The sequence below is a fragment of the Monodon monoceros genome, unplaced genomic scaffold, assembly GCF_005190385.1.
Source record: "Monodon monoceros isolate NGI ecotype Baffin Bay Population unplaced genomic scaffold, NGI_Narwhal_1 Super_Scaffold_1, whole genome shotgun sequence".
Classification (NCBI taxonomy): Eukaryota; Metazoa; Chordata; class Mammalia; order Artiodactyla; family Monodontidae; genus Monodon; species Monodon monoceros.
Window position 1 is genome coordinate 8,824,172 of NW_021703765.1, and position 72,089 is coordinate 8,896,260.

The window sequence follows — 72,089 nt, forward strand, 5'->3', positions numbered from 1 at the left end:
CAGGGAGCATACATTGGAGCTTACATTCTTTCAAAATCATATCACTTCTAATATTACCAAATTGGAACTACAGAAAAATAAAAAGGTTCAGGGAATTCTTCATTCAGTGAATAGAATACTCATTATTTGACATGTTGTATGATCTTAATAGCTATTCCTATTCTCTTCTGCAAATAACAGAATTGGCAGTGCAACTATAAACTTCACTAGGACATTTGGGAAAGAAGGAGTGACCTAGTCAAATTATCTTATTTACACTCTTGTAACCAGGCCTTTTGGTAAACACACACATGCTATTTGCTCCCAGAATGGTAATGGAGACTCTTTATCAGTGAAATGCTTTAGCGGTATATATGGATTTTTGCAGGCATAGCTAGGTGAAGAGAGTTCAGTAATCTCTGTAATTAGTGACATATAAAATGGAGATGTTCTATAAAATGACTGGTTCTTTGTCATATATCCTCATGCACTGCTAAAAATAAACTCACATATTTAATCCTAACATGAGAGAAGGCAGATTGTGGAGAGCTGCGTTGATAATCTCAGATCACTCCAAGAGAAAAATGCTGAGTTTCTGCCATACAATTGCTTGTACCCTTTAAATCATTAGTAAAATTTGTTACTAAATGGAATTTCCTGTTAGTGTGAGTCCTATTTGATAACTGAATATTTATTGTTACCATAAATTGGCACTATGCGAATGATTGTTTTTTCAACTCCCAGTGCTGTTCATTAAGGGTCACTTTGTCACTTTTTGACAAAGAAATAAAGATGGAAAAATGTGGATGAGGAACTGATGCCAGGATGGTCTGTTACCCATCCTTGGTGTGAAGTGGTGAAAGCAGACAAATCTTAACAAAAGAATTTGAAGAAAATTGAGTTTGACCCTGAGAATTTGTAATGTGGATAGAAACAGGGTGTGAGCATCATGGCAATGAGCAACTAATCTCATCTCTGGTCTGTTGCTGGCAGCCCACGTAAAAGCTTGAAGCTTGATCTCTAAAGATGAAGTTGGGGTAACGAGAGACAAAGAAGTAAGAAATGTTCTTCTAGTTAATGATAAGGATTCTCATGCATCCTTAGCCACCTTGGAGGACAATATATTCAGTCACCATATAGGTCAATTCAGATCATTGATTACCTGAAAATTTATGCACCTAAGGGCCTTGGCTAGTTAACTAAATTATAATACAATAAACACAAACAAACCCCACAAATTATTCTGTTAAATAGCTAGAACACTTTACAGAGAAATGACATGAGAAGTTTGGCGATGATTTGCTACCAAGGATTGATCAAATATACCCCAATGTCAAATCTGAATCAGGAAATTCACATATAAATATCTGGGGGAAAAAAAACAAACAAACATGTGAAGAGGCTGTCTTTATCCTCCAGACTTTTTCAACTGAAGGGAAAAATTCAAATTCTGTTTTTATCATGATTAACAAGTTGATGGGAACTGTTGCAAGTAAGTGTCTTGGGAATGATGCTGAACATTAAGTTCAACTTCAGTTTATTTACAGAACCTCAGTACTTTCCCAGAAGAGGGGAGGGGAGGATACCCTCCAGAAAGATCAAGTTCAGACTCTAGGTACTTAGGGGTAAAAGGCTAAGTGATAAGGCTGGAAATATTCTGTGAGCTGAAGACATGAAAAGCCATAAAACTTAGTAGCTTCTATGATAATTTTGAAAATGATTTTATGGATAAGGGGAAGGTGGTTTTTTGAGTTTTGTTTGGTTTTTTTTTTTTTTTTTTTACTTTTTTTGTGTAAATGTTGAAATAGGCGATTACTATGGACAGAGGGTTTTTTAAATTTTGTTTTGTTTTCTTTTTTTGTTTTCTTTAAGGAATTAATATTACATTTTTTCTCAGCATCTCTTAACTGTGGGGACTATACATAAGATAGGTTTTCTCCTTGTTCTCTATTGCCCCTTCCAAACCATTTCCACCTCCCACAGACACCCTCTACATCTCTCCTCTAAAATCATCAATATTTGAACCTCATGTTATCAGGTTATCTCAGTTGCCACCCCTCCTCATTCAAGTCATAATCCACTGACCCCCTCATTTCTCAAAGAATTTGGCTTTTGGCTCATGGTTACTCTCTTCCATATTACTTCCTTCTCAATGCTTCTTAACTTCAACATTTACGTAATGTTTTTTCAAAAACTTGCATTTTTTTCCCTTCAATTCTTCTTCTCTAATAATTGTGTCCTTCTCCTCCACCCAGCTAATTGCTTTTACAGTAAATGTCCTGGCCCTGGTTGTAACTACCATGCACACCTTCTCACTACCACCTATCTTAACAGCTTGCTCTCTCTAGCACACTGACTCCAAAATTTTTCAACCCCACTGGGAAAGACACTGCCATCTTTTCACTGACCATTTCCTCTTTGGTAGATTCTTTTTACTCAATCACACAAATTTTTACCTCTGTTTTTTTCAACATTTTGTTGCTTGGGGGGCAAAAAACCAAACAAATAAACAACAACAAAAAATAAAACCAATAATTGGTTAAACTACATACTTTGCATCTGCAATTCTGCGGTTTCCTGTGATAGGAGGTAAACTCACAACTGCACTAATTGATTCTATTTAAAATTCAAGGACTCTGGGAGGGCTCACGCCAAGGAGTACATCCCAGAAATTGTGCTGCCAGTGTCCTTGTCCATGAGGTGAGCCACAGCCACCCACTGCCTCTACAGGAGACCATCCAACACTAGCAGCTCTGTGGCTGACAGGGTCCTGGTGCTCTGGCCGGGTGTCAGGCCTGAGCCTCTGAGTTGGGAAAGCCAAGTTGAGGATATTGGTCCACCAGAGACATCCCGGCCCCATGTAATATCAAACGGCAAGAGCTCTCCCAGAGATCTCCATCGCAACACTAAGACCCAGCTCCACTCAATGACCAGCAAGCTGCAGTGATGGACACCCTATGCCAAACAACTAGGAAGACAGGAACACAACCCCACCCATTAGCAAAGAGGCTGCCTAGAATCATAATAAGTTCACAGACACCCCAAAACACACCACCAGACATGGCCCTACCCACCAGAAAGACAAGATCCAGCCTCATCCACCAGAACACAGGCACCAGTCCCCTCCACCAGGAAGCCTACAGAAGCCATTGAACCAACCTTACCCACTGGGGGCAGACACCAAAAACAACGGGAACTATGAACATGCAGCCTGCGAAAAGGAGACCGCAAATGCAGTAAGTTAAGCAAGATGAAAAGATAGGGAAATACACAGCACATGAAGGAGCAACGTAAAACCCCACCGGGACAAAGAACTTAACAGGAAATAGGCAGTCTACATGAAAAAGAATTCAGAGTAATGACAGTAAAGAAGATCCAAAATCTTGGAAAAAGAATGGAGAAAATACAAGGAACATTCAACAGGGACCTAGAAGAACTAAAGAGCAAACAAACAATGATGAACAACACAATAAATGAAATTTAAAATTCTCCAGAAGGAACCAATAGCATAATAACAGAGGCAGAAGAACGGATAAGTGACCTGGAAGATAAAATAGTGGAAATAACAACTGAAGAGTAGAATAAAGAAAAAAGAATGAAAAGAATTGAGGACAGTCTCAGAGACCTGTGGGACAACATTAAACGAACCAACTTTCGAATTATACGGGTCCCAGAAGAAGAAGAAGAAAAGAAAGGGTCGGAAACAGATATTTGAAGAAATTATAGTTGAAAACATCCCGAATATGGGAAAGGAAATAATCAAGTCCAGGAAGAGCAGAGAGTCCCATACAGGATAAATCCAAGGTGAAACACGCCAAGACACATATCAATCAAACTATCAAAAATTACATACAAAGAAAAAATATTAAAAGCAGCAAAGGAAAAGCAACATACAAGGGAATCCCCATAAGGTTAACAGCTGATTTTTCAGAAGAAACTCTGCAAGCCAGGAGGGACTGGCAGGACATATTTGAAGAGATAAAAGGGAAGAAGCAACAACAAAGATTACGCTACCCAGCAAGGATCTCATTCAGATTCAACAGAGAAATTAAAACCTTTACAAACAAGCAAAAGCTAAGAGAATTTAGCAACATCAAACCAGCTTTACAACAAACGCTAAAGGAACTTCTCTAGGCAGGAAACACAAGAGAAGGAAAAGACCTACAGTAACAAACCCAAAACAATTAAGTAAACAGTAACAGGACCATACATATCGAAAATTACCTTAAGCCTGAATGGAATAAATGCTCCAACCAAAAGACATAGACTGGCTGAATGGATACAAAAATAAGACCCATATATATGCTGTCTACAAGAGGCCCACTTCAGACCTAGTGACACGTACAGACTGAAAGTGAGGGGATGGAAAAAGATACTCCATGCAAATGGAAATCAAAAGAAAGCTGAAGTAGAAATTCTCATATCAGAAAAAATAGACTTTAAAATAAAGACTATTACAAGAGACAAAGAAGGACACTACATAATGATCAAGGAATCAATCCAAAAAGAAGATATAACAATTGTAAATATTTATGCACCCAACATAGAAGAACCTCAATGCATAAGGCAAATGCTAACAACCATATAAAGAGAACATGACAGTTACACAATCATAGTAGGGGATTTTAACACCCCACTTTCACCAGTGGAGAGATCATCCAGAATGAAAATATATAAGGAAACACAAGCTTTAAATGATACATTAAACAAGATGGACTTAATTGATATTTATAGGACATTCCATCCAAAAACAACAGAATACACTTTCTTGTCAAGTGCTCATGGAACATTCTACAGGATAGACCATGTCTTGGGTCACAAATCAGGCACTGGTAAATTTAAGAGAATTGAAATCATATCAAGTATCTTTCCAACCACAATGCTATGAGACTAGATATAAATTACAGGAAAAAACTGTAAAAAATACAAAAACACGGAGGCTAAACAATACACTACTAAATAGCCAAAAGATCACTGAAGAAATCAAAGAGGAAATCAAAAAATACCTAGAAACAAATGACAATGAAAACACTATGACACAAAACCTATGGGATGCAGCAAAAGCAGTTCTAAGAGGGAAGTTCATAGCAATACAATCCTACCTCAAGAAACAAGAAACACCTCAAATAAACAACCTAACCTCACACCTAAAGCAATTGGCGAAAGAAGAACAAAAAAACCCCACAGCAGAAGGAAAGAAATCATAAAGATCATATCAGAAATAAATGAAAAAGAAACGAAGGAAACAATAGCAAAGATCAATAAAACTAAAAGCTGGTTCTTTGAGAAGATAAACAAAATTGATAAACCATTAGCCAGACTCATCAAGAAAAAAGAGGGAGAAGACTCAAATCAATAGAACTACAAATGAAAAAGAAGTAACAACTGGCACTGCAGAAATACAAAGGATCATGAGAAATTACTACAAGCAACTCTATGCCAATAAAATGGACAACCTGGAAGAAATGGAAAATTTCTTAGAAAACCACAACCTTCTGAGACTGAACCAGGAAGAAATAGAAAATATAAACAGACCAATCACAAGCACTGAAATTGAAACTGTGATTAAAAATCTTCCAACACACAGAAGACCAGGACCAGATGGCTTCAAAGGCAAAATCTATCAAACATTTAGAGAAGAGCTAATACCTATCCTTCTCAAACTCTTCCAAAATAGAGCAGAGTGAGGAACACTCCCAAACTCACTCTACGAGGCCACCATCAGCCTGATACCAAAACCAGACAAACATGTCACAAAAAAAGAAAAGTACAGGGCAATATCACTGATGAACATAGATGCAAAAATCCTCAACAAAATACTAGCAAACAGAATCCAAGAACACATAAAAAGGATCATACACCATGATCAAGTGGGGGTTATTCCAGCAATGCAAGGATTCTTCAATATACACAAATCAATCAATGTGATAAACCATGTTAAAAATTGAAGGATAAAAACCATATGATCACCTTAGTAGATGCAGAAGACCTCAATAGACATTTCTCCAACGAAGATATACAGATTGCCAACAAACACATGAAAGGATGATCAACATCACTAATCATTAGAGAAATGCAAATCAAAACTACAATTGGGTATCACCTCACACCAGTCAGAATGGCCATCATTAAAAAATCTACAAACAATAAATTCTGGAGAGGGTGTGGAGAAAAGGTAACCCTCTTGCACTGTGGGTGGGCATGTAAATTGATACAGCCACTATGGAGAACAGCATGGAGGTTCCTTAGAAAACTAAAAATAGAACTGCCGTACAAGCCAGCAATCCCACTACTGGGCATATACCCCAAGAAAGCCATAATTCAAAAAGAGTCCTGTGGGACTTCCCTGGTGGCACAGTGGTTGAGAGTCCACCTGCCTATGCAGGGGACGCTGGTTCATTCCCCACTTCGGGAGGATCCCACATGCCACGGAGCGTCTGGGCCCGTGAGCCATGGCCGCTGAGCCTGCGCGTCCGGAGCCTGTGCTTCGCAGCGGGAGAGGCCACAACAGTGAGAGACCCGCGTACCGCAAAAAAAAAAAAAAAAAAAAAAAAGAGTCATGTGCCACAATGTTCATTGCAGCTCTATTTACAATAGCCAGGACATGGAAGCAACCTAAGTGTCCATCGACACATGAAGAGATAAAGAAGATGACACATATATACAATGGAAGATTACTCACCCATAAGACAAAATGAAATTCAGTTATTTGTAGTGAGGTGGATGGACTTAGAGACTGTCATACTGGGTGAAGTAAGTCAGAAAGAGAAAAACAAATACCATATGCTAACACATGTATATGGAATCAAAAAAAAAAAAAAGTGGTTCTGAAGAACCTATGGGCAGGAGAGGAATAAAGTCACAAACATAGAGAATGGACTTGAAGACACGGGGTGGGGGGAAAGGTAAGCTGGGATGAAGTGACAGAGTGGCATGGACATATATACACTACCAAATGTAAAATAGATAGCAAATGGAAGCAGCCACATAGATCAGCTCGGTGCTTTGTGTCCACCAGAGTGGTGGGATAGGGAAGGTGGAGAGAGACACAAGAGAGAGGAGATATGGGGATATATGTATATGTATAGCTGATTCACTTTGTTATACAGCAGAAACTAACACAACATTGTAAGGCAATTATACTCCAATAAAGATGTTAAATAAATAAATAAAATAAAATTCAGTGCAAAAACACTTCAGGGAAATCTTCAATCATAATGTAGTTGCCTGGAATGTTCTTTACTCTTCATCATTAGAACATAAGCTTATTAGCATATTATAAACACTTCCTATATCACATTGAGTTTGCCATATTAATTGCTGTTTTATTAAATGTGGATCTACTTTTCATAGACAGAATGTACAAATAAAAACCAATATATTATAACCTGGTGCTTTTGCATAATTTGTATTTATTAGGTTTAATCTACTTAGAAATTATCTAGGTGACCAAAATTGCCATTCATTCACCCAATATTATATTAGTCCATAAAATGTCTTATAAATGCTGTTTACTTTATATTACAGAGCATCATAATTTTTGTTGATATTAGAATTTTATCATAGAAATGACATACAATAATTTACATAGAAAGTTTATGTTTGTACTAAGTAAAAATGATTTGCAGCATTACCGTAGTCCCAAAGAACGTATCGTTTATTGTAATAAAATATTGTTGAACACATAAGTTTATATTACTATAACCTGGATACTTTGGAAAAAATTATGACTTATCTGATCCATAAACCCAGTATACGGACTGTTTTCTTTATTATACAAATGAAAAAACAGGGTTCAGAATTAAGTATCTTGCCAGAAGTGGCCCCGGTAGTAGGTAATAGGTGCCAGAGCTGGGATTCAAACCCCAACTAAATGGCCCCAGAGCTGGAGTTTCTTGCACTACACTATCAGGCCCCTACCATGTCCCTCCTCTGGTCATCTCTGTATGACAGGTACCAGATCAGCTACAGGAAGGCAGAGCATTACCTGTTCAGCTTTCCTGGGAAGGTACACATTGAGCACCTCAAATTTTTTGCTGCTCTGTGCAGATCCAGGAATATCTGTGGAGGGCACTCTGAGTATTGATTTGGGGTTACAAATGAATTTTAGCAAGTAGGCATATTCAAAAATATGGAGTCTGTGAATAATGAGAATGAATAATATAGGTGGATAAATACATATAGATACATAGACATAGGAATTAGACAAAATATTTATTACCATCTCTTTTCAAACAATATTACATCACTTTGTGTATAAGTTAAACTAGTTACAACAGTGTGATAATTTCCATTGTCTTCAATACACATTTTATCCTATTTTCACTATATATCCTACTTTTATGCTTAGCTGATTGTATTTCTTCTCTTTTCCTAAATTATTGTCTAATTGCTTATAGATCACGTTGAGTTGGAGGAGGTCAATCAAGTAATGATAGTAGTGGCTGAGCACTTGCTATTTCCCAAGACTTGTTGGAAGTGGTTTACATGCGTTTCAGGTGTACAGCACAGTGATTCAGTTATATACCTTTCTGTTGTTTGTTTCTATTCTTTTATATCTATTTCATAACCATATGCAATGAATAAAAAAATCTGGATTGTTGGACTTCCCTGTGGCGCAGTGGTTAAGAACCTGCCTGCCAATGCAGGGGACACAGGTTCGAGCCCTGGTCTGGGAAAATCACACACGCCGCAGAGCAACTAAGCCCGCGAGACACAACTATTGAGCCCACGTGCCACAACTACTGAAGCCCACATGCCTCGAGCCCATGCTCTGCAACAAGAGAAGCCACCGCAATGAGAACCCTGTGCACCACAAGGAAGAGTAGCCTTCGCTTGCTGCAACTAGAGAAAACCTGCGCGCAGCAACGAAGATTCAACACAGCCAAAAATAAAATAAATAAAATTTTAATCACAAAATAAATAATATGGAATATCAGTACTACTTCCCATTTAGTTTGTGAAACTAAATATGAGAAGAAATAAATAAGTATTGAGTACTAGGAATTTTCATTAAACAGCTATGTATAATGACTAAGGGTACTTGCAGGATTTTAAAGCTCTTTGTCAGCCACTAAAATGTCCCTGAGCTGTTAATTACTGAAGACAGTTATTTCACTAGCCAGAGTTACCTCATTAGCATGACAAGAGATGGATGTCCTCATTAGACACTTCCTTGTTTTGAGAGCTACCTGCCAAACTTGTCTCCTGTCCCAGAAAAATTAATGGCAAGTAGAAATTTTGCACATTGATTGCAGTTGATTGAGTACTCTCTGTTATTTTATTTAAAATTTGTGAAATCACAATTTAGAAATCAAAACTTTATATTGAAAGAATGTTTATTTGAAAACTCACATTGAAAAGAAAAACACAAATTATATTACGGAAAACTTTTTAAAAAATACTGCCTACCTATGATATTTTGCTGTTGTTAACATGGTCAACAAAATGGCTGGAGTTTTCTTTGCCCTCTTCTCTTGCTTTATTAAAAAAGTTTTATTATTGCCAGTGTCTTGTTCTAGAGTCTTCCAGTTTCTCAGGGAAACTAGGATTCCTTCTGGAAATCTGATAATATAAATATTATAATCTCTTGTAATTTCTCACAGATCTCTAAGATTTTCTCCATTTTTAAAAAAAATTCTATTTTCTCCTGTTCAGATTGGGTAGATTCTACTGAACTATCTTCAAATTTACTGCTTCTAACCTCTATCACTTCTGCTCTACTTCTGAGCCTATCCAGTGAGTTTTTTATTCCTATTACTGTATTGTTGAGTTCCACCATCTCCATTAAGTTCTTTTTCTTTTTTCTTTTTTAAACATCTTTATTGGAGTATAATTGCTTTACAATGGTGTGTTAGTTTCTGCTTTATAACAAAGTGAATCAGCTATACATATACATATTTCACCATATCTCCTCCCTCTTGCGTCTTCCTCCAACCCTCCCTATCCCACCCCTCTAGGTGGTCACAGAGCACCGAGCTGATCTCCCTGTGCTATGTGGCTGCTTCCCACTAGCTATCTATTTTACATTTGTTAGTGTATATATGTCAATGCCACTCTCTTACTTCATCCCAACTTACCCTTTGGCATCCCCGTGTCCTCAAGTCCATTCTCTACATCTGCGTCTTTATTGCTATCCTGCCCCTAGGTTTGTCAGAACCATTTTTTTAAAAATTCCATATATATGTGTTAGCATATGGTATTTGTTTTTTTCTTTCTGACTTACTTCACTCTGTATGACAGACTCTAAGTGCACCCACCTCACTACAAATAACTCACTTTTGTTTCTTCTAACGCCTGAGTAATATTCCATTGTATATATCTGCCACATCTTCTTTATCCATTCATCTGTCGTTGGATACTTAGGTTGTTTCAATGTCCTGGCTACTGTAAAAAAGATGAAATGAACATTGTGGTACATGACTCTTTTTGAATTATGGTTTTCTCAGGGTATATGCCCAGTATATACTGGGCATATGGGATTGCTGTGTCAAATGGTAGTTCTATTCTTAGTTTTATAAGGAACCTCTGTACTGTTCTTATAGTAACTGTATCAATTTACATTCCCACCAACAGTACAAGAGGTTTCCCTTTTCTCCACACCCTCTCCAGCATTTATTGTTTGTAAATTTTTTGATGATGGCCATTCTTACTGATGTGAGGTGATACCTCATTGAAGTTTGGATTTGAATTTCTCTAATGATTACTGATATTGAGCATTCTTTCATGTGTTTGTTGGAATTCTGTATAGCTTCTTTGGAGAAATGTCTATTTAGGCCTTCTGCCCATTTGTGGATTGGGTTGTTTATTTTTTTGATATTGAGATGCATGAGCTGCTTGTAAATTTTGGAGATTAACCCTTTGTCAGTTGCTTCATTTGCAAATATTTTCTCCCACTCTGAGGGTTGTCTTTTCATCTTGTTTATGGTTTCCTTTGCTGTGCAAGAGCTTTTAAGTTTCATTAGGTCCCTTTTGTTTATTTTTGTTTTTATTTCTATTTCTCGAGGACGTGGGTCAAAAAGGATTGTTGTGTGATATATATCATAGAGTGTTCTGCCTATGCTTTCCTCTAAGAGTTTTATAGTGTCTGGCCTTACATTTACGTCTTTATTCCATTTTGAGTTTATTTTTGTGTTTTTGTGGTGTTACTGAGTGTTCTAATGTCATTCTTTTACACGTAGCTGTCCAGTTTTCAAAGCACCACTTATTGAAGAGGCTGTCTTTTCTCCATTGTTTATTCTTCCCTCCTTTATCAAAAATAAAGGTGACCATATGTGCGTGGGTTTATCTCTGCGCTTTCTATACTGGTCCATTGATCTATATTTCTGTTTTTGTGCCAGTACCATGCTGTCTTGTTTACTGTAGCTTTGTAGTATAGTCTGAAGTCAGGCAGCCTGATTCCTCCAGCTCTGTTTTTCTTTCTCAAGATTGCTTCTGCTCTTCAGGGTCTTTTGTGTTTCCATACAAATTGTGAAATTTTTTGTTCTAGTTCTGTGAAAAATGACATTGGTAGTTTGATAGGGATGGGATTGCATTGAATCTGTAGATTGCTTTCAGTAGTATAGTCACTTTCACAATGTTGATTCTTCCAATCCAGGAACATGGTATATATGTCCATCTATGTGTCTGGTCTTTAATTTCTTTCATCAGCATCTTATAGTTTCCTGTAACAGGTCTTTTGTCTCCTTAGGTAGGTTTCTTCCTGGGTATTTTATTGTTTTTGTTGCAATGGTAAATGGGAGTGTTTCCTTAATTTCTCTTTCAGATTTTCATCATTAGTGTTTAGGAATGCAAGAGATTTCTATGCATTAATTTTGTATCCTGCTACTTTACCAAATTAATTGATTAGCTCTAGTAGTTTTCTGGTGGCATCTTTAGGATGCTCTATGTATAGTAACATGTCATCTGCAAACAGTGACAGCTTTACTTCTTCTTTTCCAACTTGGATTCCTTTTATTTTTTTCTTCTCTGCTTGCTGTGTCTAAAACTTCCAAAACTGTGTTGAATAATAGTGGTGAGAGTGGACAACCTTGTCTTGTTCCTGATCTTAGTGGAAATAGTTTCAGTTTTTCACCATTGAGAACAATGTTGGGTGTGGGTTTGTCATATATGGCCTTTATTATGTTGAGGTAAGTTCCCTCTATGCCTGGGTTTTTATCATAAATGGGTGTTGAATTTTGTTGAAAGCTTTTTCTGCATCTATTAAAATGATCATTTGGTTTTTATCCTTCAATTTGTTAATATGGTTTATCACATTGATTGATTTGCATATATTGAAGAATCCTTGCATTCCTGGGATAAACCCCACTTGGTCATGGTGCATGATCCTTTTAATGTGCTGTTGGATTCTGTTTGCTCGTATTTTGTTGAGGATTTTTGCATCTATGTTCATCAGTGATATTGGTCTGTAGTTTTCTCTTTGTGTGACATCTTTGGTTTTGGTATCAGGGAGATGGTGGCCTTGCAGAATGAGTTTTGGAGTGTTCCTCCCTCTGCTCTATTTTGGAAAAGTTTGAGAAGGATAGGTGTTAGCTCCTCTCCAAATGATTGATAGAATTCTCCTGTCATCTGGTCCTGGGCTTTTGTTTGTTGGAAGATTTTAATCACAGTCTCAATTTCAGTGCTTGTGATTGGCCTGTTTATATTTTCTATTTCTTCCTGATTCAGTCTCAGAATGTTGTGCTTTTCTGAGAATTTGTCCATTTCTTCCAGGTTGTCCATTTTATTGGCATAGAGTTGCTTGTAATAATCTCTCATGATCCTTTGTATTTCTTCACTGTCAGTTGTTACTTCTTTTTCATTTCTATTGATTTGAGCCTTCTCCCTTTTTTTGTTGATGAGTCTGGCTAATGGTTTATCAATTTTGTTTATCTTCTCAAAGAACCAGCTTTTAGTTTTATTGATCTTTGCTCTTTTTTTTTTATTTCTTTTCTATTTATGTCTGATCTGATCTTTATGATTTCTTTCCTTCTGCTACATTAGGGTTTTTTGTGTTCTTCTTTCTCTAATTGTTTTAGGTGTAAGATTAACTTGTTTATTTGAGATGTTTCTTATTTCTTGAGGTCGGAAATAAGAACTGCTTTTGCTGCATCCCATAGGTTTTGTGTCATAGTGTTTTCATTGTCATTTGTTTCTAGGTGTTTGTTGATTTCCTCTTCGATTTCTTCAGTGATCTTCTAGTTATTAAGTAGTGTATTGTTTAGCCTCCATGTGTTTGTATTTTTTACAGATTGTTTCCTGTAATTGATATCTAGTCTCAAAGCATTGTGGCTGGAAAAGATACTTGATATGATTTCAATTTTGTTAAATTTACCATGGCTTGATTTGTGACCCAAGATATGATCTATCCTGGAGAATATTTCATGAGCACTTGACAAGAAAGTGTATTCTGTTGTTTTTGGATGGAATATCCTATAAATGTCAATTAAGTCCTTCTTGTTTAATGTGTCATTTAAAGCTTGTGTTTCCTTATTTATTTTCATTTTGGATGATCTGTCCATTGGTGAAAGTCAGTTGTTAAAGTGTCCTACTATGATTGTGTTACTGTCGTGTTCCCTTTCTATGGCTGTTAGTATTTGCCTTATGCATTGAGGTGCTCCTATGCTGGGTGCGTAAATATTTTGATTGTTATATCTTCTTCTTGGATTGTACCCTTGATCACTATGCAGTGTCCTTCTTTGTCTCTTGTAATAGTGTTTATTTTAAAGTCTATTTAAGAGACCCGTGAGAATTGCTACTCCAGCTTTCTTTTGACTTCCATTTGCATGGAGTATCTTTTTCCATCCCCTCACTTTCAGTCTGTATGTGTCCCTAGGTCTGAAGTGGGTCTCTTGTAGACAGCATATATACGGGTCTTGTTTTTGTATCCATTCAGCTAGTCTGTGTCTTTTGGTTGGAGCATTTAATCCATTTATATTTAAGGTAATTTTTGATATGTATATTCCTATTACCATTTTCTTAATTGTTTTGTGTTTGTTTCTGTAGGTCTTTTCCTTCTCTTGTGTTTCCTGCCTATAGAAGTTCCTTTAGCATTTGTTGTAAAGCTGAGTTGATGGTGCTGAATTTTCTTAGCTTTTGCTTGACTGAACAGGTTTTAATTTCTCTGTTGAATCTGAATGAGATCCTTGCTGAGTAGAGTAATCTTTGTTATAGGTTTTTCCCTTTCATCCCTTTAAATATGTCCTGCCACTCCCTTCTGGCTTGCAGTGTTTCTGCTGAAAGTTCACCTTATGGGGATTCCCTTTTACGTTATTGTTTTCCCCTTGCTGTTTTTAATATTTTTTCTTTGTATTTAATTTTTGTTAGTTTGATTAGTATGTGTCTTGGCCTGTTTATCCTTGGATTTATGCTGTATGAGACTCTCTGTGCTCCCTGGGCTTGATTAACTATTTCCTTTCCCATATTAGGGAAGTTTTCAACTATGATCTCTTCAATTATTTTCTGTCTCTTTGTTTTTCTCTTCTTCTTCTGGGACCCCTTTAATTCGAATGTTGGTGCATTTACTGTTGTCCCAGAAGTCTCTGAGACTGTCCTCAATTCTTTTCATTCTTTTTTCTTTATTCTGCTCTGCATTAGTTATTTCCACTATTTTATGTTTCAGGTCACTAATCCGTTCTTCTGCCTCAGTTATTCTGGTAGTGATTCCTTCTAGAGCATTTTTAATTTCATTTATTGTGTTGTTCATCATTGTTTCTTTGCTCTTTAGTTCTTCTAGGTCCTTGTTAAACGTTTCTTGTATTTCCTCCTTTCTGTTTCCAAGATGTTGGATAATCTTTACTATCATTATTCTGAATTCTTCTGCAGGTAGACTACTTATTTCCTCTTAATTTGTTTGGTCTTGTGGGTTTTTAGCTTGCTCCTTCATCTGCTCTGTGTTTCTCTGTCTTCTAATTTTGCCTAACTTACTCTGTTTGGGGTCTCCTTTTCACAGGCTGCACATTCATAGTTCCCGTTGTTTTTGGTGTCTGCCCCCAGTGCTAAAGTTGTTTCAGTGGGTTGTGTAGGCTTCCTGGTGGAGGGGACTGGTGCCTGTATATTAATGGATGAGACTGGATCTTGTCTTTCTGGTGGGTAGGACCATGTATAGTGATGTGTTTTGGGGTGTGTGTGACCTTATTATGATTTTAGGCAGCCTCTCTGCTAATGGGTGGGGTTGTGTTCCTGTCTTGCTAGTTGTTTGGCATAGGGTGTCCCTCACTGCAGCTTGCTGGTCTTTGAGTGGAGCTGGGTCTTAGTGTTGAGATGGAGATATCTGGGAGAGCTTTTGCCGTTTGATATTATGTGGGGCCAGGAGGTCTCTGGTGGACTAATGTCCTGAACTCAGCTCTCCCACCTCAGAGGCACAGGCCTGACACCAGCCGGAGCACCAAGACCCTCTAAGCCACATGGCTCCAGGCCCTGGCTCCAACGTTCAGACTCCGATCTGCCAGGCACCGACTTGAGGGATCTGTGCCCTGCGCTGAGGCTGCTTCTGGTCTCTGCCTCCATAAAGTTCTTTCTTATAACTTTGATTTCTTTGCTGAAAATCTTATACTTTCATTCTTAATAGACGTTATTTTGATGGTTCTTTAAGATCCTTTTCAGATGATTCCAACATTTGATTCATCTCAGTGTTGGTATCAGTTTATTGTCTTTTCTCTTGTAATGTCATTGGTTCTTCATGTGGTATTTGAATCTTGTATTTTTGCAGAGTCGCACTGTGTAGACTTGGTGTGCAGGTCCTGACCTGTACTTTTGGGCTATGGTTCCCATGACAATTTATTTATTTATTTTTTTACAGCATTTGTGGTGGTATTTTTGTCTATTTGATTTTTCTCTTGGCACCTGGGCTCCCTGTTTCATCCTGGTGATGCTGGAACAAGCACAAGAAGCTTCCCCAGTCTGGACCACCTGGTGCCTACAAACGTGGGGAGGAGCTCTGGCAGGTGGAGAGGCAGCATGATTCCTGGGCTAGTTTCTGCTTGTGGTGGGACTCAGTTTGCCATTGCCATCCACTTTGTATATGTATAGTGGTACGAATGTCCAATGTGCCACCTCCACTTAATCTTCAATACTGTATTGCTTTTATCTACATATGTTCTTGCTGGAGGTTATGTGTTCATGGAGTTTTTTTTTCCCTTGTAATAATTCAATGCACTGTATGAGAACTTCTGATCCTATATCTACCTGTTAGTTGTAGAGAGTTACGCTGTACTAATAGCAAATATTTCCTAAATTTGTGAGGATTATTGCCATTCTTTCTGTTTGTATTTGTGTCCATACATAGTTTCTGACACAGCTTTTTGATATTGCTAGGCTTTGTGTGGCAGCCAGTTATCTTTGTGTGAAACAGTCCTCAGTAAACCTAGGTGATTTAGTCATTTTAATTTTGAATATCTAATTTTGTGTTCTAGCATTTCATTGATAGTACAAAGTAGTCTTTCCTTGTATTTTAAATAAGGGAGAGATTACATAAATATTCACACATAAGAAACGAAATAATCAAGTTTTATATAACCAGGTTGACCATCATATAAAGAGACTCTTGGGTTTTTTTTGTTTTTTTTTTTTTGCGGTATGCGGGCCTCTCACTGTTGTGGCCTCTCCTGTTGCGGAGCACAGGCTCCCGACGCGCAGGCTCAGTGGCCATGGCTCACGGGCCCAGCCGCTCCGCGGCATGTGGGATCCTCCCAGACCGGGGCACGAACCCGTGTCCCCTGCATTGGCAGGCGGACTCTCAACCGCTGTGCCACTAGGGAAGCCCCTTGGGTATTTTTTATATCATACATTGAAGACAAAGTGAAGTGTGGCATGGGAAACTTTCCATGATTTGTCCATTTTACTCTTTCCTATTTTACCTTCTTACTCTCTGTTTGTTCTCATTTCACTCATGACTAAGACCAGTAAGTTTCTTGGTTGCATTATTCTTTTTATACTCCTTTTAACTTTCTCTTGTTATTTCCTGTTCCTTGAATATCTCTTCCAACTTTTTTTAGGTAAATAACTCAGACTTCAATACTCATATCCAGCTCTGTCTTGTCTAGAAGCCTTTTATGTCCTTTCTCTTTGAACTGTATGGAACTTTGCAATTCAGCTACGGTTCCCTGAGGATACCTTTTGGGTTCTTACATATTCAAATGGCCTGATCACTTTGTTTGAAAAAAGTCCACAATCCCTCTCAATTTAACCCTACCTCCTCTCATTTCTCTTCTGTCCCTGCCAATTTGTCTTAGAAATATCTTTTTGAACTTGAAGCATATATAGAATAATGAAAAGGAAATTCAAGGGTTTAGAGGATGTAGTGATTTTTTTCATTAGGTATTCTTATTTAAATGCAGCTTAACTATAGCTTTGTGGTAAATTACAAATTGTTTCATCTGCTCTAAGAAACAAAAAGCATTGTTCAAAGCTTTACCAACTTTGTTCTTGCATGTGATGTTGATGTTGAGTTCTCAAGTCAAGGCAAAGATTTTTATTTATTTATATTTTTAGTTTAATTTATTTATATTTATATTTTTTCCACAATTTCATTTTATTTCATTGCAAGAGGAAATTAAGCACTCAGGTTTTGCCACACTAAATGACTTCAGACTTTATTCTTCAATATAGAAACCGTATAGAAAAGATATTTGAGAAACTGGAAAAACAACTGTTATACTTTCAAAGACAGTCAACTTTCATCTCATTTAATGGTGTTCAAAGGATTAGTTTCTCATATAAATGGTTTTAAAATGGTATTCCCTTTGAAATACAAGACTACAATTTATGGGAACCATATTTTTCTGGGAAATCAAACACTCTAGTCATTATTTCTTTATTAATTTGCATCAGTCTTTTTTTTTCTGTTAACTGATAGAAAATCAGAAAGTAATCTTATGTTGAAAAAAGAGAATTAGATATCTCTTCTCTTTAAGAAACAAAGACTATTAAAATGTTTCTCTATTTTTGTAAAGGATTGAAAGAATACATTAACATTAGTGTGAAGAGTTGAAGGAGAATGATGTCTGACACTGACAGCTTCAAGCACAAATGAGGAATGTTGTGTTTCCCATATACAGAAGCTGCAGGATTACAGTAGGTCTGGTGGGGATGTTTGTTGCAATCCTAGGAAAATATAATTTAAAAGAAACAATTTGTAGGTGGACATGAAGCCAGAAGGATTTTTAATTGTTAACAATAACTCAAACATTATCAGAGTTAGATCTGGGTACACATTGCAATCCAATTTGGCTGACATTTTCATTTATGACATTGGTGATGATTTAGGTTTATACAATTGAGAGACAATTTAGTAATTGCAGAGCTTTGTCTTTGCAGCTGGGTTATTTTATTTTCAATTTTACCTTTGAAATTAGAATAAAACTTCTAAATCTTATCTTGATCTAATACCGGAAGAGCTTGAGAAGAAAACTCCTCATTTCCTGCCCTCTGCCCTCCACCAGGGATCATGCTGGTTCACCAAAATACAGATACAATACAGTTTAGCACTTCCATTCCGGCATGAAGGCTTAGCTCTACCACCTGCTGGACTGTTTGCTCTTAAAAATAAATAAATAAATTATTACTTATAGAAAATAGCGTGATTATTCCACGCAGCTTTCCTTTGGGGAATCATCATTTAGCATTCACTAACAACGAGAATCTCTTCCATTAGGATGTAATATTTGAGCCATTATTAGTGCCAGAGAGGCAAGAGCATATTTTCAGTTTACTTCTTTGAGATCAATAATCATATGGAATTTCTCTTAAAATATACAAAGCTGTTTCATTAAGCGTTCATGGTTTTATTATTTTTTTTTCATTATATCTGTTTACTCTCTCATTTGCTTCCTCGAACGCGGACTTTTCTTGTTAAATATCATGTGTTTTAGCATCATTTGCTTTCAAGGAGGATTAAAAAGTTAAATGAATACTACAGAGTTCTTTGGCAGTGGAGACCATAAAGATGTATAGAACTGTGAAGGTAATTTCTGCTTTGTGAAGGTAATTTCTGCTTAGTGTCACATGATGGCCAGATAGAGATATTTTTTCTGAGCAAATGTAGCAAAGAAATAGGAAAAAAAGAGAAAATTTCATCATCATTAAGGAAAAATAGTACAGATTCCTGTCTTCTCTCTGACTCATTAAGAATGCCCTCCTCCCATTCATTTTTAATTCCTCCTAGTTTAAATCCCTAAAGGCTTTACTAGGTGCATGAAGGAAAACTAATATATCCAGGTTAGTTATTTAGTCAAGTTTAAGGGGATAACAGGGATTGCGTTCTTCAAGTCTATACTATATACCACTGAGAATTATTTGTTATGAGAGTGTATGTTTAGATCTAGGACATAGTCTCAACGGGTAGGTACATTTAAACAAGAGGAGAAGATAGATTTTTGTTTCAAAGATGAAGTAGATTATTTTCAAAGCTAGCTTTAATCTGTGCTATAACTTGAGCTAAAAATCAACAGTTTGATTAAAATAGAATATTCTATTATTTTAAATTATTTACTTCATTGTTTGCATGACTTTATATAATTCGCAAAATTATTTTAAATTAAACATTACACACACTGGCATATTCCTATTCTAAATATTTTGAATAATCTCATTTATTTTCAAATAATATAATGATATGTAGAAACATCTTAAAATAAAGTTTATGCTAATCCAATCTAGTAAGGTAAACAGAATAACGAATGATGAACTGTAGAAGGCCCCACTAATTCCCATATTTTATGTTCAATATTAATTTTTATCCAGCTCACTAGCTGAAAAGTATTCATGTTTGATAGTAGCGTTATGTAGAAAGAGTTCTCTCTACAAGAGACTGCAAGAGTTCTCTCTGTTTTTGCCTCAGTCACTTATAGACACCAAAATTATGATCAACTAAAGAATGAGAGAATTGGATACTTAACAAAATTAAATATACCTTACTACAAATAGTCCTCAATTGTTAGGAACTTTTTCTTGGGCTTTTTAGATTCTTATTTTTAAACAGTGTCATAAATGAGACCTTACTCAACTAGCAGTACATAAAATGTGATATTGAGTACTGGCGATTGAATACATCAATGATGAATATTAAGAAAATAAATTTTAAAAATATATTCAGAAGTTAAAGTATTTGAAAGTGAAACTTTTCCATCATAGTGATATTATATGTAGGTGAAATATAAAGTAAATCAATTGAATTTGTGTATTTAGTTAAGGAATTTGGATAGGGTTTTCTAACGAACAGCTTTTAATTTAAATACAGAGATATTTTTCCCTGATATCAGTAGAGTCATTTAGCATGTATTCATTAAATAATCACAAACAAAGCATGCACAATTTTCAAGTCATGCCCATGACTACAGATCCTGATACTTTAATGATATATGATTTGTCTATAAGATGTAACAGTTTACTGAGAAATTTGGGTATAAAATGATTATGACATTAATTAAACTAAACCATTATTACTAAATTACTAATTTAGTAATGTAATTAGTAATTATTACATTAATTACTCAACCATTATTACATGAATAAGATAAAACATGAAGCACACAGAAAGGTATGTAAAAAGGATCACAGACCAAAGAGAGACTAAGTCAGGGAAATAACAAAAGTTTCCAGAAATGAAGTGATTTGATTGAGTCCTGGGGGACAAATAGGAGTTTACCAGGCAGAAAGGCATTCCACAGGGGATTTATTTTCTATAGTCACATAACGGATTATCACAAATACAGCTGCTGAAACAACACTTAGCATTATATCACAGCTCTGAAGAACAGAAGTCTAGGCAGGCTCTGATGGACTCTTTTGCTTAAGGTCACATAAGACCTTGACAAGACTGTCAAGTGTCAGCCAGACTGGTCTCTTGTCTTGAAGCTTTGGAAAAGGATCTGCATCCAGGCTTTTTTGGTTGTTGGTGGTACCTGACACATATGAGAAAACTGTTTGCCTTGCCATTGTTTAATTTCTTTAAAGCAACTGGTTGCTTCAGTTATTTAAAACCAGTGTTTGTTGTACTAATTCAGTCTTTTAAAATTTTATTAGAAGGGATCAGAAAAACAGAAGTTGAGTGGCTGCTCTTTGATATCCTTAAGCTTGACATTGTTCACCTTCAAAAGTAGAGTTTTTTAGTTTGTTGGTGATTCATAGTCTCAGTCATCTGTGCTTACAGTTGAAATCCATCTGCAGATTAATGTGAAGTTCTGAATGAAGTTTGGAGAACCTTCAACAATTATCTTTTTACTTCTTTTCAGGCTTAGATTTTTTTTTTTTTTTCATCTCTGTACACCCCAATCAACCCTGCCTAACAAACTCTGAAGGAAGCTTTAAAAAAATTATTCATGGTTATCCAAAGAGACTTACAATGTTAGCTGTTTTTTTTTTTTTTTTTTCGGTACGCGGGTCTCTCACTGCTGTGGCCTCTCCCGTTGCGGAGCACAGGCTCCGGACGCGCAGGCTCAGTGGCCATGGCTCACGGGACCAGCCGCTCCGCGGCATGTGGGATCTTCCCGGACCGGGGCACGAACCCGTGTTCCCTGCATCGGCAGGCGGACTCTCAACCACTGCACCGCCAGGGAAGGCCACAATGTTAGTATTTTTATCTTTGTCCTTTCTGTGCTTTTCATGTGTGTTAGGCAGAATGTTAAGATGGTCCGCATGACTTTGCTCCTACGTGTTGTGCCTGTGATTATGTAACATGGCTAAAGGGATTTTGCAGATGTAATGAAGGTTATTAGTCAGTTGACACTGAAATAACAAAGAAGGATTCTCTATGTGGCTATTTAGGGATAGCCAGGTAGATTAACCCATTTAATTGAATGTGTTCATTAAAAGTGGAGTTTTCTGCAACTGACCATAGTAGGAGAAGTCTGAGATTTTCAAAACACAAGGGAAATCAGTACAGCACTGCTTGCCTGCAAACTGGAGGGATTATGAACAAGGAGATTGGCCTCTAGGAGTTGTGAGCAATTCCTGGCTAACAGCTGCCAAGGGAATGGAGAGCTCAGCCCTGAATCACAAGGAGCTAGGTACTGCCAGCAACCAAAAGAGTTTGGGTGCAGATTCTCCTCCAAAGCCAGAGTAGAAAGAGCAAATTGATTGCTTTGAAAGTGGGAGAGCTTAGGCATCTCAATTTATGTATTTGAGCTTGATATTAATGTGCAAACAAAACTCATTGGTAAAGAAATACATTTATTGTTTTTGGATACTTATGTATATTCTGACCACTAAAACCAGTGAAAATTAATAGATTATGACACCTGACTTACCTTTTTTTTTCTGAATATAATCCCTGGACTGTTGGATATGGGTAAATGCTGAAATTGTGAATTGATCTAAACATTTGCAAAACTCACTCATACATTCTCGTGAGAAATTAAAGATGTGTTTATTGAATGAAAATATAATTGGTATGTGGAAATGGATAGCTAAAACAAAGGATGATAATCATTAGATTTATTTAAACATAGACAATAAGCTGAAAAAGAAACTCTCATAGCATTATAAAGTGTAATAGTTTACCCTCAACTTTACAGAATTAATAGTATTGATTTTATTAGAATATATATGGTTTCTATTATGCAGTGTCTTGATATAATTGTGTTATAGACAATTATATATGGAGTCTATATAATTATATAGCAAATTAGAATTATGGTCTTAATACACCAAACACATTAATGGGAATAGATATAAATTCCTGTACTGTGGCTTAGAAAATAGTAATTTCACAATAAGAGTATAAAAGAACATGTGCAAATCGAATCATTTGTTGAAAATTATGAAAGAATTTGCTAGGTTCATCAAATTTGGTTTGATCCCTTCATCTCCTTCAAATTTTTCTAAATGACTCTCAGGTCGTTACTAGGCCACCTTTTGTAAAACTGCAAATATTCTCTCTTCCCCATTCCAGTACAACTTTCCATCCATCTTCTCTGGATGATATTTTTTTCCTAACACTTATAACCTTTTAACAAATTATAAAATTTATATATGAATCATTTTATCACCCATCCCCATCCAAATAAACACACCAAAACATGATTCAGGAGTGCAGAAATGTGTGTATCTGTTTACATGGACAGGAACATAGTGGATGCTAAATAAATATTGAGTGATAAAGAATAGACTCATAAAAAAGTATTTGGTTGCATCTGCCATATTTAAAGTAAGATATTAAAAACTTGATATAAGCCAGAAAAAAGTGAACTATCTGGAAATATTACATGATGAACAACGAAAAGAAGTATTTCTGTTTATATTTGAAATCTGGTTTGGCAGAAGACATGTACTATATCTTGTTTTAAGTGCTTATTTGAATTGAAATAAAGAAGAACCATTAAATTATTATAGTTGGTTGGAAGTTCAAATTTATGAAAATTAGGTAGAAATATTCACAAGACATGTTTTGTCCTAATACAAAGAGGAATTTGCCAGAAATTAGAGCTTTTCAGAAATGGAAAGAATTGCTTTAGGAGGCTTTCTATTCCTTTTCATTGGGATTGTTTGGAGAACCATTTGTCTGAGATATTTCAATGGGCTTCAGGCAGAGGTCTACCTGAATTTTCAAACCTTGAGATTCTCTAGGATGCAAAGGCTTGTGGATCCGAATAAAGTATAAAAATTGTGACTGAGTCTCAGAATATATAGTAAAAATGTCTGGTTAAACATTACAGTGGAATTGTTGTTGTAATAACACTGAATTTGATCATAATTTTCAAGTGTGAGAAAATAATATTTAACAGTATAATAAAAATGAATAGCCACTCACCATGGATATTTTCTAAACCAGCTATTCAGACACTCTCGGAAACATGTTATTAAAAAAAAAAAAAAAAATGAGCAGTGTACATACTGGTACCCAATGATCCAAAAGCAAACTAACAGCGCCAGTTTCTTTTCTTGCTAAAATGGCTTCCATCTTAGTTTCTCGAGTATATGTGCTTTATTATATTTTGCTAAAGTTGTTGTAAAATTATACTACATTCAGTGAAATTGTTGTGGAACCCAAGTCCACTTACCCGATGCACTGTGAGGCCAACCAAACTGAAACGTCAGAGTTTGGAGCAGAGAAAGGTTTACTGATGGAGAGAACGCCAACCGAGAAGATGGGAGACCCAGGTTTGTCTCAGATCCATCTTGCCGGCTAGTTGGGATGTAGGACTTTTAAGGCAAAAAGGGTAAAGGAGAGGCGGTCTTTGTGACTTCAGCTTCCATATAAGATCTCAGTCGCAGACTTCCCGGCACCGTCTTGTGACTCAGTGTGTCACTGATGATTGTGATTGATCTACATGTTCCTGCAAAGCAAACTGATAAGTCATGGTCTTTTAATCTTTCTAGGAGAGAACAAAACAATGGCTGAGGCATTTTATTATTTACTTGGAGCCTATGTGATGAGTTAAGAATTTCAGTTCCTGGTTGGTCCCTGTGCTTTTTTCTTCAAGACGACTTGAGCCTGCTCTTTCAAAACCACATTATCTCAATAATCTGGGGTTATAAATCAGGATTTTGCTCAAGCTAGCAATTTCATGGCAGAAGGCTCAGGCTGAACTTAGGCAAATAGGAATGTCTAAAGGCCTTGTAAGCAAGTGAATAAGGTAGAAAAGTAAGACAGTCTTTGTTGTAGAGTCAGTAACAACAATGAGAATACAGTAGAAAGAGACATAAAAACAGAAATCAAGACAGCTGGATCCTAGCTGCTCTTAATATAAGACCAAGGGAAATTAAACCATGGAATTTATGGTTTTCCATTGTAAAGTGAAAAGTTTAGGTTACATACTTCTAGGAATCCCCCCACCTCTAAGAGTCTATGTGTCTTGTAAGCTTTAGATAATAAACACACTAAATTAAACATACAGCTGCAATATTGTGATTTATAAGAAACATATATTTGGTCATTCAGATGACCAAAATATACTTCCATATACATTTCATGTTCGTCCATGGTTCCTGGCTCACAGCTCCCAAAACCCTTTGGATTTCCTGAGTGACAAGAGCAATGGGAGCATCTTTTGTTAGAGTATTTGCTCTCTTGTCCTCAGTTCCTGAAATCACTTCAGAGCCATTAAGCTGAAATGGGTGTCTTGTCATTCATATCAAGCCCCTTTCCACCACAACTGGGTTTATTAATAGGTGACTTTTAGAAAGAACCTAAGATTTGGGGCTGATTGCCAGGGAAACCAACTAGGAATAGAGCATTGGAACTTTTAGGTGCCACTCCCTGAGAGAGGGTCTGGAGAGTAAATCAATCACTGATGGCAAACGATTTCAGGAATCACGCCTATGAAATGAAGCCCCCATGAAACCCCAAAATAATGGGTTTCAGAGAGTCTTCAGGTTGGGGAACCAGAATGTTTCCATATCCCTTCGTTCTGGGCCCCAAATTTTAAGAGGACAGAAGCTCCTTTCTTTGACATCTTGTCCTAAGTATCTCTTCATCTGGCTGTTGCTTTGTATCCTTTAATATCCTTTGTAATAAAACATCTAGTGAGTAATCAAAAACCCAAAGAGGAGAACATGGGAACTTGACTTACAGATGGTTGGCCAGCAGTACCTGTAACAACCAGGGCTTGCAATTGGCCTGTGAAGTAGATGGTGGTCTTATGGGACCGAACCCTTTACCTGTGGAATCTGGTGTTATCTCTGGGTAGATAGAGTGAGAACTGAACTGACTCATAGGACACCCAGCAGATGTCCCTAGCATTGTTTGGTGGTGGTGTGGGAATCCCCCTCCCCACATTGGAATTGGGCACAGAACTCAAAATAAAAGCCAATTTTTCTGAACCTCATTTTATAAATCTGTCAATTTATGGAATTGGGCTAAAACAATTCCAGATCTGTATCAGTTCTAACATTGATAAAGCTCTTGTTTCTTTCCAATATTGAAACAATTAGGTTTTGACAGTAGATTATTAATCATTTTGAAGGTTTTGATTTATAATTTGATTCTTTTTTTTGACTAATCAACGCACTCATTCTATTTATAAGTTTCAAAAGTTAAGTTTCAGAATAAACAACTTTTTAAAAATATTTTTATACAGTTATTTTTTAACACCTTTATTGGAGTATAATTGCTTTACAATGGTGTGTTAGTTTCTGCTGTATAACAAAGTGAATCAGCTATATGTATACATATATCCCCATATCCCCTCCCTCTTGAGCCTCCCTCCCACCCTCCCTATCCCACCCCTATAGGTGGTCACAAAGCACTGAGTTGGCCGAGCTTTTTTATAATTTGATTCTTATAAAATGACACAATTTTGGACTGTAACGCATGCACATAACTTCAAACAGTATTATTTAATGCATATAATGTATAAAAAGTAGTCTTAATAGATGTGGTCATTTTATAATAAATCATGCAAAATTAGGGAAATAATTTGTATTCAGTGTCTCTTGCAGATAAAATTCTGTGCTGAGCACTTTGTAAAGTTGGTATAATCTTCAGTACAACACAGTAAAATAGTAGTTCATATGGTATATTAATTTGAAATATTTTGTAGATGAGGAAACCTAGAGATTTAATGCATTGATCTTCCAGAAAATGTGAGCATATTGTAAATGGAAACTAAATCTGAGTTTTTAGACTCCAAAACCTATTGATATAATAGATCTAATCTAATATAATTAATAATAGAATAGAATAGATCTAATCTTTATTCAAGTAGGGTAAAAGCTGATTTTAAAGATGTCTAATTATTTCCACTAGGAAACCATATTATTTTAAAAAATAAGTTAAATCTATCATTAAAAAATAAATTAAAAACATATGGAGATGATTATATTTGGAGGATGGGGAAATAGCATCAAAAGTAAGTCCTCAATGCAATCCCTATCAAACTACCACTGGCATTTTTCACAGAACTAGAACAAAAAATTTCGCAATTTGTATGGAAACACAAAAGACCCCGAATAGCCAAAGCAATCTTGAGAACGAAAAAAGGAGCTGGAGGAATCAGGCTCCCTGACTTCAGACTATACTACAAAGCTACAGTAATCAAGACAGTATGGTACTGGCACAAAAACAGAAAGATAGATCAATGGAACAGGATAGAAAGCCCAGAGATAAACCCACGCACATATGGACACCTTATCTTTGATAAAGGTGGCAGGAATGTACAGTGGAGAAAGGACAGCCTCTTCAATAAATGGTGCTGGGAAAACTGGACAGGTACATGTAAAAGTATGAGATTAGAACACTCCCTAACACCATACACAAAAATAAGCTCAAAATGGAGTAAAGACCTAAATGTAAGGCCAGAGACTATCAAACTCTTAGAGGAAAACATAGGCAGAACACTCTATGACATAAATCACAGCAAGATCCTTTTTGACCCTCCTCCTAGAGAAATGGAAATAAAAACAAAAATAAACAAATGGGACCTAATGAAACTTAAAAGCTTTTGCACAGCAAAGGAAACCATAAACAAGACCAAAAGACAACCCTCAGAATGGGAGAAAATATTTGCAAATGAAGCAACTGACAAAGGATTAATCTCCAAAATTTACAAGCAGCTCATGCAGCTCAATAACAAAAAAACAAACAACCCAATCCAAAAATGGGCAGAAGACCTAAATAGACATTTCTCCAAAGAAGATATACAGAATGCCAACAAACACATGAAAGAATGCTCAACATCATTAATCATTAGAGAAATGCAAATCAAAACTACAATGAGATATCATCTCACACCAGTCAGAATGGCCATCATCAAAAAATCTAGAAACAATAAATGCTGGAGAGGGTGTGGAGAAAAGGGAACACTCTTGCACTGCTGGTGGGAATGTGAATTGGTTCAGCCACTATGGAGAACAGTATGGAGGTTCCTTAAAAAACTACAAATAGAATTACCATATGACCCAGCAATCCCACTACTGGGCATATACCCTGAGAAAACCAAAATTCAAAAAGAGTCATGTACCAAAATGTTCATTGCAGCTCTATTTACAATAGCCCGGAGATGGAAACAACCTAAGTGCCCATCATCGGATAAATAGATAAAGAAGATGTGGCACATATATACAATGGAATATTACTCAGCCTTAAAAAGAAACGAAATTGAGTTATTTGTAATGAGATGGATAGACCTAGAGTCTGTCATACAGAGTGAAGTAAGTCAGAAAGAAAAAGACAAATACCGTATGCTAACACATATATATGGAATTTAAGAAAAAAGATGTCATGAAGAACCTAGGGGTGGGACGGGAATAGAGACGCAGACCTACTGGAGAACGGACTTGAGGATATGGGGAGGGGGAAGGGTGAGCTTTGACAGGGCGAGAGAGAGTCATGGACATACACACACTAACAAACGTAGTAAGGTAGATAGCTAGTGGGAAGCAGCCGCATGGCACAGGGATATTAGCTCGGTGCTTTGTGACAGCCTGGAGGGGTGGGATAGGGAGAGTGGGAGGGAGGGAGACGCAAGAGGGAGGACATATGGGAACATATGTATATATATAACTGATTCCCTTTGTTATAGAGCAGAAACTAACACACCATTGTAAGGCAATTGTACCCCAATAAAGATGTTAAAAATAAATAAATAAATAAAGATACAGAATAAAGACCTTGAAAAAAGAAAAAAAAAAAAAGTAAGTCCTAGGTAGTGTGTGGAATATGTTCAAGTGGATGGTAACTTTGGAGTTAATTTTCCAGTGAAATTTATAATGAGTTTAGTTAGAAAAAATATGTAGAACATATTATAAACTTGTCTATAAGGTACATATTTTTGTTTTTTTAACAGAAAGTGTTCAGTAATATAATATAAAACATAATTCAGGACTAAGCAAAATTGAACTAAACTAACTTTCACTCATTTCATTCAAAACTAATAAAAAATACACCTACTCTCAAACTGTTTATTGGGTACTAGTATATTGTTCATTGACAGCAAGAGAGAGAGCTGGGTGTACAAACATGTTTCACACCTCTGCTTGTGTCACATTTACTATGTTCCCAATGACCAACCCAATGTACATGGCAGAGTCTGTAATCAGTGTGTGTGGTGGCCTCCTAAAGGCATAGATAAAGGGAAGAAATTATGGCAAGCAGTTTGCTGTTGGCCTATCACAGTTGCCTACAAAGCCTAAAGTGAGCTACAGAACTCTGCTTCTTTATAAATTGTGGAAGATGCAAGGTGTTTTTATGTGGGCGTTAAAAAATGTCACTGATGTTGCAGGCTCAGGAATCATTAGGAGTTTATCTTTGCATTTATACGTTTTCCTGGGTGATTGGGATACTTACCATTTTCTGTTCACCAGGTCAGATTAGCATAGCATCAATATGATGGAGAAGTTTGATGTTTTGTAAAATGGAAATATACTATAATAGAGAGCAGAAGAGTCAGCATTGCCTTGAGGTAAGATAGTGCTATTGCTGTCCTTACCATCAAGTGGCAAAATTATATTAATCCTCTTGCCTGATGAAAGAAAACATTCACCAAATCATTGCCACATACTAAGGATATATTTTTCTGCTCCAATAGAGATACTAGGTTCGGTCCAACATTTGCCATGACCCATTTGTTTTCTGCAGAGATACATGGATGGACCAGCTGTTCCTGGCATGTGTGGCCTCTTCATGCCATTTCCATACTTGGGTGAAACCTAGGAGAGGCTAAACAGTGCAGCATGAAGTACATGGGTATTAACTCTCCGTGGACTGAATTTTTACCAGTGAGAAGTAAAAGGTGGTAGGGAGCTCAGCAGAGAAATTCCACCTCCTTTCTTCTTCCAGTAGCCCCTTCTGAGAGGTTATGTAGCAGTAGAGCCTGTCTGGAGACACCCTTTGAGGCAGGTAGACACATCTGCAGCATTTGTTCACATCTTGTAAGCAGTGGGCATGTTGGTTACAAATCACCTTGCATTTCTTCTGTCATTCCCTGCCTCATTTTTCTTTGTCCTCATTCTCATTGACCTGGATTTTCATCTCCCAGATACAGCATCAGCAATTTATTATTGCTTTAGGCTGTGTTTTCTAGGATCCTTGGGATGCTGTCAGTTTAAAAAATGTGAAAGCTGAGAAGAGACCAAAGGTAGCCCAATAATTATGTCTATATGTCACAGTCATGGCATGTTTTTGGTGCAAAATGGATTTCCTTCTTGTCTTTCACAGAGCTTGTTAAAAATTGACCATCTGTTCTGTGAGACACACTTTCCTTTATTTCCCAAATACATTACTAATACTTAACTCCTTAAGCCCATTTCTCTTACTCCTGCTGTCATCATCATTCCCAACTTTCCTCTTTTTTTTATACAACAGGTTCTTATTAGTCATCAATTTTATACAAATCAGTGTATACGTGTCAATCCCAAATGCCCAATTCATCACACCACCACCACCACCACCGCAGCTTTCCCCCCTTGGTGTTCATACGTTTGTTCTCTACATCTGTGTCTCAATTTCTGCCCTGCAAAACGGTTCATCTGTACCATTTTTCTAGGCTCCACATATATGCGTTAATATACGATATTTGTTTTTCTCTTTCCGACTTACCTCACTCTATATGACAGTATCTAGATCCATCGACGTCTCAACAAATGACACAATTTCATTCCTTTCTATGGCTGAGGAATATTCCATTGTATATATGTACCACATCTTCTTTATCCATTCGTCTGTCAATGGGCATTTAGGTTGCTTCCATGACCAGCTATTGTACAGAGTGCTGAATCGAACATTGGGGTGCATGTGTCTTTTTGAATTGTGGTTTTCTCTGGGTACACGCCCAGTGGTGGCATTGCTGGATCTTATGGTAATTCTATTTTTAGTTTTTTAAGGAACCTCCATACTGTTCTCCATAGTGGCTGTATCAGTTTACATTCCCACCAACAGTGCAAGAGGGTTCCCATTTCTCCACACCCTCTCTAGCATTTCTTCTTTGTAGATTTTCTGGTGATGCTCGTTCTAACTGGTGTGAGGTGATACCTCATTGTAGTTTTGATTTGCATTTCTCTAATAATTAGTGATGTTGAGCAGCTTTTCATGTGCTTCTTGGCCATCTGTATGTCTTCTTTGGAGAAATGTCTATTTAGGTCTTCTGCCCATTTTTGGATTGGGTTGTTTGTTTTTTAATACTGAGCTGCATGAGCTGTTTATATATTTTGGAGATTAATCCTTTGTCAGTTGCTTCGTTTGCAAAAATTTTCTCCCATTCTGAGGGTTGTCTTTTCATATTGTTTATGGTTTCGTTTGCTGTGCAAAAGCTTTGAAGTTTCATTAGGTCCCATTTGTTTATTTTTGTTTTTATTTCCGTTACTCTAGGAGGTGGATCAAAAATGGTCTTGCTGTGATTTACGTAAAAGAGTGTTCTTCATGTTTTCCTCTAAGAGTTTTATAGTGTCTGGTCTTACATTTAGGTCTTTAATCCATTTTGAGTTTATTTTTGCGTATGGTGTTAGGGAGTGTTCAAATTTAATTCTGTTACATGTAGCTGTCCAGTTTTCCCAGCGCCACTTGTTGAAGAGGCTGTCTTTTCTCCATTGTATATCCTTACCTCCTTTGTCATAGATTAGTTGACCATAGGTGCGTGGGTTTACCTCTAGGCTTTCAATCTTGTTCTGTTCATCTATGTTTCTATTTTTGTGCCAGTACCATATTGTCTTGATTACTGTAGCTTTGTAGTATAGTCTGAAGTCAGGGAGTCTGATTCCTCCAGCTCCATTTTTTTTCCCTCAAGACTGCTTTGGCTATTCGGGGTCTTTTGTGTCTCCATACAAATTTTCAGATTTTTAGTTCTAGTTCCGTAAAAAATGCCATTGGTAATTTGATAGGGATTGCTTTGAATCTGTTGATTGCTTTGGGTAATATAGTCGTTTTCACAATATTGATTCTTCCAATCCAAGAGCATGGTATATCTCTCCATCTGTTGGTATCATCTTTAATTTCTTTCATCAGTGTCTCATAGTTTTCTGCATACAGCTCTTTTGTCTCCGTAGGTAGGTTTATTCCTATGTATTTTATTCTTTTTGCTGCAGAGGTAAATGGGAGTATTTCCTTAATTTCTCTTTCAGATTTTGCATCATTAATGTATAGGAATGCAAGAGATTTCTGTGCATTAATTTTGTATCCTGCAACTTTACCAAATTCATTGATTAGCTCTAGTAGTTTTCTGGTGGCATCTTTAGGATTCTCTATGTATAGTATCATGTCATCTGCAAAGAGTGACAGTTTTACTTCTTCTTTTCCAATTTGTATTCCTTTTATTTCTTTTTCTTCTCTGATTGCCATGGCTAGGACTTCCAAAACTATGTTGAATAATAGCAGTGAGACTGGAAATCCTTGGCTTCTTCCTGATCTTAGAGGAAATGCTTTCAGTTTTTCACCATTGAGAATGATGTTTGCTGTGAGTTAGTCATATATAGCCTTTATTATGTTGAGGTAGGTTCCCTCTGTGCCCACTTTCTGGAGAGCTTTTTATCATAAATGGGTGTTGAATTTTGTCAAAAGGTTTTTCTGCATCCATTGAGATGATCATATGCTGTTTCTTCTTCAGTTTGTTAATATGGTGTATCACATTGATTTGCGTATATTGAAGAATCCTTGCATCCCTGGGGTAAATCCCACTTGATCATGGTGTATGATCCTTTTAATGTGTTGTTGGATTCTGTTTGCTAGTATTTTGTTGAGGATTTTTGCATCTATAGTCATCAGTGATATTGGTCTATAATTATCTTTTTTTGTAGTATCTTTGTCTGTTTTTGGTATCAGGGTGATGGTAGCCTCAGAGAATGAGTTTGGGAGTGTTCCTCCCTCTGCAATTTTTTGGAAGAGTTTGAGAAGGATCGGTGTTAGCTCTTCTCTAAATGTTTGATAGAATTTACCTGTGAAGCCATGTGGTCCTGGACTTTTGTTTGTTGGAAGATTTTTTATCACAGTTTCAATTTCATTCCTTGTGATTGGTCTGTTCATGTTTTCTATTTCTTCCTGATTCAGTCTTGGAAGGTTATACCTTTCTAAGGATTTGTCCATTTCTTCCAGGTTGTCCATTTTATTGGCATAGAGTTGCTGGTAGTATTCTGTTAGGATCCTTTGTATTTCTGCGGTGTCTGTTGTAACTTCTCCTTTTTCATTTCTAATTTAATTGATTTGAGCCCTCTCCCTCTTTTTATTGATGAGTCTTGCTAATGGTTTATCAATTTTATTTATCTACTGAAAGAACCAGCTTTTAGTTTTATTGATCTTTGCTATTGTTTTCTTTGTTTCTATTTCATTTATTTCTGCTCTGATCTTTATGATTTCTTTCCTTCTGCTAACTTTGGGTTCTGTTTTTTCTTCTTTCTCTAGTTCCTTTAGGTATAAGATTAAATTGTTTTTTTAAAATTTTTCCTGTTTCTTGAGGTTGACTTGTATAGCTGTAAACTTCCCTCTTAGAACTGCTTTTGCTGCATCCCATAGGTTTGGTATTGTCATATTTTCATTGTCATTTGTCTCTAGGTATTTTTTGATTTCCTCTTTGATTTCTTCAGTGATCTCTTGGTTATTTAGTAACGTATTGTTTAGCCTCCATGTGTTTGTGTTTCTTACTTTTTTTCCCTGTAATTCATTTCTAATCTCATAGTGTTGTGGTCAGAAAAGATGTTTGATATGATTTCAGTTTTCTTAAATTTACTGAGGCTTGATTTGTGACCCAAGATGTGATCTATCCTGGAGAATGTTCCATGTGCACTTGAGAAGAAAGTGTAATCTGCTGTTTTTGGATGGAATGTTCTATAAATACCGATTAAACCTATCTGGTCTTTTGTGTCATTTAAAGCTTCTGTTTCCTTATATATTTTCTGTTTGGATGATCTGTCCATTGGTGTAAGTGAGGTGTTAAAGTCCCCCACTATTATTGTGTTACTGTCGATTTCCTCTTGTATAGCTGTTAGCAGCTGCCTTATGTATTGAGGTGCTCCTATGTTAGGTGCATATATAGTTATAATTGTTATATCTTATTCTTGGATTGATCCCTTGATCATTACGTAGTGTCCTTCCTTGTCTCTTGTAACATTCTTTAATTTAAAGTCTATTTTATCTGATATGAGTATTGCTACTCCAGCTTTCTTTTGATTTCCATTTGCATGGAATATCTTTTTCCATCCTCTCACTTTCAGTCTGTATGTGTCTCTAGGTCTGAAGTGGGTCTCTTGTAGACAGCATATATATGGGTCTTGTTTTTGTATCCATTCAGCAAGCCTGTGTCTTTTGGCTGGAGCATTTATTCCATTCACATTTAAGGTAATTATCACTGTGTATGTTCCTATGACCATCTTCTTAATTGTTTTGGGTTTGTTTTTGTAGGTCCTTTTCTTCTCTTGTGTTTCCCACTTTGAGAAGTTCCTTTAGCATTTGCTGTAGAGCTGGTTTGGTGGTGCTGAATTCTCTTAGCTTTTGCTTGTCTGTAAAGCTTTTGATTTCTCCATCAAATCTGAATGAGATCCTTGCCTGGTACAGTAATCTTGGTTGTATGTTCTTCCCTTTCATCACTTTAAGTATATCATGCCACTCCCTTCTGGCTTGTAGAGTTTCTGCTGAGAAATCAGCTGTTAACCTTATGGGAGTTCCCTTGTATGTTATTTGTCATTTTTCCCTTGCTGCTTTCAGTAATTTTTCTTTGTCTTTAATTTTTGCCAATTTGATTACTATGTTTCTCGGTGTGTTTCTCCTTGGGTTTATCCCTTATGGGACTTGCTGTGCTTCCTGGACTTGGGTGGCTATTTCCTTTCCCATGTTAGGGAAGTTTTCGACTATAATCTCTTCAAATATTTTCTCTGGTCCTTTCTCTCTCTCTTCTCCTTCTGGGACCCTGATAATGTGAATGTTGTTGGGTTTAGTGTTGTCTCAGAGATCTCTTAGGCTGTCTTCATTTCTTTTCATTCTTTTTTCTTTATTCTGTTCTGTAGCAATGAATTCCACCATTCTGTCTTCCAGGTCACTTATCTGTTCTTCTGTCTCAGTTATTCTGCTATTGTCCTTCTAGTGTATTTTTCATTTCAGTTATTATATTGTTCATCTCTTTGTTTGTTCTTTAATTCTTCTAGGTGTTTGTTCTTTAATTTTTCTAGTTCTTTGTTAAATATTTCTTGCATATTCTCGATCTTTGCCTCCATTCTTTTTCTGAGGTCCTGGATCATCTTCACTATCATTATTCTGAATTCTTTTTGTGGAAGATTGTCTATCTCCACTTCATTTAGTTGTTTTTCTGGTGTTTTATCTTGTTCCTTCATCTGGTACATAGCCCTCTGCCTTTTCATCTTGTCTATCTTTCTGTGAATGTGGTTTTTGTTCCACAGGCTGCAGGATTGTAGTTCTTCTTGCTTCTGCTGTGTGCCATCTGGTGGATGAGGGTATCTAAGAGCAACTTTCCTCTTTCTAATCCAGAAAGGTGTTAAATGCTTCAAAAAAAAATTCCAAGTTAGTGGAAGCAACAATTACTTGCATTAGCTGCACAGATTAAGCAAGAATGATATAAAAATGGGTTCAAAATCTAACAGGCAGTTGGAGGTTGTTGCTTATTATACCAATATTTATTAATCACCAATGTCTATATATTATTGGATTAGTTGATAATTATTTTTTAATTTTTAGTGATCCAGAACTGAACTTTTGATTTTCTGACTTAGGCAGTGTTTAATAGGATAGTGAACATCTATCATTAACCATATGACTGGCCAAAAGGAGAAAAGCAAAAATAGGTTATTCAACTATATGATGTATTATTGGATCTGATTTTGATCAACGTCAATGTGCTGAACAGTAGTGGTATACATTACCCAGACTATCTCTTAGTTATAAATTATTAAACTACATCTTTATATATAATTTAAAATCTTCCCTCCATTAATCTCATCCTTTGGAGTATAAATATTTCCCTCAGTTACAATCCAGATAAAACACAAGATGGACCATGTGTTCCTGTGACTCTGCCTGCTATTTAATTAATTTGTATGAAACTTTTAAATGCAATATTATTTTATGGGAATTCATCCCCTCTGCCAGTACAACCAATGCAAGTTTTCTAGATTGAGGCTAGCAGTAGGCAGAAGAAAACCTCAGGAAAACTTTATTTAGAGAAATAAAATGTTATATCCATGAAATAAAGGAAAGATACTACACAAACAAGATTATCAGTTGAAAGTTCTTTTATTGAATAAATGAAAAATATTATAAATAAAATTTTAATTAAGGACATTGGTTTTCTGACAAGAAGAAATACTAGATTTGGTATTAATCCCATGCCTAGGACAATTTAAAAACATGAAAATGTATGTGAAAGAATCTCTTAGGAGATCAGACATCACATATTATAGGACATAGGTATTTGTAGGGGAGAAATAAATGAGGTGAACCCTACAGTTGCACCAGCTGACTTCCTATAATGAACTTTGAAAACAAAATATAGAGAAGGGAACCCAGGCATAACCTGGCAGTTTCTTTGAATTGGACATACAAAGTTGGGGTCTGCAGATGCCAAGGCAGGTAGACAGTGCAGGGCAGGGTAGTGAAGAGGAGAGAGTTGCCCAGGAAGAGTGCTACATAGGTCTGCAAAGGGTCTTTCTCATGCCTCCATCTGGGTAATGATCAGGAGGTGTATGTAAGGAAAATAACCTAGGCTCACAGCAGAACCAGCTCAGAGGAGCAGAGGGAGCAGTGCTGGAAATCACTCAGGGTCATGTTTAGTTCATGTTACCACCAGCCAAAGTATAAAACCTTAAAATTTAAGTATAAAAGGTAGAGTATTAAAAATTTCATTGCTTCAATAGTGGGACAAAAACAGACCCTATAATACCTGCTGCACTCTTTATACCTAGCATCATACACAAAATCGACTCAATATGGATGTAAATGTAAACCCTAAATCTTATAAATCTTTAAGAAGAAAATACATCCTTGCATTAGGCCAAGATTTTTTAGATTTACAAATAAAGGATATCTATAAAAAGGCACATTGGTAAATTTAAAGCTTCTATTCTTTGAAAAGAACTTAGGTAATGAAAAGAAATGCCACATACTGGAGATAATGTTTCAAATTTTATATCTGTTGGAGCACTTGTACCTAGAATATATAAAGAACTCTCAAAATTCAATAATAAGAAAGTAGATACCCATTTAAAAATGGGCATAAGATTTGAGCAGATACTGCTCCCCCCAAAAGATATGTGTGGATAGCACGTAAGCACATGGACAAATGGCCATCATTACTTATTAAGGATGTGGAAGTTAAAATCACAATATGTCATGATACACCTATCAGAAATGCTAAAACGCAAATCCTCACCATAGCAAGTGTTAGCACGAATGTGGAAGAACTGGAACTCTTATACTCTGCTGCAGAAATTTAAATTGTTATACCATCCATTTTGAAAAACACATTTTGTTTCTTAATAGTAAAAGGATGATCTGCCATATAATCTGGCAATTCCCCTCCTAGGTACATGCCAAAGATAAATAAAAACATATGTCCATACAAAAACATGCAAACGAGTGTTCATGGCAACTTTATTTGTTACAGGACAAAGATGGAGTTACCCTGAAATTCTATCAACCAATGAATGGATTAAAAATGTATGGCATATCCATTCAATGGGATGCCACTCAGATTTTTAAAAATGAACTCTTGGTACAGCAACAAAATGGATAAATCTCGAAATAATTTTACTCAGTGAAGAAAGCTAGGCAAAAAGCATATTGTCTGTTATTCCATTTATAGAAAATTCTATAAATTATGAACAAATCTAGTTAAAATGTGAGTCAGTGGTTTCCCCTGATTGAATTATGATTGTCCGGCAGGAATGCAAAGTGACATCAGGAAACTTTTGGCGTTGAGTAATTTCATTGTCTTGAGCAGGGTGATGGTTTTTCAGATGTATACATATGTAAAATTTATCAAAATGTACACTTTTAGTATATGTACTTTATGACATGCCAATTAGGTTTCAAAAAAATGGTAGCATGTATAACAGAGTGATTTAACAGTTTGGTTAACCAGCCTTTCTTTGTATTTCACAGTTACCTCTGTGACATACATTTGCAACATCCCATTTGGATGATACTTTTTTTTTTTCTTTTTAAAGAAGGAGGAAGGACTTTACCTCTAACTTGTATACAGAGCATAAGTGCTTGTTATGTCCCAATGGAGAGGAGGTTATCCTGTTATGAGTGAAGCCTTTCTGGATGCTCTCGTCTGATTCTTCATCTCCCCTCTGGGTAAATCCATAACTCTCTGGCAAAAGTAAGCAGAAGGAAGAACAATTTAGGCAGCAGTTCGTTGGGATTTCTCATTCACTGAGGTGATTCACAAGAGGACAAGATCATAACCATCCACAATAGCCATCCCTTCCCAGTCTCCCCTTGGACAACAACGCCAAAGAATATGAGAGGAAACAGACGAAAAGCCACAGGCTTTATTACGTACACTGATCTCAAAAAGCATCATTGGGAAAAATAATAGGTATGTGCTCTTTAAAATCCCCTGCAGCACGTAACCTCCAGTTCATCCTTTCTTTACATTTTTCAATTTTTCCCTATTGATTTGGATTTTTGGGGACAAATTATCCTAATTTCCTTCTGCATTCTTCACCCAATTTTGGCCTCGTTCGATATGAATAGCTCTGCTCTTAATAATAGTTTACTTGATTTGGTATTCTCTCCTTATTCTGTGGGGTTCTTTGCCAGAGAATGCAGGAGAGTTTCATGTGCAATTTCAGCTTTCTTTAAAATCAGAAAATCATCTTGGTTAGGCAACTACTGGATTTTGCTTATCTCCTTTTTGTAAAAGACAGAATACAATACTATTTGTTTTCCCCTATTTTAGACACACTAAGAAAAATGAGAATAAGTGAATACCACTGGTTCCTCCGTGCTCTTCATTTTACAATTATATTCCATATCTCAATGTACAAAGTCACATTGAGTATGCTTGAAGAGTATTCTGTTAAATCTGACCAAACAAAAATGCTGCTGCCCTAGTAAAGAACAGGTTAGGAAGAATTTATATAACAGAAATTTTGGCAAAAACATGTGGAACAATTCTTTTCTTTCTAAGGCTGCATATCACGTGGGCCTCTATGTCCTTCTCACTTAAGGCCCTCCTCTAGAGCATTATTCATTCTGACAAGGTTTGGGTTTTTTTTTTTTTTTTCTATCTCACTAGAGACAGAAACAAATCTTAGGAAAGGCATTTTTATATATATGTATATATAGATTCTGTTCACAGAGAAGAAAAAATATTTTTTATCAAAAATCAGTTTTATGAAACTTGATTTCTACTGTTAATAGCCATTACAAGCAGCAAAACCCTGCTATGTATTTGCTTTCCTTTAATGAAAGTCATCTGGCTAGGTGGAGCTCTGAGTGGATGCTGAAATAACAGATTTGTACACCGCCTGTTAAGGACTCTTACAGATGTATGACCTTGAAGACCTTGAGAACTTCATGGTCATGGACTATGTGTCATCTATCTCTAGCTGCCTGCCAGCCATCCATGCACGGTGTCAGGGATCCTCATTCCTCACAGCTTAAATACCATTCTGTACTTCTTAAATCACTTAGACATCCAGTATACAGTGCACTTAGAACAAATTTTTGCTGTTTTTTTTTTTTCTTCTGGACTCTTCCCTCCAAAGTGTTGCTGGTTCTTTGCTCTTGCAACACAAACTATGTTTTATGAAACCTCAAAAATCAACATTTGGAACTCTTAAAAGTCAGCTGTGCCACGCTGAAGGAAACACATTCTTAGTTACTTTATTCTGTTGCTTATATTGAGCTGAAGGTGGGTGGCTGTGAGCAGGGAAGACGAAGGGGTATCAAGAGGGCAGCGGTAGGAGAAAGAAGATAATTTGTAGAAACGAGTGGTGTTTATTGAACAACTTTGAAATAATTCAAGTTGTTTATCCCCACTGTGCATTTCATTTAATCTATCGAGCCACTCGTTGGCACCGTATATGTTTGATACCACATAATATAAACAAGAAAAGGGAAGTTCAGTGAAGTTAGGGAAGGGCCCCAAAGCCATACAACCGGTTGACAGCAGACAGAGATTTTACACATTAGTTTTATTTGTCCGAACAACATTCCACTAAGCTCCACTGTACCAAGTGTTGCCTACATTTCCCCAAGATCTACATGAGTTACCTTCTGTTTTCAAAAGATGTGGGTGCCTGGAACTCTGATGAGGAAAGTGAGAATAAAGCTACAGAAGAACCAGTGTCTAGCCAAAGATTTATCCTAGTACCAGCAACTCCAAGAATGTCTGAAAAGTTCTTGTTTAGTTCATAGTCTGGTTTCTGGATGAAACTGTAAGGGCAGCATTTACCTGGGAACAGAATGAATTTTCTGTGCTGGATAGATATTGGATGAGAGTTTCCTAAGTTCCTCACTTTGCAGGGAGGGTTTGGTCCTAGGTCCAGCTGTTCTTCACCCACCTAGCCTGGAATTAGAATCAGATCTGTAGACTGTCCTTGTTTGAATCCCTCCTGGCTATAGTATTTGGAGAATTAAGCCCAAGTTTAAAACTTTGGCTTTCCAAGTTTACGAAATTCATAATGATTCACTGTAAATTATTTCAAACTAAATATTATAACTTAGAAAACCTCTGATCTCAGGTGCATTTCTGATCTTTTATATGGAAGTGCCTCTTTCTTGTTTTCTACTCTTTAGTATTAAAATTCAAGCACAACAGTTTCTTTCAAATGTCTCTTAGGGATGCAGTATGATATTCTTGGCCAGCAGCAGGAATGAGAAGTAGAGTATTAATTTTATGAAGTACTTGACAATCCTTGCATGACACTTTGGAGGAGAATTATAAATATCATTAGGACTATTAAATTAGATGCTTCAGTTTACAGTTGTAGTTAATTACTTTACATATTGACAAAATTGTCACACCTGGGTATTTTAAACATCACCCTGGTACAGTATATATAATTTTATGTAACATATTAGCCTTTCAAAATAGTTTTCCCCTTATTAACATTACTAATATTAGTTATATATAATAGCAAACATTTTTTTTTACTTTTATAGCATTATGCTGTTAAAGAAAAACCAATTACAATATTTGGGAAGGATCCTGTAAATTTTGGTTCATGTTGCTTTGGTTGCTCAAATACACAGAGATAAAACTTTCTGAGAGTGAAAGTAACAATTCTAGAAATTCTTTGTCTTGAAAAATCTTCAAGTATATCAAATATAACAATAAAGGGGTGTGTGTGTGTGTGTGTGTGTGTGTGTGTGTGCATGCACTCTCCTCCTGAATATGGCTAATAGTTCATTAGTTATTTGCCACAGTTATAAATATGACTGATTTTTTTCTGCTTGTATAAACAATTTAATGACTATCTGTTCCTACTAAACAAGCAAGATATCTGATGTATTAAAGAACTCAGAAGCTGAGTCACTTCACTTTTTAAATTTAATATGACAAGATTATTGCAAGGCCATTCTGATATTCTCATTGAGAGTGCTATATACATATGTGTGGAAATGTCATGATTTTATTACATCTACGTGAATTGGGAACTAAATAGAGTTCATTGTTAAAGTGTGAGTAGTAGTGGTTTAAAAAAAAGGTAAACTTTCTGAGAATGCAGTGTATCAAATGATTGGGGCACTCTCTCAACAGAATATTAGTATAAAGACATCTGTTCATGGGGACCAAAAGAAAAACAAGCAAAAGCAATTATGGAAAATTCTAATGATGAATGTTTGTATTGTTGGGGAGGAAAAATTTTCCTCTATCCTTCTCGGTTTTTCTGACTGGCCTAATAATTAAATTGACATGAGACAGTAACAGAAGAAAAAAGAAATTTAATTACATATGTACCGGGACTCCATAAGAACCAAATGACAGTCAGGCAATTTAGGCTTATATGCTGTTCTGAGATGAAGAGAAGAGGGTAGGCATCTGGGACTTGAAAAGGGAGGAAGATCATTCACATTCACAGTTGGCTGAGAAGAACAAATGTCTGATTTTGCTGGGCATATGGAAACAATGAGACACAGAGAGAAAATTAAAAAAAATAGACTTTGGTAGGTTCCTCCCTGTCTACACACTCCCAGTTCTTACTATACTGTAGTTATTTATCTATGGTGAAAGCTCCCTGCCTGGAGCAGGTCCTCTATCTAAATTCTTTTAGGCAGTTGAGGGGAAGATAAAAGTTTCTTCCTGAATCATTTGGGCCTTGATTGCTTTCAACTCAAAATAATCTGCATGCCCAAGTGGCATATCTTGAGGCAGCCTGCCCTGAACCCCATCACTTTAAAGGGTGTGCTATATGAGATGTGTAAGTATTAAGACTCAGCTGAATGTTAGGAGGAATCTAAAGTATAGTCAATTCGCATTTTGTACCTAGATTTTTTAGCAAGTTTATTGAGCTCAGTGCTCTGAACAACGGGGTACTCAGGGGGCTGAGTTAACCACAAAACAACTTTAGGTCTCTCTTCGATCTGAATAGCTCTAAGAACAAATTAACCATTTGTGTGTAAAATTACTGAAAACCAATTTTAAAATAGGGAACCGGGAGAGGTGGCAAGTTGGCTACCAAATGTTCAAACAGTTGTCCATTAAATTAAATTGATTGTTAATTATTAAAGGGGATTCTCTAGAATTCTAAAGGAGTCTCTTCTTTCAACTGGGGCCTGATGTCTGGGTGGAGCTGGGCTGTGGGGTGTAAAGCCAGATGCTGGAATTACTTTGGAAACTTGAAATTCTGTCTGGCTGAGTGCCAAACGTAATGAAAATACAAATGTCCTTCATAAACAAGCATTACTGTTCCAAATTTCACACATTTCTTAGGTCACCACACAAGTCCATTCACTGAGATCAATGCTTGGCATAATCAGGAAAAGATCCCTCGTAATTCGAAGTTCTGCCTCATAGCTTACACTTCACTTTAACTCAGTGACATGTTTTTGGTTCATTTTAGTCCAAAGATAACTTTACTAAAATCTCCTGTTTTTACTGAAATCATTTGTTTTTCCTACACTTTTTTTTTTTAATGGATTCTTTGTAATTAGCCTTTATTGTTCCTTGTGTTCTTTCTTGTAATACAAGGTTGTGTTCTGAGTTTCTTTAGCATCTGACTCTGGGAAGCCAGCTCAGCTCAGCCCTGCCCAGCGGAGGTGGATGTCAAGGCTTGTCTTCCAGGTCTAAGTGGTTGACTGATTCCTCATTTAGCCCAACTCTTTTGATTACTCCTTGAAACCAACCGGGGCCCAGGCTTGCTCCAGCTAGATGCCTCAAATCTGAGTTTCTTTTGTGGGAAACAAATAACTAGCATTTTTCACATTAAAACAGCCCACTTATTTAGGGGATGAGGGTCCAGTTTGGGGTTTGTCTGAGATCTGCAGCCATGAATGTTACACCTAACATTCTCTTGTATCTTTTTTTTTTTTTAATAGATTTATTTATTTATTTTTGGCTGTGTTGGGTCTTCGTTGCTGCACGTGGGCTTCCTCTAGTTGCAGCGAGCAGGGGCTACTCTTCGTTGCGGTGTGCGGGCTTCTCATTGCGGTGGCCTCTCTTGTTGCAGAGCACAGGCTCTAGGCGCGGGGCTTCAATAGTTGTGGCATGCGGGCTCAGTAGTTGTGGCTCGAGGGCTCTAGAGCGCAGGCTCAGTAGTCGTGGCGCACGGGCTTGGTTGCTCCGTGGCATGTGGGATCTTCCCAGACCAGGGCTGGAACCCGTGTCTCCTGCACTGGCAGACAGATTCTTAACCACTGCGCCACCAGGGAAGCCCTCTCTTGTATCTTTGTTTTATCTTAATTGTCGTTCAGAGGCCTCATATTTTGGATTCTGGATTTCTAATAACCACTTCTTCAATTTTAACTGTGGCTAAGAATTTGTGCAGCTCATTTTTAGTTCTACTTCAGGATGATTTAACAGAAAAAAAAGAGAAATAATCAATTTACTTATCCAGAATTCTTCACCAGTGCTTAAAAAAAAAACAAAACAAGTGTTTTTTCTTTGCTTCATATCCTACTAAATACCCTTCTCAGCGGAGGTGTTGCTCCTCTCCCTCCCCACATGTGTAAAACCAGTTCTTGGCAACTTCCCTTTCGTTCAAGCAGAATATAAAACTGGTGAAGCAAAGACACCCAGTGATCATCTTCTGGAATGCAGTTCTTTGGGGCAGAAGTACATATATCGTTGTTCAAAATACTTAAAAGAATAATGGACTTGTGATCACTAATTTAAAGGTCAAAGAGGTAAGATGGCATTTCAGTGGGGTTTTGACATGTCTATAGCCAAGGCATTACTTTTTCTTTCTATCTTACTTTTTAATACAGCTTGTAAAGCAGAAACCTTTTTGAGGTCCATGCCATTCTGCCATGTCTCTGATATTTTTTCTCATATTGAACAGGAAAGGAATGAATACAAAATACTCTGTCCTTGAGGTTATTTAGAGCTGAACTTTTGACTTTTTCACAGCTTGAATCTGTGAATCTTGTTAGACAAAAAAGGCTCAACCCTTGAAGCGATGAAACCTTAGAAGTGAACCCCACACAGCAAACGTTCACCCTGAGGCCCCTCCGCTGCTGCTAGCTTCTCTGAGATCCCGTAAAATTATTCAGGGCCATTGGCTCAGCTCTTCCAACTGCTGAGCTACCTCTTCTCTCATCTCTCTGATAGTGTATTTCTGACGAAGCCACAAGGGTGAATGTGAGTTTACAGAATGTGGACACCTATCAGAGTTCCTTAGGATTCCGGTTTCTCTAATTGTGTCAGCTCACAATAACTTACAGAGAGTCCGTTGCAATGAGGAGAAGATATCTGTATTTCATATTTCTTCACATTGCTGGCAGAGAGCAACCCTAAATGTCAAATATTTCTTTAGATATCACTGTACTTAAGTAAAAATTGTCTTCTCACATATGCCATCTTCTCTTTGTTTCTACTATTTTTTTTAATACTTAGTAATCATTTCCCACTACCAATTAGAAAGTGATTGTTCAATTAATTCAAGATATAAAATGAATAAACCCTGGGGATTATGTAGAGCAGGGTGATTATAACTAATAATACTGTATTGTATACTGAAAATTTGCTGAGAGTAAATCTTGTTTTCTCCCCTCCCCCACCATGGTATCCATGTGAGGTGATTAACGTGATCATGGTAATCGGTTCACAATTAACATATACATTAAATCATGTTGTACCCCTTTAAAAACTTCATGTGTAACAACTGAAATATATCCAATTTTAATTTGTCAATCATATCTCAGTACAGCTGGGGAAAAATATAGCTTCCAAATGTTTTAAATAGCATGTTACAGTTTGATAATGTTATCTACAATTATTTATGTGTAGGTTTCTTTGTTTATTTTTTTTAATTTTATTTTATTTTTGGCTGCGTTGGGTTTTCGTTGCTGCGCGCGGGCTTTCTCTAGTTGCGGCGAGCTGGGGCTACTCTTCATTGCGGTGCGTGGGCTTCTCATTGTGGTGGCTTCTCTTGTTGAGGAGCACGGGCTCTAGGAGCGTGGGCTTCAGTAGTTGTGGCACACGGGCTCAGTAGTTGTGGCTCGCAGGCTCTAGAGCACAGGCTCAGTAGTTGTGGCGCATGGGCTTAGTTGCTCTGCAGCATGTGGGATCTTCCCGGACCAGGGTTCAAAACTGTGTCCCTTGCATTGGCAGGTGGATTCTTAACCACTGCGCTGCCAGGGAAGTCCCTATGTGTAGGTTTCTACTACAGTTTATCTCAAGAGAACTTTCAAATGATACATTAGATTGGAATAGTGTGTATCATCACTTTTTTTTTTTTGCTTTAAAAAGACTTTTAACAATATGCCTGTTATAAGGAAATTGAAGACAGTACTAGTAATTTAAAATTCAATGTGTCCTCATAAAATATTAAGGAAAAAGAGTAACTTAGAGTCTTTTCAAGTTTATTATTGTTATTATATTCTTAACTTTGGAGCAGTCATGCTGTTTCATTTGCATGAGAAGTCTATTTTCCCACCTCTTTCCCTCTTCCTTCTGTAATAAGTGTTGTTAATAATTTCTGATATCACCAGAATGTATAAATTTAATTATCTTGATCAGTAGCCACAACTTTTTTCCTTTTCTTTGTGTGTTTCTGGCCACCTGTCACAAGAACATGATGCACTGAGGCCAAATAGCTCTTCATCTTCTAATTACTCTTGGTTAAGGGCTTAGAAAAGTGTGTTGAAAATCACAGAGCAGGTCGGATGAGCACAGAGCCACATATGTGATCACAACCAAGTGTTTGTCTGAGCAGGAAAGAAAACAGTCTATTTCCTAACAGTAAAGAGCTGATAGAGGAATACAATTTTTCTAGGCTATAAGGAAAACTCCTACAGAATTATTTAGAAGGGACATATTTTCTCATGTGTCTTGAACAGTTTTGATGAATCCTTAGCTGGAAGATGAGCTACATGCCTCGTAAATCCTCCCCTGAGCATTTACATGCCTCGTAAATCCTCCCCTGAGCATTTACATGCCTCGTAAATCCTCCCCTGAGCATGATTTCATAAACTTTTACCCAGTTGATACCTGAAAAATGATGGCATGGAGCAATTAGATTATGATCTCAGTATTTCCCAAATCTTTAATTACTCTTGTAAGGAATATATATTTATATATTAATTTTTTCAGAGGTATTTTTAAACCATTACATGTTTTAATAATATAAAGTACTTAGCATTTAAACTGCTCCTTTTCTGTACAGAATGATGAGTTTTCCAGGGAAATTAGTAGACATTTACAAAAAAAGGGCCATATTACATCATGTAGCTTGTAGTCCTATCACTTAAATTCCTGAGAAGAATATCTAATAAATATATTGAGTTGTCACAGAATAACTTAAGCCTTTTCAAGAGCTAGCTATGTAAAACTTCAAACACTGCTGACTAGGCCTGTTATTTATTTCTAAAGTATAATATAAAAACTACAGAGTTTCAAATACTTATGAAAGGGAATGATTTAAGAAGCTTTTGCTTACACACACGTTATTTTTTTCCTTAGAATTTGAACCTCTAAAACATTATGGTGATGATTATTATATAACAACCCCAAAGAGTTAAAAGCCTTCCTAAAGTGGCTTATCATAATTCTTTCACATATTTTAGTGAGGGAATTTATTTTAAAAATATCTTAATAATAAAATCAAGTATGCAGTTGTTATAAATGAGATCAAGATAGGTTGATAAGTTACAACAAATATATTTTTTCTGTGTAATGCATTTGCATTTATAGATATGAATTAAAATAGCCATTCCCTTATTAGAACTTAAGAGAGAAATATGAAATGAGGTTTATTTTCTTAACGTTCAGAATTTATTTTCTTATTATAACTATATGAGCATGATTGCAACATTATCCCAAATGAATTGTTCAGTACTTTCACTGATGTAGTAGCTATGTGCTTGAAATATTTAGCAAAAATTCTTGTTAACAACTCTTATTTTTGCTCCTTTTACTTATTTTCAGCCAATGAAGCCATGTGAACCAATATTATACTGTTCTAATTTAATGACTAAATCAAAAGCTTTGCTATCTACCACTTAACAGATAGGTTTATGGGTTTTGGTCAGTTTCCTTTGTTTATAAGTTTCTTTCATTTGACAGCCAGGAATTTAAATGTCCATAGATTTTATATTAGTTAGAGCTGAGCTCATCCTCACTGTGAATTGTGCCTGTGCCCTTTCATTTGATTGTTGCAAACAGAAGGTGCCATAAGGCTGCAATGAATCAATCTGACTCTACCCTCAAGTAATGGGCTAGCCTTCTTACCTTTTTTTTTTTGTCTGAAAATGTGATTTGAAACTTAAAAAGAAATACATTTTCTTCTAAACTTGCAGTGACAAGCATATAAACTGAGAACGTGCTGATTTTGCAATTATGTAGAAGACATTTTCCCTTACTGACATACTAATTAATATCTATTTTACTTTCTAAAATTATAATAACAGACAAGTACACAACCCTTTGCCAGTGTGTTTATATTAATACCTAATTAAAAATCATTGTAAACTGAATTGAATTTGACTTTAGTTTTATTTAAAATGCTGTTAGATTTGAGTAAGATACACAAAAGTTACATAATATATGTTATACAAATTACTGAGGTTTCTGTTACCTACAGTGAGAAATATAAAACTCTGAGTATTGTGAACTGTTAACTTAGCCCCTTACATGTCCTATATTCATAGATGTATAAGAAATAGTCTTTGAGTCTGAAGAATCTTATTTTCAAGCAACTACAAAAATGAATCTATTTTAATAATTATGTGATACTGTGATAGTGATCAAACTACAAATATTAAAATGTTTGGGGGAAGCTTTACCTTTAATTCAACATAACCTATTTGGGAAAAGTGTGATTAGTAGTGTATTTTGTTGACCTGAAAGAGACTGCCAGATACTTCTTCAGCAAAGAGGTGTTTATATGGCATCAACAGATAATTGCAATTCAGGGTCTGTAACCATGACGAGCCCTGTGCAAGTCCCTGTGGGGCAGGGAAAGAAGATCACTTTTTATAGAGACGAAGAGGAAGTTGGGAGACCTACAGTAAATAAGGAGTCCATGGCTTTTCATTGGCTGAGCTGTAACCATCTCTCATTGGCTGAACTCTTGCCAGGCAAGAAGAGGGAGTTTTCTTCTTCCTGTTGGACTCTATCATTGCAGGACCTGAGAGCATCCCCTTCTGGTCTCCCAGCTCTATTTAGTTGAGGTTTCTGTTAATTAATTTTTTACAATTTTAAATGGAACGAACTAAGGCTGAATGCTAGCCCCCATGTTGACTATATTTTTGGGCTTTGTTACTGATTACTTAGGTGGTTAATGCCTAGAATCTAAAATATTAAATATTTGCAGAAAAGGATAAGAGGTAGCAAACTTGCTTGATTCTCTTCCAGTGATTTTGGGAACATCTCAGCAAACACTTCTTCACTCTGAAGAATTCCTTGTGTTCCAGTGACTTAGAACATGTGTCCGAGAGTAGAGGTTCTCAAACTCAAGAATGCATCAGAATTTCCTGGAGGGTTTGTTAAAAACACGGATTGCTAGGATCCATACCCAGTTTCCAGTGTAGTAGGTCTAAAACAGAGCCCTAGAATTTGCATTTTTATCAATTCCCAGGTCTTGATGTTGCTGATCCAGGGACCACAATTTGTAAAACACTGTTCTAGAGAGGAAAGGGAAACTCCATTGACCAAAAGCATAGCTGCAGTACAGTAGAGCTTCTTATTTATTTTTTTTAAGTAAATCAATGAATCTATTAGACATCTGCTTCTTCCAACAACTTGTGTGTGGTGTTTAAGCTTCAAACTCCTTTTGTGATTATGTTTTTGGTTATATAACAATATTTATTTTATTATAATTATTTTTACTAATGTTTTCCTAATAAAGAAAACTTGTGAAACTCCTATTAAAAATACTAATATTATATTATAGTAAATATGTTATATAAGCATTACATGCAATTTAGGAAATAAAGAAAAACGAAAAGAGAGAGGGAAATTAAGAGAAAAAAAAGACTCCTATAACCTAACAAAGAAACACAACCGTTGTAATCCTGTTTGATTTTCTTTGACTTTTTCCATATATCTTCCTTCAGAACTCTCAGAATGATATACTTAGTGATGTCATGGTGGTAGCTCAAAATCTGTAATGATGGTAGTGTTCACACCATGGACATTGGCAAGTACTACAAATGAGGTCCCCATGCTCTGGGACTCTGTTTACCAGCATACCATGAATTATTGTTGCTTTTACTGCTTTGCTATATCCAAGTTTGTTTTTTTATTAGCTCCTCTATTCCCTTGGAAAACATGAGGAAGAGTGAGAAAATTGGAGTTGCCAAGGCTTCACTAAACCTAAAATTTTCCCTTCCCGTAATAGCTGAGATGCTATTATTCACCACCATTTATGTTCAAACCTCCTGAGTCCTGCATGTGGTTTATCACACAGGGCACCTCACCACTCTGTCAGCTCTTTCTGAAATTCAAAAGTAAAAGTAGCATATTATACTCTAAATAATGATCCAGAGCTGAAGAGTAAAGACTCTAATCTCCCCTATGTTAATTACAACCATAAACCCAACTTCAGGGATATAGCAGGTGCACAGCAGGAACAATGTTGCCTTCTGATCTTTCAAGCTATCCAGTCTTCTTAATGAGAATATAGATTATCTTATTTCCATAGTTTTAATCAGTGGGCTTACTTGCTTGATTCTGGTCAATCTGCGAGCAAACCTTAGCATCACAGAAACTTATAGGTGAAGTTGTTTACACTCAAAATAGATCCCAGGGTATTGATGTTTCTACAAAATCAATATTGCAATCCTACTTTGAGACTATGGGATCATGTACTCTGGCAGATTTCAGTCTAGAGTGATTAAAAGAAAAAAAAATCTGTGTCTTAAATGTGGCTTCTTTAATTTAACTTACTAAAAAAACAAACCCAAGAAACCCTGATGTGGCAACCAGATGTGCGAAGAGCTGTCCAGCTATAGCAAAGAGCAAATAATATGTGAATAGTTTTTTCTTATGCTAAAACTCCCATTTTACATGGACGAAGACGTGTCTAATGAAGATTTTTCCATATGCTGAGAGAAATACCTTTCCAGAAATTCTCTAAAAGTCAGAACATCAATACTCCAAACTCCATCCTGCAGACCACTTGCCCTATTATGTAAGGAGATATTTTCAAGATAATTCATCATGGAAAAGAGTCAGGAAATACTTGCTGCTCAAGTCCAGGTGTTCATGGAAGCATAACCAAGTCTATGATCATTCCTGTGGACCACATTTCCTTCTGAATTTTGAGGTTGAAAACGTCATGTCTTCCATCTTTTATGATGTGTTGGGATGCTAGGAACACTAGAACTCTTGGTTGCTATAAAACTGTTACTTGAAGCATATTTAAAACTTATTTTTTAGACATTCCTGCTTTCAAATTCACATGTGGTAGCCTCAGGTAGGATTCTGTCTTTCACTAATTACATGGAATAATAGGCTTCTCAATTTCCTGTCTGAGAGTTTTATCTTTGAAAAGGCTGCTAATAATTTCCTTAAGCCCATTTGAAAAAGAGGCAAGGGTATTACAAAGGCAGTTAAAAATCAATCTATTTATTTTATAGATATTTTCAATTAAATTCTTTTATATGACCATCTGTAAGAAGTTACATAGTTGGCCCTTATTAATTTCTTCTTTTATTTTCCTCCTCCCACTTAAATAAATTACTCTCCTGAGTTTTAATTAATTCTCTGTCTTGAAATTTTATTGAGAATTCAGTCATAAAGTTCCATGAATATATTAAGTATATTTTCTTTATTTGGTTTGTTGATGAAATAGTCTGTAATATTCCTGCCTATCTTTGATAAAAGTAGCTCTTAAACTACATTTAGAATTAGTTAAAAGGCAAAAACTTTTTCTTTATGAAATTATATAACTCTTTTCTGTTGTTGCCAGAAATTCAATGATAAATTTAGTGGTCAATAATAGTTTTTATGTTAGCCAGATTTATTAAATTATTTCTACCTTTCTCTCCCACTCTGTCTCTGACTCTGTCTCTGTCTCACTCTCTCTCTCTCCCATGTTCCTGAGATTACCTTTGGATATAAATGAAAGCTCTATGTGCATATATTTTTTATAAGAGTTTTATATACATTTTTATCATAAGAGTTTTACAGTATATGCATCTTATTATGAGTTGCCTTAAGTTGCTTTGGAAGGAGTACTGATATCTTAATTACGACTATAAAAGACCTTTAATTTATTGTTATATTTTTATCATATGCAATGGAAAACATAAAGGCATAACATATGTGCTTACATGTGTTACTTGGAAGGAACATTCTTTAACTTCTGCTTGTTCTCGCCAACGACTGTGTCCTTTACATAGAGGACAAGCTGTATAATGTGCATTCCAAGTAAGGTAATGTTAGTCACAAAAGTGACGTAGGCTACTAGATGATGGATAAATCTTATGAACTGAAATTTTACTTAGATTTCAAACTGATATTAATGGGAAAAAGAAAGCTCTGAAAGATGGGCACTAGCCTGTATCTAAGAATTAGGTGTTGGTTTTTCTAGCAGCTGGCCTGACACTTAAAGTTAATCCTCAATGTTTTCCTAATGAACAGTAATAATTTTACTGAATACCAAACTTAGACAAACCATTCTGTGATGGTAATGAGCAACACAAAAAGTCATCCTCTTATCTTGACTAATATGAGTGACTATTTCTTCTTCAGCACATATAGTTTTAACTTTATTCTTCCCCTATTCTAAATAATGTTATTAAGATCATCTATTGCAGAATTGCTCTAGTTTCCTGAACATATCTAATCCTGAGTAAGGCCCTACTTCCATAAATCCTCCCCAGAAGCATCTGTCATAATCCCCTATTTAAAATGTCTTTTCTAACATACTTTTACTGAGATGCTCCTTGTTTTGTGTGGTTTACTTGGTACAAAGAGGTATAAAATACCATATGGAATGGTAACAAAGTGAAGTTTCTATAGAGATAAGACCTCACTGCCATAGACCCAATTTAGTGACATTGAGCAGGTCTGCCTTGCCCTTTGTCTCTATTTCAACATGTTGTTGAACATGAGTTCAACATGCCACGCTGTCCACAGCTGGCTGGTGAGCTCTTGCTGAATTGAGATTGGATCTTTATTTGAGTCTCTTCATTTTTTGGCTTATTTAGTTTTGCCTGATTTCCTAGTAGTAGGATCCCTTGGATTGGCTGTTGTGATTGTTATCTGAATAGATTTGTATTATTCCTCAGTGAAGTAGTTTTCAAACATCCTGACCCCGGAGCCTATGGTCTGCTTACGTATTTAGTGTCTTCAGTGTTTATTGTGAGGAAGGTAAAATATTTAATAAAGATGGGCGTAGGACAAATAAGTCTTTACTCAAAACTGATCCAGGAGCTGAGGAGTTCAAAAGATCTCCTTCTATCCATGTCTTGAGAAAACTTTGCCTTATATCACCATTTTAAAACTACATAAGGGCATTTGTTAATGCAAATATATTTAAACTTTTTCATACTTTTCAAACTAAAAGAAGCATAATCCCATTTAAGAAAAAAAACTGGAAAAGCCTATGTAAATCTATTTGTCTCCATGGTTCTAGATTTCCAAAATCTTTTCTAATTTTTTTTTCATGAAAGATGTGGATTAGCTCTAGTAGTATTGATTCAATTACACATCAGAGGACTATTACTTATTTTATTACACTCAGTAGCCAAGACATTTCTACATTGTCTAAGATATAAGGCAGCAATCGCAAACACGTGAACGTTTCAGTTAATTTAGTTCTGTGGTATTTACCATAATGATTCCTCATGCTGTAAAGACTCTTCTATTGACAACAAACACTAGACACTGCTCAGATAATTGCTTTACCTCCTTTGAAATGTTGTTGCTTTTCTTTCATGAGTCATTACCTATCACTTCAACACTAAACTCAACCATCCTCATTCCCTCCCCTGAGGAAGCCCATGATTGCTTACCTGTGATAAGGAATGCTCCATATCCCCTTACTCCCTTAGATAATTGACTCAAGATGTTCAGCTGGGAAAACATTAAGTAAATATGCAAATATTTGAATCTGACCAGCTTTGGGGCATAGCTCAACAGGTAAATTAGGAGGGAGGTAGATACAAAGAGTTAAGTGCATTTTATAGTGAATGATGTTTTGATGTAGCATATAGCCTAGGCCAGATAATAAAGGAACGGAGAACCCATAAGGGAGTGATAGTTAGAGAAATCAAGTTTATGTCAATGAATTGGTAGTCATGAAGTTGCATAAGTGCTAGAGTAGACAGACCATACTAAATAAGCTGGAAGGAGAGCAGGTACAAGTTTAGAAAAAAGGAATACTTGAAGTTTCAATTTTAAACGTGGTAGTTATTAGAGATGGCAAGCCCAAGTGCAAACTTCTGAGAAAATGTGGGTAAAGTGTGGTAAATAAAACAAATGGTGGTGGGAGTTCAGGGTCAAGAGGGCTAGACTATCTTCCGCAGAAATGTGGAAATAGAGGTTCTTGGAGAGACAGGTCTTCATGGACCCAGCCAGCCTTTCATTTGAGCACAAAGGTGAACTCATGAAGTAGAGAATATAGGAGCAATTTCTTAATGACTTGAAGAAAGCACAGGGCATGAGCTTGGGAGAGAAGGGGAGCTTGGGAGAGAAGAGGAATATTGGGAATGATGGTTCTGATGGCAATGGATACTGCAAAAAATCAGTAACCTGAGGAATGAACTGGTGATATTTGAGGTAAAAAGAGATAACAGAATTAGCCCTGAACTTCCTCAGAGGCTGGTGTACAATCCAGCATGACAAATAGTGTACAATATTAAATTAGAATTCTGTGTCCACTGGATGACTCTATCTCCTTGGGAAAGACCAGTTTCAAGGGAATTTGAGGCTCTGTGAAGGTCTGCAGGGACTGTTGGCCTCTCCAGGATGGTGGAAAACTCACAGTGGACCATCAGCTTGATCACTAGGCAGAGCAATGTCTTCCTTAGGAGCCCCGGTCTCTCAGGAAACTGCAAGGTAGATCTGACTTCTTTCTAGACTACCAGTTATTATACATTCTTGGGTTAGTTACTGAACTTTTCTGGACCTCTGTTACTTGTCTGTATAATAATACTGTGATATACAAGTGTAATTTATGGTATCAATATATTCTCAACTCTTCAGAATATAGCCAAGAAAGAAGAAATTAAAAACAAAACAAAAACAAACACGTAAGGAGACAAAATAGATTACATGATAACTTTATTTCAGGTAGACGTTCTTACATATTCAGATACACATTAAAAATCCGTGTAGTTTAGAATGGTGGTTGCCAGGAGGAAATGAAGAGAAGTTGGTCAAAGGGTACAGAGCTTTGGTTATGAGAGATCAGTAACTTCTGGAGATCTAATGTAAAACATGCTGTCTATAGTTAATAATATTGTATTTATACTTGAAAATTACTAAAAGAGTTGATCTTAACCACACACATGCACACAACATTGTAACTATGTGAAATGATGGATATGTTAATTAGTTAGATTTTGGTAATCAGTCCACAATATATAGGTATATTGAATCATCACGTGGTGCACCTTAAATATATACAATATTTGTCAGGTATACCTCAATAAACCTGGAAAAAATAAAGCATAAAAAATAAGGCCTATTTAGTCTATTATGTGCAGTTCTATCATATCTCCTAGGATGCTTCCCACACAATGGTATTTATAAGCAACACATTTTAAAAGAGGGCTCCTGGAAATATAAATGCTAACAGCACCACAAGTTGAAAAGTAACCGTGAAGGAAAATTTGTAATATTATTTATTAGATGTTAAATTACATTCAGAAGAGATCAGGAACTATAGTTTTCTGGGGACAATTAGTGTAAGGCCAACACTTCTTAAAGTTCCCATTACAGTGCTAAAACAAAGAGTTGAATGCTGCCTTAAGTTAATTTGAAAAATATAGTTTTCATTAAAATGATCTACTCCTATGGATTTTAGGAAAATATTTGTTAAAATACTTATTGTAAACCTATTCTTTAAGACTATAAAAGTTGGTATTTAGGAAATCAGCTTACATGCAAGAACACATTATCTAAACCTGCAATAAAATTATTTATTTTGATACCTTGGATATTTAAATATAAATCTGGTTTTCACAGTCTGTTATATCATATATAAATACTGAGCAAGTTGAGGGAGATATGCATTAATTGAGACAGATCTACTTGTATTTCCAAAATCACACAGAGCACTGCTTACTGTATATAGATTTTCTTAATCATTTTCTCTCACACTGAATAGTGCAGATAATTTTTATAGTTTCTAGTGTTGAATGTATATTACCTAGAGTAATACTAAACTTTTATTTTGTAACTAATAAAATGGGAAATGTAATATAACAAGATTAATACAGTTAATAATTCAAGCAAGCATTTAATATGGACTCATTACATGCAAATTAATATAATTATTGTATATAATAACTATTATTACATACATCTGAAGGAAGAGAGATTAATTTACTAGTCAAGAAAGTGAGATTTTATGAGACTGACAGAGTTAATAGCTGAAGTATCTTAGAGAAGTTGTGGAAATCGCTTTATATAAACTATTGATATAACAACTGAAAAAATTATCTTTTGATTGACCATTTCTTGAAATTTAAATGATGATGTAAATAAGCTCAATAATATGGTCACTTTCCAGACTTCTCTTAAAATTCTTATGATTCCTCAAAGGAGGAAAAGAAAAGCAGAAAGTCGGATTGCCTTTAAATAAATTGAAATAGATTTTTAAGGGTCTGGGGAAAAAAAATCATAAAATGTCCTCTTGCCAGTCTCTACTCTTCCACTCTGCTTTTGCAGAGAAATGTGAGTAACTGTTACTTCGATAGCAAAGACTTTCATTTGGGGTTTTTTCTATTTTAAATTTCACTCAGCTGTGAAGTTGGACAAATCTTCCTGACATTCAGTTTCTCTTTTATACAATTAAGATAATAATTTAAGACTACCTCACAGAGTTAGTGTACAGATTAAACAAGATAGACAGGAAAATGCCATGAGTGTCCAAAACATGCATCTTTTCTTTGCGTAGAAAACCCTACATGCAATTTTTATATTACCAAATATGTTATAGAACCTGTATGGTTTTCTTTGATTCTTATTGTCATGTTCTAAAATTTAGAGATGAACTTGTAGACTGTTACATCATGATGATTGCCATTTTTTTCAAATGTGTTTATTTTATGATTTTTTTATTGTAATAAAAAGTGCATAACATAAAATTCGCCATCTTAATTCTTTCTAAGTGTACAGTTCAATAGTGTTAAGTACATTCACATTGTTGTATGACCAATTTTCACAACTTTTTTCTCTTGCAAAACTGAAGCTGAACTGCAAAATTGTTTTACATGATGGCTGCATCATTTTACATCCTTACCAATAGTCCACAATGTTACCTCAATAAAAAAAAAAAATTTAGAATTAGCCAGTTTACTCAAAAACAAAACTGAGTAAAGGACTTGAGTACACATTTATCCAAAGATGATATAGAAATGCCTGACAAGCACATGAAAAGTTGCTTAACATCACTAATCATTAGGAAAATGTAAATTAAACACAATGAAATATCACTTCACACATATTAAGATGGCTGTCAAATCATCACAACAACAGAAAAGAACAAGTGTTAGTGAGGATGGGGAGAAATCGGAACCCTTGATGTGCCATTTTTAATAGATCTCTTCTTTAAATGATAGCAACACCTGTTTAAGTGTAAATGTTTAAGCAAATGTAATTCCACCACTGTATATACTTTGGATGAATTATTAATTGTTTTGATACAGGCTTTATATTGAGTTAGGTTCTTCAGGATTTAGTGTATCTATATTATAGAATCCAGATTTTTTTTAATAGTGGTGTGTATATTCTCACTTTTCAAAATAATATCAGGTTACTTCACTACTAGGAAAGTATAATCTTGCCACCGTATTTTATTTTCCATTAAAACAAATTCAGTATTCTTTAAATAAAAAACCTTTTTTTCATTCATCTGTACCTTTGAAAATACTTGAAAATGTGTTAAATCAAGTCAGAACATACATTTGTATAATTTGAATTGGGAAATTAGAAATGTAGAAGGAAATATTTTTCCAAACATTTTAACTTTCTAAAAATAATTTAAGAATTCTCCAGTTAAATTTGTAAATGGAGAAAATTCTCATAGCAGATTCAAATTTTGCCCTATAATCAGGGCCAACTATGCTTTAAGAGTCCTCCTATTTATAAGTAAGCATATTTTGCCTCAATATGTTTTTATTTTCTATTTCTTTATTAATCTGTTTGTCTAAAACCTGTTACATCCTTCTAAGTTAGTAAAACTAATAACACTGTTTGGCTGCATATGCAATAGCTTTCTCTTTTGAATTATGTGTTTGGCACTACATGTGTGAGTAGTCAATGCATAGAAAATGACTGAATGCATTTCTACTATAAGCATTAAACACAGGAATCAATCAACATTCCAACTTGAGTTACTATGGATAATACAAATCAGTCAGTACCTCCGACACTGACCATAAATATTTTATGTTAATGGTTATATTCTGTATTATTTCCATTGGTTTGGAGACAGGCAGGTTGCCTGAAAGTCACAAACTTACACCAAATAAGCTCATAAATTAATAATTTATGGAATAAAACATTGTAAAACTATGGCCTTAATACATTTTCCTCTGCCTTCTACTTTTATGAGAAGCTTCATGTGAATGAGAAGAACCTATATAAATATTTGATAGATATTAGAAACAAATGAACAAATAAATAATTGTGGAAGTCAGCACATATTCACTCTAATTTAGTGTCCTTTAAACTTTGCATTTTTAAAATGTAAAGTCTACTTTCTCTAACACATATTCCTTCAATTAACTCTCCCTCCACTTTTAGGTTGTATTCCATTTAAAGTCAATATTCTGCTCACTCTTCAACTCTGAGTTTCATCTCCATCATTCTACTGAAGGAATTTTTGCTACAGATTTTAAATCCTAGTGTTGGTAAATCTACGGGACATTCTCAGTCCTCAAATTGCAGAACCACTCTTGGGGCCCCATCTTATAGAGTCCTGCATATCATAATTACATAAATTCAAGACAAATATTTTAAAAAACACGAAAATGCCTTTCTCATTCAAAAACCAACACAGTGGGACAGGAAGTGCTATAACCATAAATATCCATTCTTATCCCTGTGTTTGTCAGCCCTATCTTCTCTAAATGAAAAGCAACTGTGTCAGAATGGAGGAGAGAGTTATGTTTTGCATGGTTGCCAAAACCAGAAACGTTCTTTGCTATGTTGTGCAGAGCACTTGAGCAGTAGAAGCATTTAGGTGAAAAAAATGACACATTACTTGATTTTCTAAGTCTTTCATCTTAGCATAAGTTCTTCAAAGTTTATTGCATAAAAAGTACTATTTCTTGTGTTGCTGAGCAACTTTTACTTTTCTTCAGTTTCCAATTCATGGTTCTGGAAGTACCCACAAATTAATGGGTTTTCACAATATTTGCAGGAGGTAGCTGAACAATTTTTTGTTTTATTGAATAATTCATATTGCTGTGAAATAATAAATGTGCATTTAACTTAATACGAATATTTAGATATTGCTGTAAGAGAGTGAAAATCAAAATTTATATAATTTGTATTATGACATGAAATTATTTTGTAATATTTTCTTAATAATGAAAGTTTTCTGTGTGCAATCCATTGCAATATCTGAATATAATATGTAAATTGATGATTCACTTCTACATCAAATTGTTTTAAAAATTTCATAAACACTTAGTAATTAATAAATTTTCTCTGGAATTAAAATTAACCCAAAAACTGAGACTGACAGTGAATCAAGAAACATTGTCTAATATGGCATTGCTATCAATAGAATAGGAATTATGTGAAAACCTTTACAACAGAATAATTATATCCTTTGCTAAAATGAAATCAGTAAAATACTTTAATAAAAATACAGAATTTCTTTTTAAAGTATATATTTTATTTATTGCTCACCTAAATTGGCACATCAAAGCAATCCTCAACATGCGCAATAATAAGTAATTTCAATCATTTTTGCCCTTTTGGCAGCTTTCAGTCATATAAAAACCACACTGTTAGGTATATTTATTTATTTATTTTTAGAGGTATGTTTGTCAAGTTATGAAGATAAAACATAGGTTCTGTAATTGTTCATTAGCTTGCTCTACAACACTTAACTGTTTAGGCAAATGGTTTGAGGGCCTTATCTGTAATCTTACTTGGGTCCTTGCTCATATCAGGATCGTGTCTGCCACCTTGCTTGTCTTCATGGTAGCATTCAAAAATATTGGCCATCTAATATTTAAGGTTTTTTTTAGAGCAGTTTTAATTTTAGAGCAAAATTGAGAGGAGGGTACAGAGATTTCTGATACACTTCACACATGCACAACCTCCAGATTATAAACATCCCTCACCAGGTTGGTATATTTGTTATAATTGATGAACCTACACAGACACATCATATTCACCCAAAGTCCATAGTTTACACTGTGGTTCACTCTTGGTGTTGTACATTCTGTAGGGTTGAACAAATGTATAATGACATGTATGCCTTACTATAATGTCATTCAGAGTATTTTCACTGCTCTAAAACTCCTCTTTTCTCTGCCTCTATATCTCTCTCCCAAACCCTAACCATTGACAACCACTGATCTTTCTAAATGTCTCCTAGCCCAGAATGTTATATAGTAGGAATCTTACAGTATGTAGTCTTTTCAGATTGGCTTCTTTCACTTAGTAATATGCTTTTAGGGTTCCTCTATATTTTTTTCATGTCTGTATAGCTCATTTCCTTTTAGCGTAGAATAATATTCAATTGTCTGAATGTACCACACTTTGTTCATTTAAGCAAAAGGCATCTGGGTTGCCTCCAAGTTTTGGCAATTATAAATAAAGTTGCTATAAATCTTCACATGCAGATTTTCATGTGGACATAAGTTTTCAACCCATTTAGGTAAAGACCAAGGAGCATGGATGCTAGATCTAATGGTACGAGTATGTTTTGTTTTGTAAGAAACTGCCAGCTGTCTTCCCAAGTGTCTGTACTATTTTGAGTTCCCACCAGCAATAAATGAGCTCCTGTTGCTCCACATCCTTGGCAGTATCTGGTCTTGTCAATGTTCCAGATTTTGGCCATTGTAATCGGTGTGTAGAGGTATCTCATTATTTTAATTTGCATTTCCCTGAAGACTTTTGATGTGAAGAATCTTTTTCTATGCTTATTTATCATCTATCTTCTTTGATGAGGTGTCTGTTAAGGTCTTTGGTCCATGTTTTGAGTTGTTTGTTTTCTTCTTGCTGAGTTTTAAGAAGTCTTTTTGTATTTTGGATAATAATCCTTTATCAGGTGTATTTTTTGCAAATATTTTCTCCAAGTCTGTGGCTTGTCTTCCCATTCTCTTGACATTGCCTTTTGTGGAGCAGAAGATTCAAAAATTTCAATGAAGTCCAGCTTATAAATTCTTTCTTTCCTGGATTGTGCCTTTGGTGTATCTAAAAATGCATTGCTATACCCAAGGTCATCCAGGTTTTCTCCTATGTTATCTTCTAAAATTTTTATAGTTTTGAGTTTTACATTTAGGTCTAAGATGTATTTGATTTTATTTTTGAGAAGACAGTCTATCTATTTTTTAAACAATCTTCTCTTATGCTTGTTGAAACCAACCTCTCCTGATCTTTCCCTTCTACTATTCTGGTTGCTACATAACAACAGATAATGACAATTATAATAGCAGAAATAGTAATAATAATAATTATTATTGTTAAATATACTCTCATGTTTATTCCACCTTTTTTGGTGAATTTATTTCATTTTCTTCCATGTAGGTATTATATCTTGGAGTTCTCTGGACTTGGTCCTGACTACATTTTTCTTCTTATTTTCCCTAAACAATCTCATTCATATTCACAACCTCAGTTAAAATATATACGACCATGAATTCCAAATTCTTCAGTAAACCCAGGACTGGTATATATACTGTCTAATTAACATACCCAGTTACATACCTGAAATGTGTCCCCAAATATCTCAAATATTAAACTCATTATCTTCCCCCACAATTCTTCTTTTCCCATTGTTCCACATCTCTGAACGTAACCAGAAGTCTATAAAAGCCACATCCCTAGCACCCATACTTGATGCCACACTTTTTTCCTCCCAGTAATAAATACATTATCGACTTAATTTCTCCTCTTCAGTATCTCTGGAGTCAATCTTTTTCCCCAATCCACCTGAAGCATCCCAAGGTCAAGTTACAGATCTCCTCTTAGCTGAATTTTCCACCTACCTTCTTGTTCTGGTGTAATCTTTCTCCATGATACAGCCAGAGTAGGTCCTTCTAAATACAGATACGACGATGTCATTCTCTTTCTTAAAGCTGTTCAATGACTTTCCACTACTTTTAGAGTAAAAATCGAAATCCTCCACGTGTCTCTTTGGGTATGTACTTTTGGTCATTGCCTTTCTTTCCAGCTTCATCTTGTGTGGAACATACTCTATTCTCTCCACAATGGTCACATCTGCACTCTTTCAGTTCTTTGAAATAGAAAGCTCCCACCACATACTGCTCACCTGTCTCAAATACCCTTTCTCCTTCCTTGTGCAGGAAACACCCATTCTTCTTTAAATCTCAAATATAATTTCCCCAAGGCAGTCACCTTTGAGCTCCTAAACTAGCCGTATTCTGTTGTTCCCAGCTTCCACTCTACTGCTTCTCTTCATAGAAACTATAACCGTTTTATTCATATATATACACTTAAACATTTACACATTATATATATATAGATGGATAACACATATTTGCACTTATTTTGGTATATATCTAACTAGCAACTACCTTGTAAACGAGCCTTTTACTTCTATGAGTACCCAAATATGAGGGAAATATTTCAAAAATATTTCCAATGAACTCAGTTAAATTTGGTAACATAGAAAACTCCAAGATTCAAACATTCTGGTTATTCCTTATTATTTTTAAAGTCAATTCCATTAATGTATCTCTTTCCTCTGAATTTATAAGTAGATTTTTCAGATACACATAATGTTGATAGTTTGATTACCTGTTGTGCCCTTGATTTAAGGAGGTGCTTCCATGAGGGCACTGGCTCTAGCTTCTCAAACCCTATTTGCAGAGCATAGAGTTAGCATACTACTGTCCGGTCTGATATTCTTAATCTTGGTGTTTATCTTTTTGCTCATCTCTATGTAAGCACAACTGAGGAGGCATAAAATAAGAGCAGATACATTCTCAGCGAAGTCAGTGTTCACTAGTTCCCCATTATTTATTTCCTGTTATACAGGCTGTAAGCTCTATTGATCCTTATTCTTAGCCAGCATCTAATCTCATAACCTTTAAGACACCAAAAGTGGAGACACTCAAAATCTATATTGAATTTCAATTCTTTCCAAAAGCGTTTCTAAGGAGAACAGCATGAAATAGTGCTTCTTTCTCCAGAGCTGATAATTGGTTTCTAGTCCCAGGTCCTAGCAACTCCATGATCCCAAGTCATTCAACAATTGTGTCCTTTAATTTCCTCATGCACAAAATGTGGAACTTAATTAATTGATTCCTTGGATATTTTTCTTCTCAAAAATTCACAACTAGAGTCAGGGTAAAAGTCATTACATTGATATTTTATTGTATATACTAAATTATATAAAATTTAAAAAAACTAAAACTATAACACAAACATTTAATATAGATATTCATTTGTCTATGCATGGTATATGATATATATATAACTGTAAGATAATTATTCCCATTCTTATCATATGTTAAAAGAAGTATCATTTAATCTGTAAATAATACTAATGGCAAAAATCACGCTTGATTTGAATCATTTCGTTTGAATTATTTAATTCTGCCATAACTTATTATTTGGAATTGATTTTTACTATGTTATATATTCTTAGCATCATTTGAATAATCAACTTAAACTCATCATTATATTTAGATAATCAACAATTTCTAATTCAATTTGGCAGACAAGACCAATTTTACATTATCCAAATAGTGAAGTGAACTCAACACATGGTAGCCAATACTCTGTTTATTTTAGCTTCAGGATAATGTTCTCTATTGCTATAGTCCATATTCCATATTTTCAATAAACTTGGAAATTAGAATTAGTTTTCTCTGTCTTTAACAGAATCTGAAATTGTCCCCCAAGGAGAGACTAGAGGCAAAGCCATCTCTGTAATTTGTGAGGCCCAGTGCAAAATTAAACTGTGGTGCTTTTGTTCAAAAAGCATGGAAAGGTGCTACTAAAGATTCTAAGAAATAAAGATTCTTCTCCCTTTTTTTCTGCACTGTTTCTCTTTGTTAGTCATGGCATTTCTTTTCATTTGCTATTTTATTCATTTACACTTAAAATTTTTAAATGATTAATCTAAATTTTTTATGTTCATCTTTATATTGAACAAGAATAGTGTCAAGTGCAAAAATGAACATTTAACTAGCACACAGACTCAACCAAAATTGTACAATTTGTATTTTGAGGCTTGTGGCTTGCATATGTGTTTCACTCTTGGCAGAACAGTGTAAACACTGCACAAAAGTAAGATCACTATTTTTATCTGACATCTTGAAATATGCACATTCTATGGACATTCTATACCTTTGGCTTACTGATGAATAAGGCAGGACTGACAAGAAAAGTTAGTAGGGTTACCCTTTCTCTGTTTGTCTATATCATCATTTACTTTGTAAGCGGTTGACTAATGTGTTCCTGTAATGTGTTACACGAAGGTAACACAAGTGAATGCATAGATGTACCCAATTTTTCCTCCATAATTTTAGGTACATTTAATCATTCAGTGATTATTTCAAATAAAAGAATAATGAAAATTTTGATAGAGACCAGTTAAGTCTACTCTACAAGGAAGGTTACTCTGAAGGGAAGAGAAATGATGTGGGAGGAATATAAAACTATCTTGTCGTATATTTATGTATTTATTTACCAATATAAGAAACTTGATGCTAATGTACCTACATAAGAAAGAAGAAGAGATCATTCAAATACTTCCCCCAGTAGGAAAACGAACCATTATATTCTAACCACCCACCCAGCCATGTGGGGAGTATGGGTTTTCACTGCTCAAGGTCTGAGCCCAAAGCCTGGACCCAAAGAAAATTGGAAAAGGAGATTCTGCAACCTAAGTGAAACACATTCTCCTCCCTTCTTGTTAGGTGCAGATTTTGAAAAGGGAGTCAAGACAATGGTAGTACAGAGGTCATTTATTCTGACAGAAGCATAAGTAGTTCCAGAGATCTTGAAAAGAATAAACTGTCATGTCAACAATTTTAGGTCCCAACAATCTCACCAGCACAGTCTCCTCCTCCTGGTTATGTAAGTATGGCTTATCACAGCCCCCTCCAAACTCAGAAAGTCAGTAACAATCAACTGTAAGAACCACTGAGAGCCTTGGGATAGCATGGCATGTGGACCACCTGTCGTTCCGGAGTGCTGCCATGTTCAGTGAGCCAGGGGTGGTGGTGGAAAGAGGGAACGTGGACCATTGCTGTGGCCGCGTGCTGTCCGGTATCAGCTCAGCCTTTGTCCTGCTCATGCGAGGTTTCATTGAAAGGTATTTATTTACTTATTTGTTTCTTTAAAAGAGAGAAATGGGACAGAGTATAATACACATTTTAGATATGAGTATGCCAAGTATGCAGGGGGTCAATTTGAAAAGAGCGAAAGAGAAGATCAGTTAGGGTGCCAAGGTAAAAAAGGAGAATTGCATTTTTTGTCAGAATGGAAAGGCAAAGATAAACTTGAGGCATCTCTGGTCTTTAAGATTCTGAGGATTAGAGACAGAGCCATGATGAGAGTTGATGAATGTGAAGGAGACAACAACATTGTCTACTTTTCCAACTCGGGAATCAGGGCGATGGCAGGTTAAGAAGGATTGGCCTCTTCATTTTTCACACAGTCTCCTTGATTTACCTGTTTTTAAAGTCACTTGATTTTTTTTTTTTTTGAATAGAGGAAATCAAGATGTATTTACTATATTTCTTAACACATTTCACTTACCACAGAAAATTTCCAGGACATTGTACCTCAAGTGTATAATCATTCGTGCTCTGCAAGTAGTCACTATAAACAAAAATATGTCTTTGTAACCAGAATCTCTCTTGAAAGGATGCTTGATCCATCACAAACGTAGCTAAATTGACCAGAGCTGAACAACAACTATATCCACATTAGTCCCTTGGCTTTTGGTCTTTACCTTGAAAATTACTTCCATACATATAAAATGGCAAGAGGGAGTAGGGCAGACCAAATATAGTAGCAAACATTTCATGGGCTCTCAATGTCTCTCATTTTTCCTAAAATTGTATAGCTTGAGCACTATCACATATTTATCTTCTGTAAGTAGACAGTGTACTTACAAGGCTGCTGGACTTCTTTTTCTTCCCAGGATGTGTGGGTGTGTGTATATGTGGGAGGGTGGCAGGCACAAACTGAAGGATCTTCTTCATTCTTCTGTGACTGCATCCATTTCTCTGCAGAGAACAATGAACGAGGACAATGTTTTCGGGTTGATTTGTCAAACCTACAATACATACTGCCTCAATTTATGGAACTAAATCGTTTGCTAGCAGAAAAGCAGTAGAGGGCGTCAACTGGGCCAGATTTAAGGAGTCCATGGACTTGAACGGTAGAGATTTAGTGGCTTTTACTTTTATTTTATTTTTACTTTTTCCTCTTTTTTAAAAAAAATGTATTTTATTGAATTACAGCTGATTTACAATATTATGTTGATTTCTAATGTACAGCAAAGTGATTGTTATATATACATTCTTTTTCATGTTCTTTTCCATTATGTTTTTTTTCTTTTTTTAACCTCTTTATTGGGATATAATTTCTTTGCAATGGTGTGTTAGTTTCTACTTTATAACAAACTGAGTCAGCTATACATATACATATATCCCCATATCTCCTCCCTCTTGCATCTCCCTCCCACCCTCCCTATCCCACCCCTCTAGGTGGTCACAAAGCACCGAGCTGATCTCCCTGTGCTATGCAGCTGCTTCCCACTAGCTATCTATTTTACACTTGGTAGTGTATATATGTCCATGCTACTCTCTCACTTCATCCCAACTTACCCTTCCCCCTCCCCGTGTCCTCAAGTCCATTCTCTACGTCTGCGTCTTTATTCCTGTCCTGCCCCCAGGTTTGTCAGAACCATTTTTTTTTATTCCATTTCTATGTGTTAGCTTATGGCATTTGTTTTTCTCTTTCTGACTTACTTCACTCTGTATGACAGACTCTAGGTCCCTCCACCTCACTATAAATAACTCAATTTCAGTTCCTTTTATGGCTGAGTAATGTTCCATTGTATTTATGTGCCACATCGTCATTATCCATTCATCTGTTGATGGACACTTAGGTTGTTTCCACACCTGGCTATTGTAAATAGAGCTACCATGAAAATTGTGGTACATGACTGTTTTTGAATTATGGTTTTCTCAGGGTATATGCCCAGTAGTGGGATTGCTGGGTTGTATGGTAGTTCTATTTTTAGTTTTTTAAGGAACCTCCATACTGTTCTCCAGAGTGGCTGTATCAATTTACATTCCCACCAACAGTGTAATAGGGTTCCCTTTTCTCCACACCCTCACCAGCATTTATTGTTTGTAGACTTTTTGATGATGGCCATTCTGACTAGTGTGAGGTGATACCTCATCGTAGTTTTGATTTGCATTTCTCTAATGATTAGTGATGTTGAGCTTCCTTTCACATGTTTGTTGGCAAGCTGTATATCTTCTTTGGAGAAGTGTTTATTTAGATCTGTGCATTTTTGGATTGGGCTGTTTCTTTTTTTGATATTGGGGTGCATGAGCTGATTGTATATTTTGGAGATTAATCCTTTGTCAGCTGCTTCGTTTGCAAAAATTTTCTCCCATTCTGAGGGTTCTCTTTTCATCTTGTTTATGGTTTCTTTTTCTGTGCAAAAAGTTTTAAGTTTCATTAGGTCCCATTTGTTTACTTTTGTTTTTATTTCCATTTCTCTAGGAGGTGGGTCAAAAAGGATCTTGCTGTGATTTATGTCAATGAGTGTTATTCCTATGTTTTCCTCTAAGAGTTTTATAGTGTCTCACCTTATATTTTGGTCTTTAATCCATTTTTAGTTTATTTTTGTGTATGGTGTTAGGGAGTGGTCTAATTTCATTTTTTACATGTAGCTGTCCAGTTTTCCCAGCACCACTTATTGAAGAGGCTGTCTTTTCTCCATTATATATTCTTGCCTCCTTTACCAAAGATAAGTTGACAATATGTTCATTGGTTTATCTCTGGGCTTTCTATCCTGTTCCATTGATCTATATTTCTGTTTTTGTACCAGTACCATACTGTCATGATTACTGTTGCTTTGTAGTATAGTCTGAAGTCAGGGTGCCTGATTCCTCCAGCTCTGTTTTCCTTTCTCAAGACGGCTTTGGCTCTTCAGGGTCTTTTGTGTTTCCATGACACAAATTGTGAAATTTTTTGTTCTAGTTCTGTGAAAAATGCCATTGGTAATTTGATAGCTATTGCACTGAATATGTAGATTGCTCTGGGTAATATAGTCATTTTCACAATGTTGATTCTTCCAATCCAAGAACATTGTTTATCTGTTAAATTTAGCAAGGCTTGATTTGTGACCCAAGATATGATCTGTCGGGGGGAATGTTCCATGAGCACTTGAGAAGAAAATGTATTATCATGTTTTTGGATGGAATGTCCTATAAGTATCAATTAAATCCATCTTGTTTAATGTGTCATTTAAAGCTTATGTTTCCTTATTTATTTTCATTTTGGTTCTGTCCATTGATGGAAATGGGGTGTTAAATTCTGCTACTATTAATGTGTAACTGTCAATTTCCCATTTTATGGCTGTTAGCATTTACCTTATGTATTGAGGTGCTCCTATGTTGGGTGCATAAATATTTACAGTTGTTATATCTTCTTGGATTGATCCCTTGATCATTATGTAGGGTCCTTCTTTGTCTCTTGTAATAGTGTTTATTTTAAAGTTTATTTTGTCTGATATGAGAATTACTACTCCAGCTTTCTTTTGATTTCCATTTGCATGGAATATCTTTTTCCATCCCCTCTCTTTCAGTCTGTATGTGTCCCTAGGTCTGAAGTGGGTCTCTTGTAGACAGCATATATATGGGTCTTGTTTTTGTATCCACTGGCTTTTGTATCCAAAGCCAGTCTATGTCTTTTGGTTGGAACATTTAATCTATTTACATTTTAGGTAATTATTGATATGTATGTTCCTGTTACCATTTTCTTAATTGTTTTGGGTTTGTTTTTGTAGGTCTTTTCCTTCTCTTGTGTTTCCTGCCTAGAGAAGTTCCCTTAGCATTTGTTGTAAAGCTGGTTTGGTGGTGCTGAATTCTCCTAGCTTTTGCTTGTCTGTAAAGGTTTTAATTTCTCTGTCAAATCTGAATGAGATCCTTCCTGCGTAGAGTAATCTTGGTTGTAGGTTTTTCCCTTTCATCCTTTTAAATATGTCCTGCCACTCCCTTCTGGCTTGCAGAGTTTCTGCTGAAAGATTAGCTGTTAACCGTATGGGGATTCCCTTTTATGTTAGTTGCTTTTCCCTTGCTGCTTTTAATATTTTTTCTTTATATTTGATTTCTGATATTTTGATTAATATGTGTCTTGTCATGTTTCTCCTTGGATTTATCCTGTATGGGACTCTCTGTGCCTCCTGGACTTAATTGACTATTTCCTTCCCATATTAGGGAAGTTTTCAACTATAATCTCTTAAAATATTTTCTCAGACCCTTTATTTTTCTCTTCTTCTTCTGGGACCCCTTTAATTCGAATGTTGGTGTGTTTAATGTTGTCCCAGAAGTATCTGAGACTGTCCTCAATTCTTTTTATTCTTTTTTCTTTATTCTGCTCTGTGGTAGTTATTTCCAGTATTTTATCTTCCAGGTCACTCATCCGTTTTTCTGCCTCAGTTATTCTGCTATTGACTCCTTGTAGAGAATTTTTAATTTCATTTATTGTGTTGTTCATCATTGTTTGTTTCCTCTTTAGTTCTTCTAGGTCCTTGTTAAACGTTTCCTATATTTTCTCTATTCTGTTTCCAAGATTTTGTATCATCTTTACCATCATTACTCTGAATTCTTTTTCAGGTAGACTGCCTATTTCCTCTTCATTTGTTTGGTCTGGTGGGTTTTTACCTTGCTCCTTCATCTGCTGCATATTTCTCTTTCTTCTCATTTTGCTTACCTTACTGTGTTTGGGGGTCTCCTTTTTGCAGGCTGCAGGTTCGTAGTTCCTGTTGTTCTTGTTGTCTGTGTGGAGGGGAGGGGAGGGGACTGGTGCCTGTGTTCTGGTGGATGAGGCTGGATTTCGTATTTCTGCCAGGCAGGACTGTGTCCGGTGGTGTGTTTTGGGCTGTCTGTAACCTTATTATGATTTTAGGCAGCCTCTCTGCTAATGGGTGGGGCTGTGTTCCTGTCTTGCTAGTTGTTTGGCATAGGGTGTCCAGCACTGTAGCTTTCTGGTCGTTGAGTGGAGCCAGGTCTTAGTGTTGAGACAGAGATCTGTGGGAGAGCTCTCACCAATTGGATATTACGTGGTGCCAGGAGGTCTCTGGTGGACCAATGTCCTGAGCTTGGCTCTCCCACCTCAGAGGCTCAAGTCTGACACCAGGCCAGAGCACCAAGGCCCTGTCAGCCACATGGCTCAGAAGAAAAGGGTGGAGAAAAAGAAGTAAATAGATAAAAAATATTTTTAATTATTAAAATTAAAAAACAAAAGTAATAATATTAAAATAAGAGAGCAACCAAGCCAATAAACTAATCCACCAATGATCACAAGTGCTAAAAACTATACTAAAATAAACATAAAATCAGAAACATGTCAGTCGCAAACAGCGAACCCCAAGTCTACATTTGTTCCCAAAGTCCACCTCCTCAATTTTGGGATGATTTGCTGTCTATTCAGGTATTCCACACATGCAGGGTATATCAAATTGACTGTGGAGATTTAAACCCGCAGCTCCTGAGGCTGCTGGGAGAGATTTCTCTTTCTCTTCTTTGTTAGCACAGCTCGCGGGGTTCAGCTTTGGATTTGGCCCCGTCTCTGCGTGTAGGTCGCCTGTTCTTCGCTCAGCAGGACGGGGTTAAAGGAGCCGCTGATTCGGGGGCTCTGACTCACTCAGGCCGGGGGGAGGGAGGGGCACGGAGCGCGGGGCGGGCCTGCGGCGGCAGAGGCAGCATGACGTTGCACCAGCCTGAGGCGCGCCGTGCGTCCTCCCGGGGAAGTTGTTCCAGGGTCACGGGACCCTGGCAGTGGCGGGCTTCACAGGCTCCCGGAAGGGGGGCGTGGAGAGTGACCTGTGCTCGCACACAGGCTTCCTGGTGGCGGCAGCAGCAGGCTTAGCGTCTCATGTCCGTCTCTGGGGGTCCGCGCTGATAGCCGCATCTCGCGCCCGTCTCTGGAGCTCCTTTAAGCGGCGCTCTGAATCCCCTCTCCTCGCGCACCAGGAAACAAAGAGGCAAGAAAAAGTCTCTTGCCTCTTCGGCAGCTTCAGACTTTTCCCGGACTCCCTCCCGGCCAGCCGTGGCGCACTAACCCCCTGCAGGCTGTGTTCACGCCGCCAACCCCAGTCCTCTCCCGGCGCTCTGACGGAAGCCCGAGCCTCAGCTCCCGGCCCCGCCCGCCCCGGCGGGTATGCAGACAAGCCTCTCGGGCTGTTGAGTGCCGGTCGGCACCGACCCCCTGTGCGGGAATCTCCCCGCTTTGTCCGCCGCAACCCTGTTGCTGTGCTCTCCTCCGTGTTACCGAAGCTCCCCCCTCCGCCACCTGCAGCCTCCGCCCGCGAAGGGGCTTCCTAGTGTGTTGAAACCTTTCCTCCTTCACAGCTCCCTTCCACTGGTGCAGGGCCCGTCCCTATTCTTTTGTCTGTTTATTCTTTTTTCTTTTGCCCTACCCAGGTACGTGGGGGGTTTCTTGCCTTTTGGGAGGTCTGAGGTCTTCTGCCAGCGTTCAGTAGGTGTTCTGTAGGAGTTGTTCCACGTGTAGATGTATTTCTGATGTATCTGTGGGGAGGAAGGTGATCTCCACAGCTTACTCCTCCACCATCTTGAAGGTCCCCCAATTTAGTGGGGTTTTTTTTTTTCCTCAGTAGTTGTGGCGCATGGGCCTAGTTGCTCTGGGGCATGTGGCGATTTAGTGCTTTTTAAATGTCACAATATGCTTTAGTACTTTGTATTTCAGAAGGGAAATTGGATTAAATAGTAGTTGTGCTAGAGCCTTCATATCTGTTCCCCATATGCTGTGGTCTTTGGGCTACTGTAATCAAACATTTTGGAGAAGTATGAGATCATATGAAATGCCCAAAACCATCATGAGCCACTGAAAATCTCATTTCTGTGGTTTGGGAAGTTCTGCTAAATTATTTAAATTTTATTCCAAAGTAGATTTAACCACGGTGATATGAAGTCTCCCTGGGTATTGAGATTTTTTCACTGTTAGACTCAGATTCCTTCTTAAATATAAACTAATTTCTCTTTACTTAGAGAAAAATAGAAAAAAGAGTTTAGAATCATAAGCTTGGAGTTGAACATCAGTTTCAAAAATAGC